General features: G+C 42.6%; 1 protein-coding gene across 1 annotated transcript; it reads right to left on the bottom strand.

Annotated features, from left to right (window-relative positions):
• Positions 1-20,754: 20,754 nt before the first annotated feature.
• LOC115458256 (vomeronasal type-2 receptor 26-like) lies at positions 20,755-69,918 on the bottom strand. The gene is made up of 6 exons (XM_030188119.1): positions 69,575-69,918; positions 53,348-53,639; positions 51,871-52,680; positions 44,756-44,983; positions 38,716-38,839; positions 20,755-21,737 (listed from the first exon to the last, which is right to left on the bottom strand). Exons 1-6 carry the CDS (start codon positions 69,916-69,918, stop codon positions 20,755-20,757), a joined length of 2,781 nt encoding a protein of 926 aa, XP_030043979.1.
• Positions 69,919-72,089: the final 2,171 nt, after the last annotated feature.

The raw sequence follows: 72,089 nt of genomic DNA, 5'->3' as shown, positions 1-72,089 counted from the left end.
TAGGGCGAAGGGGTGCCTCCATTTGTATCGGATTCCAAGTTCCTGAAGGCGTCTGGTGACCGGTCTAAGATCTGCTCTGCGTTTTAGAGTAGTGGCCGCAAGATCTTGATATATTTCTACTGCATATGTGTCCCAGATAAAGTTTGGAGTCTGCCATGCCGCTTTTGCCACTTGTTCTTTCAACTTATAGTCTCTAAAGCAGACTATTATGTCCTTTGGGAGGTTAGCCCGGGGGATCTGAACGCTCGGTGGGCCCGTTCTAGTTGGATCGAAGCTGGGTCCATCACTGTGCTGTCCCCCGCCAGGAGCTCGCTCACCAATTTTTGGACCGTGGATTCGCAGTCAAGGTAGGCAGGGGATTCCGGTAGCCCTCTAAACCGCAAATTGCACCTACGGCTCCGATTCTCCAGGTCCTCCAGCTTGTCTAAGACCTGATTGTGTGCCGATTCTGTTGCCGTGGTTCGCTGGTCCAGGGCTTCGATCGTCTCTGACTGGGCATCCAATCTAGTCTCCACTTCCTCTATTCTGGACCCCAGCTCTCGTATTTCGCCTTTTAAGTCAGCTCCCATTGTTACCAGATCATTGCGCATTGCCTTTAGATCTACTCTGATTTCTTGGAGCCATTGCTGCCATTCGGGTCCCATGTCCTCCGCGGGCTTCTCCCAGTTTGTGCTAGCCTCTGCTTCCATCGGAGGTGTTGTCTCGCTGGGAGACGCCGGCTGCTCTCGCTCCTGGCGGTTTTGCTGTACGGCCGCCATTTTGTTTTTTCCCCCTCGTGGCTCCGAGGAGTATGCAAAGCAGCGAAATCTACCTTCTTCGCCTCTTCCCGCATCAAAATCGCCTTCAGCCGTTGTCTCTTGTCTCCACTCTCCGATGGCGCTTAATACGCTTTCCAAAGCGGGCTTTCGATCGTTTAATCGCTACGAGTCATGCGGAGCTCAGCTCTTAAGCGACCATGCCGCTCGATGATGTCACTTCCTCCCCCCATGTAAACCACTTTGAATGTAGTTGAAAAAAAAAACTCAGAAAGGCGGTATATCAAGTCCCATTTCCCTTTCCCTATTTGAGATTCTACATGGAATGTTGCTATTCCACTAGCAACATTTCGTGTAGAAGCCTGCCCTTGCAGATCAGCAATGCGGCCGCGCAGGCTTCTGTTTCTGTGAGTCTGACATCCTGCACGTACACTCACAGAAACAGAAGCCTGCGTGGCTGCATTGCTGATCTGCAAGGGCAGGCTTCTACATGGAATGTTGCTAGTGGAGGAGTAGCCTAGTGGTTAGTGCAGTGGACTTTGATCCTGGGGAACTGAGTTCGATTCCCACTGCAGCTCCTTGTGACTCTGGGCTAGTCACTTAACCCTCCATTGCCCCTGGTACAAAAAATAAATACCTGAATATATGTAAACTGCTTTGAATGTAGTTGCAAAAACCACAGAAAGGCGGTATATCAAGTCCCATTTCCCATTCCCCCTTTCCCTTATGACATCACAATATCAGAAGTCAGCCAAGTATCGGGCAATCAAGCCATTGTGACATCACTGATGAGGTTCACTCTTATTGGTGGAATGAGTGGAGGAGTAGCCTAGTGGTTAGTGCAGTGGACATTGATCCTGGGGAACGGAGTTCAATTCCCACTGCAGCTCCTTGTGACTCTGGGCAAGTCACTTAACCCTCCATTGCCCCTGGTACAAAATAAGTACCTGAATATATGTAAAAACCGCTTTGAATGTAGTTGAAAAAAAAAAACCCTCAGAAAGGTGGTATATCAAGTCCCATTTCCCTTTATAAATAATTAAATAGTTTGCAGGTGGCCATTCATATGGATGAAGTCTGCACAGAGTGTGGGCAGGGTGCACATGTTCTTAACTAATGGAATATTGTAACTCATTTGAGTATCTCCTGCACTAAGCTCTAGGGCTGGCATAAGTGCTTATGTACGAACACATATACATCTATACACTAGCACTTTATACGTAGAAAGTAGGCACCTACTTTCCTTTATAGAGGAAGCTCCACATAGGATCCCTTTTGCTATCTAAGGGGCCCTTTTACTAAACTGCGATAAAAAGGCCCCTGAGCTAGTATTGGGGGCCGTTTTTGCCACACGCAAAACATGGCACTTTTTACTGCAGTGGGTAAAAAGGCTGCAAAAAACATGGCTATGCGACAAGATTGCTTATACTGTGTGTGTGTGTGGGGGGGGGGGGGGGGGGAGGAGAGCACTTTCTGCCACCCATTGCGGTGCTGCACAATTACCTCTAGGTAGCATTGAGCTAAAAGATTGGGCTCAGTTTTCCCTAGTGTGGGAAATGGCATGCTCTAGGGCTGGAACTACCACCGGTGCCTGCGTTGAGCCAGTGGTAGCTCCAAATTGGCGCATAGTAAGCCCACCGCTTAGTAAAAGGGGTCCTAAATGAAGGCATCCATTATATAACTGTCTTCATGGGGTAAATTTATAATAATGCAGGAAGTTAAAGTACATTAAAAGGCATCTGAACTTAAGACATTGACATTTACACCAGCTCTATGGCTCTGAAAATGTATAAAAGTCACAAGTATGCATGTACTGTATATTTAAGGCTTTATTTCTGTCAATTATGCTAGTATTTCATAAGGACATGCAGGAACCTACTTGTCTCTATAAAATAAGCTTGAAAGAGGAGCATTTTGGCTGCCTTAATCTAAGCTCTTCCTTATAAAATGAACCTCTTTGGTAAGGGTCCTCAAATCCAGTCCTCAGGGTTCACAATCCAGCCTAGTCTTCAGGATTTCCACACTGAATATAGTGATGTGGTAGCCATGTTTGAGCTTACTACTCGTGGGAAAATGTGGGGTATAAATATGTTAAAAAAAATAGAAATAAAACAAAACAAAGAAAAGAAAAGAAAAGTTACCTTCAAAAGCTAGTGAAAAATGTATTGTTAGTCCAATGAAAAAGGTATCATCTTATTTTCTTTTCTATGTTTTGTTTTAATTTTCTATTTATTACACACTGTTTAGGAAATAAATCTCATACATATTCATTGTGGAAATCCTGAAAACCAGGCTTGGTTGTGAACCTCGAGGACTGGATTTGAGAACCCCTACCATAGAGGCTAATTTTAAAAGGAAGAGTCTAGATTAAGGCAGCCAAAATACACCTCTTTTGAGCTTATTTGTCATGTGATGTGTGATCTGACGTGGTTCTCATAGCCACCAACTCCAAGGGCCGCCGAGAGGGGGGGGGGGGGCAGGGGGGACAAAATTCCCCGGGCCCTGCCTGAAACGGTGGCCCAGGCTGGCGGCACTTCGCTCATAATCGCTGGATGTTCAGCAGCGCCGCAGTGGTGGAGCAGGCAGAAGGCTGCAGCAAATGGTTTCCTTTGGATGACCCATTGACGAGCTGCGCACCGGCACTACCACTTCAGTCCTCCTCCCTCCGCTCCTCCTCTCATCTTCTTTCCTCCTGCCTCACTCAGTCTCTCTGGTGCGTGCGTGCCGCGTGGGCACCGTGGCCAGCCTGGGCGGTCCCTACCTTATCTGCGTGCACACGGTGACGAGGCATTTCCTGACTCCTGAGTGGCTCCTCAGTGCGTGTCTGCACTGCGGTGGGCTAGTGTCTTCTGCTCCTTAAATCCATCCGGTTGCGTCGTGGGGTGTCGCTTGGCGATCTGGCCCCAGTCTGTTGAGACACTGTACATGACTGTGAGTGAGTCAGTCAGTGTAGACAGTGAAATCAGTATAGCTGCCTAGAGCGGTGCAGGGCTGCTGGGCTGGCCTGGAATATTGGATTAATTTATAATCCATCCTGCTGCAGATGGTGGTCTCCCTCTCCCAGTCCCACTCGCAAGTCGCCTTGCAACCCACCGAGTCTCCTCCTCGAGTCCCTGCTAGGCCAGGTGGAGCAGAAGGACACAACAACACAGGTCACAGGAGGACAGAGGAGACAGCAGACAAACCAGAATTGTTTTTTTTTTTGTAAGGTAATATATTTTCCAGTGTCTAAGTATTCTATATAATTACTGCAATATATTAAATTATATAAATATTATCAAAATTTTGACTTTTGACATGTGTGGTGCACCTGGGGGGGCCCTTAAGATGGTTTGCTCTGGGCCCAGCTTTGTCTCTCGGCGGCCCTGCCTACTTCCAATTATTGGTTCAAAGTGGATGACAAAGTTAGGACAGAATGAAGAGGACAGTTTAACAATAGTATTTTTGAAATAGATAAGTCTTAACATTGTTATGAAAACTCAATTAAGTTGATGTTGTCCCAAGAGAAACAGGCAATGAACACCAGAATTAACAGCCTGGCAAGAAAAAGAGACTTCTAGTGATTTTTTTTATATGCAACTCCAAATAGCAATAGAAAATAAAGAAGAAGAGTCTTTCCTGATCTAGAGGAAGAAGGAGACGATGGAAACACAACCAACCAGAACAAGAAAAATCAAATCTCTCTATATAAAACGCACCTCCAATGTTCTAATGAAGCCTCAAGCCGGAAACTTGAAGTGGCATAGATATCCGGTTTGCCCATGAGTGTCTGCCCCGCCCTCGCGTCAAACGTGATGACGTCGAGGGCGGAGCACTGACACTCAACGAATCAAGGAAGCCCATTGGTTAATCTCTGTTTCCACTCCACAACGTTGCCGCCATTCCCAAACACTCAAAACCAAACAAAATCGCCGCTGCACCCCATCCCCCTGCCCACAGTCCCCCTCACCCACCCTCCCGCAGCCGTTCGCTCACCGTTCCGCCGCACCCCCTCTCCTCTCCAACTCTGGCCATGCAGCAGGACGATTACTACACACGAATGAAAGTGAACCAATCAACTACACTGTAAGCAAGGAAGCCCATTGGTTAATCTCTGTTTTCACTCCCCAACACAGCCATCATTCCCATACACTCAAAACCAAGCACACCTAGGAGCTGCTGATCCACATTGTTGTTTTTTTTTCTCCTTTTTTCCATCTGAAACACGTCTAAAGCTGTTTCTACTGGATAAACTGTGCCTTAAAAGGTAAAGGACAAAATGTTTTTGTTTTCTTACTGCACACCTTTTTAATTTATTTGAAAGCTACCCAACTGTACATATGAATATCATGAAATCTAAATTAAATATCACTAAAACAGCTTTAAAAATATTCTACCTGGTAGAAACAGCAATTTTATACTCTGTATTGTCAGATCATTTGTAAACAATACAAACTTTAGACAGATAAGTGCCCGTGGCTGCGTCAGCCCCGCCTTTGCCTGTCAATGTGTGTAAGAGTATGAGGGAGCTCCAGCTGCCTGTGCGTCACAACAGGACTTAGCTGCTGGATGCCAGAAGTAGTCTCTCCTTAGGTTGACAGCAAATAGCAACCCCCCCCCCCCAAGTGTCTCGGAGGGAGGGAGGAAGGGAGGGGACAGGACCGTTGAACTAGGAAGGAGGGGGAGGGACCCTTAAACTGGTAGGGGGACCCTGGAACTGGGAGGGGGACTATGGAACTGGGAGGGAGGGAGGGAAGGTGACCCTGGAACTGGGAGGGTGGGGACCCTCCAACTATGATGGAGGGTGGGGGGGACCATGAAACTGGAAGGGACCCTGGAACTCGGAGGGAGGGGGGAAGATCCTGGAACTCGGTCGGGGGGATGACCATGGAACTCTGAGGGAGGGAGGGAGGGGGGATGACCCTGGAACTTGGAGGGACGGCGGGAGGGATGGAGGGATGGAGGGGGGACCCTAGAACTGGGAGGGAGGAGGGAGGGGCCCCTGGCACACACTCTGATTCTCACACACACACTCTCCCTCTCACGGACACACTCGCACCCAGTCTCACTCTCTTTCTGTCACACACACACACTCGCACAGTCGCTCTCTCTCTCACACAATCTCACAAACACTCTCTCAAACATACACACTCCGAGGAAAAACTTGCTAGCGCCCGTTTCATTTCTGTCAGAAACGGGCCTTTTTCACTAGTATCCTATAAATTAAACAGGCTAACTTAAAATTAGGTACCTGCTTGTCTTTATAAAATACTAGCATGACCTTGGTAATGCCTTGAATCTCTAATGAACCAAGGGGTGGGGCAGTGGGTGTGGTCTGCCCTGGGTGCATGGAGCAGTCGTGCAGCTGTTGGCTCTGCTGGTTCCCTGCCCCCTCTGATGTTACTTCCTATTCCGGGGCAGGGGACCAGCACAGCTGCATGACTGCTCTGTACACCCCCAGGTGGTGAGGATGGTGCGCTTCGGTGGAGAGGTGGGTGATGTGCTTCAAGGGGGGGAAGGAGTGTTTTTAAATCTGGTCAGCAACCTCCTCAACCTCTCCAAAAAGGTTATCCCCCTGCAAGGGACATCTGCCAATCTCTGCTGAACAGGATGTTCCGAGTCAGAAACATGCGGCCATGAGAGTCTGGGCATTGCTATACTTTAGGCAGAGATCCTGGATGCCACAACAAATGTATTGTAAGTGCCCCTGGCCAAGAACTTTCAACACATATTCTGCTGCTTGACCAACTGGCAAAAAGGTTCAGCCCAGTCCAGAGGGAGCATATCGACCAAGTCTGACAGCTGTCTCACCGAGTTTTGCAAGAAAATGCTCATGAAGAGCTGGCATGACTGTATACGGGAGATCAGCATTGAAGCCTGGTATATCTTCCTCCCAAAAGAATCCAGGGTTCTAGCTTCTCTGCCTGGGGGAACTGAGGCATAGTCCTTAGTACTCCTGGCTCTTTTGAGAGCGGATTCCACCATCAAGGAATGGTGAGGCAACTGAGGCCTTACAAACCCAGGCTCACTGTGGATCCGATACTGGGTGTCAATCTTATTGGGCACAACAGGGACTGACAGAGGGGATGCCCAGTTCCTGATGAGGACTTCCTTGAGTACCTCATGGAGAGAAGCCATCACAGCCTCCTTAGGAGGATATATGTAGTCCAGCACCTCTGTTAGCAAAAGGATCAACATAAAGTTCCCCTCTGCAACCAAAAGAGTCTCCCTCACCACCCTGATCAGCAACAGAGAGCAGAAATAATAAATCTGGACCCCACTTCATACTGATCCAGTATAATGAATAATCCAGGGTGCACTCAATATTAATCTTACTGGATATTTCCTTTGCATGACAACCTAAAGCTGGATACTATAATCAATGCATTGCCTGTACATATTTGTAAATAATCTTGTTATGCATATTGGACCTCTTTTACTAAACCACGCTACTGATTCCTGGCAGGACAAAGGTGCCACAGCCCATTCATTTTGAAAGGGCTTCCTTGCATTTGCTGCATTGGAATCACTAGCGCAGTTTAGTAAAAGAGGCCCATAAAGAATAAGAATCTAGAACTTCCTTAGCTTTCGGAGTGTGATTCCTTAAACATTGTGCACTACAGGTTTCAGTACAGGTGGTGTTGTTCCCCAACACTTATATATGAAATTCCTCTTCCTATATAATAATTCTCACCACCAACGTTCTAATGTGGGACTGCCTGTGTCCATGGCTCCTGGAGTTGCTGAGCTAGGCTCCATAGCCAGGATGATGTCACTCACAGCTGATTCCCAGGCAGGGGGAGGAGTAGGGAAACACTCCTCCCCCTGCCTGGGAATCAGCTGTCAGTGCGCCGCTCCCTGCCACTTCAGAGCAAGTGGCAGGGAGCGGTGCATCAAAAAACTACAAGCGTGGCACCATAGAACCCCCCCCCCCTCGGTGCATCAACCAAGGCCCCCCGGCACATCAAACACCCCCTCCCCCCACTCGAAACACATCAACACTCCCCCCCGGGCACATCAACCCCCTGTCTCTGTCTCTCTCTCATTCTCTCTCTGACACACACACTCCATCTCTCACACACATACACACTCCGAGGAAAACCTTGCTAGCGCCCGTTTCATTTGTGTCAGAAATGGGCCTTTTTTACTAGTACATAAATAAAAGCTAACACTTGTTGCCAACTATAGACCCTATACGCTTGTAAGCAAGTACACAGAAAAGCATGTGGACCTAAGAGACCCTCCCAAATTTATATAATCTGTACTGCTTGGATCACATGAGAAAAAATCCACATGTTATCGTCAACATATCTCCATTTAAGGAAGCCAGTCTGATCAGGATCAATGGGAGAAGTTAGCACTGTAGCCACGGTTTTACATACATTTCAGCATCCTGGATGAGTGAAGTGGGCATATAGTTACTGACCCACTAAAAATCTTTCCTGAGCTTCTCCAAGAAAGTTACAATTGCCGCTGTGAATGTACTCTCACTGCCCCTCCAGCAAGATAATAAACATATAATTTCAACAAATGTTCATACAATATTTTAGAAAATTGTAAAATTCAGAAGTGTACCCATCCAGCCTGGGAAACTTCTGATTTTGAAGAGATGGGATAATGGATTGTATTTGCTCAATCTTAAAGGGTGCATTCAAAGACTGCCCCTTCTGTGGTGATTGCAAGGCAGACGTATTGCATAAATTACAATCAGCTCAAAATACAGAAGCTTGACTGATTTATGGAATGTCTAAATATGAAGAAGTTACATCAATAACGTTAGTACTGATTGGCTGCTGGTAGAAGCAAACTCTGTTTTTAAACTTTCTGTGGTAATATTTTGAATAGTCTATGGCATGTTGCCAAATTATATGCAGGGCATGATACATTTTCCAATACGCAATGCTTCTGTTGTAGCCAGAGATTTTTTAAGGATACATTACCCATCATGTAAGAAGATTATTTATAAGTCTGTATATTCATTACATTTTTCATATCAAGCTTCTAAATGGTGGAGTTCATTAAAGGCTGAAATACAAATCCAGCATAATTTTAATGTGTTCCGCTAAATGTTGAAAACCTAATTTTTAAGGAAAGTTTTGTAAACTAATTTGATTAGTTGCTAAAGTCAAAGGTTGTAGAGTGGTTCATATTTTATTTTTTTGTATTATTTTGATGTTGTATGTAAACAAACATTGAACTTGTGAGTTAAATGTGGGATATAAATATTAATGTAAAGTAAAGGTACTTTTTGTCTCAGTAGTTTCCCTAAGAAAACATGGAAATCTATTTCAGATGCGGAGCATTCAGAAGAATACAGAATACAATGGAAATGAGTGAACTCTTCAGCAATCACTGTATCATCTGTCACCAATATCTCAAATGAATCTCTGAGAGCTGCGATGTAAGTACAATGTTGTTTTCCCTTTAAGCATCTGAGCCAATAGTTTGCCTGCTTGATTGTAAAGTTTATGAATGCCTGTTATTTACCATCTCAGGACACATTGAGGCATAAGCTGCCTAAAACTTTCCCAATGAAAAAAATATTATAAAATGCTACTCAGTGAGATACAAGTAAAGTCATAAAAATACTTACCTGTAGCATACATGGTTCATATATTTCAACATAAAATGAGGTATGTTATCTAACGTGGTGTAGTCAGACATCTGAATTATCCCGCCTAAGAGCAGATCCCCTTTCTTGAGGTAGATGGCACAGTTATGAGTTTCAGGAGAACAAATAGACCTCATTGTCTGAGTCTGAGTACTTGGATTTGCTGCAGAAAGCAACGAGAAGGCCTCTTTCATTACCAGCAACAAGAGATGTAGGATCATTTCCTCTTTAACAAGAATGAAGTCACAATTTTATCATATAATAGTCTTGAATGATTCACAAGTTACTGGTAAAGTGAGCAGAAAAAATACTGAGACTAGCTTTTAAAATGTTGTCATTTGCCAGCTCCTGCAAAACCTGGGATGTAAATTCAAGCAACTGCTATGAATAACCCCATCCTTTGTCCCTGCTGAACTCTAATTGCAGGTCAGATAAGTACAAATAAAGTCCACATGAGTAATAGGCTATTTCATCATATCTCTTGTGAACTGGAAATAAAACCTTTAAATGTATATAATAATATAGTGTTTTAGCAAATTCAGGAGAGAGAAAGCAACTTTGAACATGTTTTGCTGTAATGTCTGTTTTGAGATATTTCTGGCTCCTTATACAAAGCTGTACTAGTTATTCTGGTGCAGCAAATGTGACACTGCCCATAGGAATTGAATAGGCTTCATTGCATTAGCGCTCAGGAATTGCTGGTGTGGCTTTGTAAAAAGAGCCCTTAGTAATGAAGGATACTGTGACCTTGAAATTGGAGGAAAACAGTTTAAACCAACATTTCAGAATAGGAGATCACCCAGGACTGTATCATAGAGTTACTTTTGGAGGTTAGCGTAAGATAAATATTTCTATTCTTTATTCACCCTTCCCTCTTATACACAATCATTTAGCCACTTCTCACATGATACACAATTTAACCATGTGGAACTGGAAGGAATAGGTTAATTTTCTAAAAGGAAAATAGCTCATAACATAGGCATTTGAACTCTCCTATCTTCTTTTGAGCAGACTAAGACAAACAGCAATCAAAATAAAGACTCAACATCAAACTGGCTTGTGGCAAACATCCTGGCCGCAGCTTTATTAACTTCCAATTAAAACTCTTATTTATCGTCCCAAAAGATCAAGCCAAAACCAAAGAACCATGTTCAACTTTTAATTATTATAACATTATATAATAATATTAAACAGTTAAGAAATGTACCAGTTAGACAGTAACAAACCAACTTAAAAGACACTGTAAATTCAAAATGGCAGGGTTTGCAGTAATGCCAAACCCTGTCCTTGTCACCCAAGGGTTCATGGCGGTACCGCTCATGACACCATTGCTTCCTTCTCTAACCCCCAACACAAAAAGTATACCAGATCCCCCCCTCAATTTGTATTATTCAGGGTCCATTTACAAAAGCATGTTAGCGTTTTTAGTGTGCAATAAAAACAAGTGTGCGCTATACGCTAGAGATGCCCATATATTCCTATAGGTGTCTGTAGCATTTAGCATGTGCTAAGAATTCTACCACACCTTTGTAAAAGACCCTCTGAATGCGGAAAGCCCAGAACATTTTCAGCTGCGACAAACTACTCCATCCCAAACCTCAATTTCCTTGACCCTATTAACCTATTGGAACTACTACTACTACTACTACTACTACTACTATTTAGCATTTCTATAGCGCTACAAGGCATACGCAGCGCTATAGAAGGGAGGGTTGGGTTGACAGCACTTGACAGCCCTGGCTCCCAAAAAATCTGACTCTTACCCCACCAAAAAGTCCTTTCTCAAACAAGTTTTCCATTTTCCTGATTGGTGCGCTATCTCAGCCCTGCACACCAATCATTGCTATCGATTGCCGTCACTATGCTTCCCTCCAACTCCGAACCCATACCTTCTCTCCCTCACCCACCCATCACCACACTCTAATTATAATAGTAAGGGAGAAAGGAAGGATAGGCTCAGCCATGCTATGGCACCCACTCTTTAAGGAGTGGGTGCCAGCTAAATCATGTTTCAGAATTTTATGCTAGCAAACCACATGTCTTTAAAATGTGTTCTTATGGATTCCAAGATGGCGCTCTGAACACACGCACCTGAGTTTGCTCCTGGAAGTTGTCTTGGTCTCTAGCTTTTTCTGGTGCCTTCTCTTTGTCGCTGCTAATGGGGAAGCGGAGGGGAAAGGTAAAGGAGTACCCCTCGGCTCCTGAAACCGTGTCATCGATGAGGCAAACGACCCTTCAATTTTCCAGGAAACAACCGGGTCTTCTGGGTACTTCGACCCCCTCTGCCACTGCCGTTGCATTGACGTCGACAGAGAGCGGCAACGGGGCTTCCCTGAGCCCCGTGGAACGCATAGCTCCGCCTCAGCCTGGGAGAGAGTTCCATGTAGCAGCCCGAACAGAGACGGAAACCGAAGGGGTGCAACCCGACCTGTTTGAGGGGAGGACTGTAGCAGGAGAGAGCGGATTCCAGGAGCGTGAAACACAAATACAAGCAGCTTTAAAGGTATTACCACAAGACATTGTTTCCAAACTTTCCCGTACTGAGGTCCAATCTCACTCCTCTCTACCAGCTAGTGGTGTGGTTAGACCAGCTATTGTGACGCTTGAGTCACTCTGGGACATGGTTTACAATATTCAATCCTCTATGCAAAATACTTTGAAAGAAAATACCAGTAATATTAAAACTCTTTCTGAGGCTGCTCTGATTCAAGTGCAAGTAACTGCACAGCAATCCTTAAAAATGGAAATTTGGATAATAAGATTCAAGACATGGGGACTCTGGAAAATGCTTTGGTTAAAGATAACAATTTCTTACATAAACGGTTGGAATACCTGGAGAACCAGGTTAGAAGACTTAACCTTAGGTTTCTCAATTTTCCCAAGTCACCATTAATTTCCCCTTTAGAAATGGTGAAAAAATATATGACTGAAATTCTAGGAATGGACAAAGATACATTACCTCCCATCACACGAGCCTATTATATCTGGAATTTTAAGGGGATGGAAGGGATTCTCCCCCCTGTGATGGGGGAAGGAATGAACCTTACTTCTTTCCTGGAAAGTTCATTGGAAATCATTACTCAGAGGTCAACTATGCTGGTTACTTTTGTGCTGGAGCCAGATCGGAATGCTGTATTAAGACTTTCCCTAAGAAAAGCTGTTTTGGGGCTCAAAGGTCCGGATTTTTCCTGATCTCGCAAAGCCTAGACAGATGCGGCGCAGGGCATTTTTAGAACTGCGACCCAGAGTTATGGCATTGGGAGCAAATTTTGTGTTACGTTTTCCTTGTATTTGTAATGTAATATTTGAGGGTAAACAATTTCAATTTGTGGAACCTAAACAGCTTAAAGAATTTCTAGATGCTAGAGTTGATGTGAATGTTCTATGCCCTCCCTAAATTGCAGGCTGGGGTCTGAAACAGAGGTAGCAACTGTGTTTTATTGTATATTTTCCTTAATGGTTATAGATACTTGAAATCTTGGAATCATTTTTCTCTTAAATTGTGGACGGAAAGGCCGTATACTTTTTTTTTCTAATGTATTTTAGGTCTATTTTACCTGTAAAATGAATGCCGATTGCATATTCACATTGTTTTGTGATATATTATAAAAAATATTAATAAAGATAAATTAAAAAAAATGTGTTCTTATGTTCCTTGCGACCACATTTTTTTGAAACTAGCAATTAAGTTGCACCACACAATATTTTACTCTGTTCGTATTTGCATTACCAAGAACTCTATCTTTTAGTATTTCTTTCACATGCCTTGTAAAGTGTCTGCATGAGTTTGGCACAGGTGGCAGAGCCGGTGGTGGGAGGCGGGGCTGGTGGTTGGGAGGCGAGGATATTGCTTGGCAGACTTATACGGTCTGTCCCAGAGCTGGTGGTTGGGAGGCAGGGATAGTGCTGGGCAGACTTGATACGGTCTGTGCCCTGAAAATGACAGATACAAATCAAGGTAAGGTATACACAAAAAGTAGCACATATGAGTTTATCTTGTTGGGCAGACTGGATGGACCATGCAGGTCTTTTTCTGCCGTCATCTACTATGTTACTATCCAGCTTATAATTGAAAAAGAAAAACACCTATATTGCTACCCAAATCGGGAGATAGACGTTTATCTCACAAAAAATATTAATAAAAAAAAAAATTAATTGTAACTTGCACTGCTACAGCTTTAACCTAGATGTAATTATCTCACTCTGCTTGCTTAAAACCTCCAGACAAATGAGCCACCTTGCACAATGAGATAATCGGATCAACATATATAACGCTCACTGCTATGCTTTAACTGTAAATACAGGCGTGCTTGCTCTGATTAACCAAGCATGATTAGCATGAAATGTTGCCAAGCTTAAATGCAATTACAGGCCTGCTTTGCTTTGAATGTAAACTTGCAGATTGCTTGCTACAGCGCCTTAAACACTGATATGAATACCAGTAAAACACTCCTAACCATTTTCTGCATCACCCTACTTTCTCACGCAAACATTACCTACGACCCAGACAACAATAACACCATAACCCACAAATTGCACAGCACTCACACACACAAAATGCCCACCCTGAAGAGCATCGATAACAAACCAACCACAACACACCAACTCCATGCACAGCCTATGAACAACTTAACAAACGACAACAACAACCCCATTACTCACAAATCATACAACACTCACACAGACACAATGTACGCCCCAAACAGCACCCATAATAACTCACCACCAACCCACCAATCATATGCACAACCTTTTGACAACCCGCCAAACCAAAGACACAACAACCAATCAAGAGGAATAGCCTCCGGAAATGAGCACAATCGACAAAATGAGGAAAACAATAACAACAACAAATTCAACCACCGAAGGAACAGACAACTAATAAAAATAAACACGTCAAACCCTCCCTTGGAACCATATCGCTCAATTCATCTAGGATACATCAATGCAAGATCAGCAGTAAGGAACTCAGTAGACATACTAGACTGGATCATCGCAGATAAACTAGACCTCCTATTTATCACAGAAACCTGGCTCCATAGTCCTACAGATCCAGCCATCTTAGAAATATGCCCACCAGAATACAAAATCACCCACTGGACAAGGAATGGAATAAAAAGAGGAGGTGGAATAGCTATAATTTACAAACCCGAATTCACCATCACAATCACGGGTGAATCTACCTCCCCACAACTCGAAATTGCATCGACAAGAATAAACCATCCAAATCTAACAGGCCACCTCAACACAATCCTATTCTACAGACCCCCAGGGAAATGGCAAGACTCCCAAACACAACTCATGGATTTCATCTCGAATTCCTGCGTATCTTCCTCAAACATCCTCATACTAGGAGACATCAACTTACACCTAGAAGATGACACCTCATTAAGCACACGAGAGTTCAAAGAATTCCTAAAACTTTGGGATCTACAAGCACCTTACATGCAACCGACTCACGAAAAAGGACACACACTAGATATCATAACGAACAAATTCGAATCGGATTCAACCATCATGATCACGGACACAAGTTGGACATCTACACTATGGTCAGACCACCATAAAGCAAATGTCACTCTCTGCTGGCGAAAAACACACTTAAACACGACCAATAAACCCGAGCGAACAACATACACAACGAGAGGAAAAATAGACTCCGCGACATTCTGGCAACAGATCTACCAGTACGAATGGACAACAAACGCTGACACCATCCAATTCCTCCAAGAATGGGATGAGCTATGCACAACAACATTAGACAAAATCGCCCCAACCCAAACCAGAACATCACACAGGAAAAAAACAAACCCATGGTTCACCGAAGAGCTGAAAAAACTTAAAACACAAGTCAGGAAACTAGAACGAGCTTGGAACAAAAAGAAAGACGAACAAACACTAAACGACTGGAAACTACTTCGGAGAAAATACAAATACACCATAAAACAAACAAAAAGACAACACTACAAAACAATAATAGGACCAAATTACAAAGACACACATAAACTCTTCAGCCTTGTGAACAAACTGCTAGATACCACACCAGTTACAAATAACGGTGAAAACATACCAGACGTCGACAACCTTGCGAAGTACTTCAAGGAGAAAATCATACTATTACAACACAAAATACCCGCCAGTCCCATAGAATACGCCACTCTTCTAGACTGTCTGGACCCAGAAGAAGGAGCACACCCAGCAGACAGAACCTGGACCGAGTTCGAACCACTACCAGAAGACCTCATCTCTAAAACTCTCAAAAAATATGCCAAATCCAACTGCAAACTAGACACATGCCCAAACAGCCTCATGAAATCAGCCCCTCAACAATTCACAACTGACCTAACGAATCATGTAAATTACATGCTACAAAATGGACTCTTCCCAAAAGAAAAAGGAAAAATCTTACTCACCCCAATTCCAAAAGATACAAAGAAAAACCTGAGCGAAATTACCAACTACAGACCAGTAGCATCCATACCACTAATAACCAAGTTAACCGAAGGGATGGTAACCAAACAACTCACAAACTATCTAAACAAACACTCAATACTACATGATGCCCAATCCAGATTCCGGTCGAACCATAGCACAGAAACAGTACTAGTCACCCTTATGACCAAATTTAAGCAAATAATAGCAACCGGGAACAATATACTCCTCCTACAATTTGACATGTCAAGCGCCTTTGACATGGTCGACCACGAAATCCTACTACACATACTTGAATACTTCGGCATTGGAGGAAATGTCCTAAGCTGGTTCAAGGGGTTCCTAACCCTGCGCTCGTATCAAGTTACATCACACTCAACCACGTCCAAGGCATGGATACCTGAATGTGGAGTTCCACAAGGATCACCCCTCTCACCAACCATTTTCAACCTAATGATGATCCCCCTAGCAAAACTCCTATCAAACCATAACCTCAATCCACATATATACGCTGATGATGTGACAATATATATCCCCTTCAAACATGACATCAAAGAAATCTCCAACGAAATCAATCAAAGCCTACACATCATGAACACATGGGCAGACACATTCCGTCTGAAATTAAATGCAGAAAAAACTCAATGCCTGGTACTCACCTCCCAACACAACACCAACGAATTCAACGCGATAAACACACCAAACCTAAACCTTCCAATCTCAGAAACGCTAAAAATCCTTGGAGTCACTATCGACCGCCACATAACACTGGAAACCCACGCAAACAACATAACTAAGAAGATGTTCTACTGCATGTGGAAACTGAAAAGGATAAGACCACTCTTCCCAAGATTCGTCTTTCGTAACCTAGTGCAATCCCTCGTCCTCAGCCATCTGGATTATTGCAACTCATTATACGCAGGCGGCAAAGAGCAAACACTGAGGAAACTTCAAACAGCCCAGAACACAGCAGCCAGACTCATCTTCGGAAAACCAAAATATGAAAGGGCAACACCACTACGAGAGAAACTACACTGGCTTCCACTGAAGGAACGCATCACCTTCAAGGTATGCACACTAGTCCACAAGATCATCTACGACGAAGCCCCAGCCTACATGTCCGAGTTGATTGACCTACCACCCAGAAATGCTAGGAGATCTTCCCGAACATACCTCAACCTCCATTTCCCTACTTTCAAGGGCGTGAAATACAAGACGCTACACGCGTCAACCTTTTCTCACACGAGCACGCAGCTTTGGAACTCACTGCCATGCAACTTAAGAGCGATCCACGAACAAGCATCCTTCCGCAGATTACTGAAGACCCACTTGTTTGAGACAATCTACGGAAAAAACCAAAACACATAGAGTCTACACTCACTTACATCAATGCATCACACATCCACTCAAGACCTCTCATTCCCCCCAATTCCGCATTACTCATACATATACTTACAGGAATAGGTAAACCATGTGCCTATATGTCTTAACACTGCCCTTAAACTTCCTATTATCTCCTCCCAAAGTCTCCCTGTTGATGTCCCATTGTGATATTCCTAATGATAATTTGATTATCTGGCACTACTTGTACAATGTAACCCATAACCAATTTGTATCAACTGTATTCTCTTTATTCATATCTTATTGTAAGCCACACTGAGCCCGCAAAGAGGTGGGAAAATGTGGGATACAAATGCAAACAATAAATAAATAAATAAATAAATAAATAAAAACGAATAAAGCGGTATAATCGAAAGCCGAATTTGGAAGTTTTCAACTGCACTCCGTTGCGGATGCGGACAAAGTTGATGGGGGCGTGTCGAAGGCTTGGTGAATGTGGAACTGGGGCGTGGTTATCGGGCGATCAGAGATGGGCGCCTTTCGCCGATAATGGAAAAAAAATGCGTTTTTAGCGAGAATTTAGGGCACTTTTCCTGGACCCTGTTTTTCCACGAATAAGGCCCCAAAAAGTGCCCTAAATGACCAGATGACCACTGGAGGGAATTGGGGATGACCTCCCCTGACTCCCCCAGTGGTCACAAACCCCCTCCCACCACAAAATATGCCTTTTCACAACTTTTTATGTTCACCCTCAAATGTCATACCCACCTCCCTGGCAGCAGTATGCAGGTCACTGAAGCAGTTATTAGGGGGTGCAGTGGACGTCAGGCAGGTAGACCCAGGCCCATTCCCCCCCCCCCCCACCTGTTACACTTGTGCTGGTAAATGGGAGCCCTCCACACCGCCCCCCAAACCCACTGTACCCACGTGTAGGTGCCCCCTTCACCCCTTAGGGCTATAGTAATGGTGTAGACTTGTGGGTGGTGGGTTTTGAGGGGGATTTGGGGGGCTCAACACACAAGGGAAGGGTGCTATGCACCTGGGAGCTCTTTACCTTTTTTTTTGTTTTTGTAAAAGTGCCCCCTAGGGTGTCCTGGCATGTGAGGGGGACCAGTGCACTACGACTCCTGGCCCCTCCCACGAACAAATGCCTTGGATTTATTCGTTTTTGAGCTGGGCGCTTTCATTTTCCATTATCACTGAAAAACAAAAACGCCCAGCTCACAAATTGTCGAATAAAACATGGACGTCTATTTTTTTCGAAAATACGGTTTGGTCCGCCCCTTCATGGACCCGTTCTCGGAGATAAACGCCCATGGAGATAGACGTTTTTGTTCAATTATGCCCCTCCACGTGTACACTGATGTCCACGTCCATCTGGATTGATTTGTTGACTCCTGAGGCAGGCGCCCTCATGCTGAAACATAGATCTGCATTGAGTCCGCCTTGAGTGAATTCCTTCAAAAAGGCAGTAAATAAATAAATGAAATAATAAAGTTGCTTTCTACCCTTGAGTTGGAGTTGTATTGGTCCTCCCCTACTTTTATGTTTGCTTTGTTAGAGGTTTTTTACTAATCCGCAGTGGCGTTTGTAGCTCGTGGTAGAAATCAGCTGGTGGTAAACACTGAGATGCCCATAGGAATATAATGGGCATCTCGGTATTTGTCACAAGCTAAAAATGCTACCACGGCTTAGTAAAAGTGCCCCTGTTATGATTCTGCTAAACAGACAGGGGAACGGCTGGAACCCGCTCTGCTAAACAGGCAAGGGAATGGCTGGAACTCGTCTCTCATTGGCCTGTCAGGATTTGAGCTGACCTCGAATATTGTGTTCAATTCTGGTCACTGCATCTCAAAAAAGATACAGTGGAAATAGAAAAGGTACAGAGAAGGGTGATGAAAATGATAAAGGGGATGGGATGATTTCCTTATGAGTAAAGGCTGAAGCAGCTAGGGCTGTTCGGCTTGGAGTAAAGACGGCTGAGAGGAGATATGATAGAGGTCTATAAAATAATGAGTGGAGTGGAACAGGTGGATGTGAATTGTTTGTTTACTCTTTACAAAAATACTAGGACTAGGGGGCATGCAATTTAAAACAGATCGGAGAATCAACATTCTGTCAACATGTAACTAAACTCTGAAATTAGTTGCCAAAGAATGTGGTGAAGGTAGTTAGCTGAATGGGGTTTAAAAAAGGTTTGGGGGCTTCCTAAAGGAAAAGTCCATAGACCATTATTAAATGGACTTGGTGGAAAATCCACTGCTTATTTCTGGGATAAGCAGCATAAAATGTTTTGTACTTTTTGGGGGGATCTTGCCAGGTATTTGTGACCTGGATTGGCCACTGTTGGAAACAGGATGCTGGGCTTGATGGACCTTTGGTCTGTCCCAGTATGGCAATAATTATATACTTATCTCAATTACTCCCATTAACTCATTTTGTTATTTATGTGTTATTGTAGACGCTGAACTTTCATTTCAAAATCAGGTATCTAGTGTCAGAAGAACTAGTTTTCTAGCCCTATGCCATTTCCATTCCTTTCACTGCATTTTGAACATTACAACTCTCCGTACCTTGGTCCATGTCTTTGTCTTATTATGTATTGATTATTGCAACAATATGTATGCTGGAGTAGCCCGACGTCATATTAAGGGTATACAGCTGCTCCAAAGTACTGCAGTTCCTCTGTTATGTGGTGTGAGATGTTTTGATCATGCTTCCCCTGTTCTTCAGACAACAAAAACTCCTATTTCTTGTTAGGTTTCAATTTAAGATTCTTTGCTTGACTCACAAGGTTTACCACTCAGGAACAATTTATTACTGTTCTGCTCTATGGTCTTTTGATTCTCACCGTCTGGTATTACCTCCACCTCATTGTGCTCATTTGGACTCTACCAGGAACTCTGTGTTTTTCTTCCTTGCCCCACAGTTATGGAATGATTTACCCCTTCACCACGATGAGCAATGATTTCCCAAACCTCACAAAGTACTGCAAGCTACGGAAAGAGGTCAAAGCAGCCATTTTGGAAGGGTGTTGCAAGGGTCAGGAGGAAACTGTGCTCCTGCCCCCAGTGACCACTGGAGAACCATCAGCGATAAAGGTAGGCATGGGGGGGCCTACCTGGATGGTTGGGGGTGGGGGCACTAGTTTCTTGTCATGAGCTGGGGGAGGGTCTGAGAAAGAGAGGGCTTTGTCAGGATGGGTGGCAGGGGACTCAGGGGACCAGATTTTAAAATTAAAGCTATGCAGGTGACGTTCCAATATTCAGTGCCAGCACTCGCATCGCTGAGTGGCTTAATTTATGACAGCTTTGGAGCTGACATAAATTAGATCACTGAGTGATGAGGGTAGCAGCCCTGTAGGGGTATTTTCCTGCTATCTCAGAGTAGCTGGTTGGAGGCCTCTTTAAGCCTGAACCATCTTTTGCTGAGCTACTATGGATTCTACAGCCTGTGCCCACCTAAGTACCTGTACAGCACTGACTAATTACACCTATATAACCTTGGGGACCATCCTAGTGTCACCCCTTATACCACCCCTGACCTGTTCACTTTTTTGGTGAGCAGAGATGATATTCAGTGGCACTACCCAGTTTAGTGCCTCTGAATATCAGCAGTTGGGCGGCTCAGAATGATTTAAGCAAGCTGGAGCCTATTTGGCCTGCTTAAATCGCTCTGAACATCAGGACCAGTGTCTTTATAATTTAGTTTTATTTTGAAGTTTTTTTTCCCAATTAAATGATCCCTTGTGTTCAGGTCAGGCCTCAGCAGAATAATGTAGCACTTAGGGAAAAATATACAGCCCAGTAGTCCAGCACTAGAAGCCAGAATGGCAAAAATCTCTACAGCCACCATGTATTTGCCTTTGGTACTCTGATATGCTGGGATAAAGGACACCCAGACACTGCAGAATAACAGCATACTGAAAGTGATATGCTGAGCCTCATTGAAACTGTCAGGTAACTTCCTAACTAGAAAAGCCACAATAAAACTCAGAAGAGCAAAAAAACCAATGTATCCAATCACACTATAAAATGCAGTGGTGGATCCTTCATTACACTGTAAAATTATCTTCCCTTTTTCAGACTGTATGTTATAGCCTGGGAATGGAGGAGAAATAAGCAGCCATGTAGTGCATAAAACAATTTCACCCAAGGAACAGAGAAAGACTAGGTAGGTGGAGACTCTTGTCCCAACCCACTTGTTTAATTTGCTGCTTGGCTTAGTGGCTTTGAAGGCAAACAGAACCGTGATAGTTTTTGCCAGCACAGAAGAAACTGCAATTGTAAAAATAATCCCAAAAGACACTTGTCGGAGCAGACAGGTCACTCTTCCAGCAGGGCCAATAAATAACATGGAGCAGAGGAAGGACAGAATGAGGGAGATGAGGAGGATGTAACTGAGATTCCGGTTATTGGCCCTCACAATAGGAGTGTCTTGGTTTTTAATAAAGATTCCAAAAATCATAGCTGTGATGATGGAGAAGAGAATAGCAATGGAAGCCAAAACTGTTCCCAAAGGATCATCATAGGACAGGAATTCTACAACTCTGGGGAGACACTGATCCTTCTTCTCACTCGGCCATTGATCTTCAGGGCACTTCACACAGTTCTCTGCATCTATGGGAGAAAGTACATTTTAAGTTTTAATGTCTAAATATTTCCATGCGATCCATTCAGACATTTTAAGAAAAGGGCAAAGATGTACAACAATATTGCTGTGTGAAAATTTGTTACTCTTTGCTACTTCTCTTTGCTCTGCTTATTTGCTACTTCTTCACTCTTGTTTTCTTGTCCATCTATACATTTGGTTCTATTTTTTTTGTTTTAATTCTTTACATCTGTACATCAGCCTTTTTGTTTAATCATGCTTTTAGTGCTTCTGTAGAGTTTTGCTTTATATCACTAATTCGTTTTGCTGGTAAATTTATCTTACAGGATGCTGGAGGAGTAGGCTTTCTTCCTTCTATTTGCTCCTCTCTGCTGTAGAAATTTTCACAAGTTCAGACTTGTGAAAATTTCTACAGCAGAGAGGAGCAGACAGACTTGTGTTTTATCTATGGTCACAGACCTGAAGGTCCAACTCCTCCACATGTTACATCATCTGGAAAGGACCATGGGAACATGTCTGGCAAAAGGTCTACTCAAATGGCTCACCTAAGGGTAAGAACTTCTTGTATCTGCTTCCTTTTGATTATATAACTAGTTTGGCATTTAATAATATTCAAAAGCATACTAACTGCCAGGTTTGAATACTGACCCAACAGAGCTTATTTCTCGCTTTCCAAATGTATTACCTGGCAGACTTTGCATCTGTTTAATGTTAAATAGGAAATATAAATGACATTTTCCATGTCATTTCTAACCTGAAAAAATAGGACCTCCCCCCATAAAAAAGTTCATTTTTTTTCTTGTAGTGTTACTAGTTGCCAGGCATGAGCCAGCCTCAAACTAGTGACCACTTAGTTGGAAGCACTGTCTTCCAGAAGTTTTCCTGATCTTTTAGCCTCGGCTATGTCTTGCATTTATGGAAATCGTATTTCCTCTTTCCTAATTGCCACATAGGACAGGCTTGGGTATTTTGTTGGACACTGCTCTGCTTGTTTGCTACTTCTTCACTCTTGTTTTCTTGTCCATCTATACATTTGGTTCTATTTTTTGCCTTACTTCCTAATACCTCAGGATTCTAGCTTCTTGTTACCTTGAGCAATCCTAGATTTTGTCTTGGTGTTGTCTAGTTTACAAGCCTGAGAACCCTCTGTATATTAGCTGCCCACACCCTGAATATGGACTCTCTGAATGAACCAGCTAAACAGTGGCGTTCCTAGGGGGGCTGACACCCAGGGCGGATCACCAATGCGCCCCGCCCCCCGGGTGCAGCGCCCCCTCCAGTGCAGCGTGACCCCCCCCATGAAAGGATACCCCCACCCTGGCGAAAGAACCCCCCGGATGCACGCCGCTGGGGGGGGCGGTGCCACGCGCCGGTTAGCTTTGTTCGTTTTCATGCTCCCTCTGCCCCGGAACAGGTTACTTCCTGGGAGTTTTTAATTCAGTAATAAAGACTGTATTCTTTTATAAGGTCTGCATTTCATTTCATTCTCCATGCTGGTTTTATATGTACACCCTATATCATTGGAGGTTTGTAGTTCCTGATTCTACCCATTGAGATCAGTGTTGCAGTACCCATAATGCACTGTAATGTGGTTGTCAGACATCTAGGATTGATCTACAGTTTTTCTCCTTGAACTGCTCAAGACAGTACAAAGACTTTCATTTTGCCATGTTCCTAGCACTGTATGACCTGGGGAAAGTATTCTGGAACCCTTGTTAAAAAAAATATATCCCTGTTGAATTCTTGGAACTACAATCCTGAATTGTGTGAAATTCACCATTACTATTATACTATCAGGGACTTTTACCAAGCTTACTCCATATCTTGGTTGCCCACTTCAGAACTTCTATGAAAATATCTCAAAGAAAATAAAGACTGCTATTAACTCCTTTGCATGGAAACGTCTTATAACTTTTCAAGAACTTTCTCAGCTTTTCTCTGAAATTGATGGCACTCCAAAGCTGCCAAATTGTCCTGCTCCAAGAGGGAAATTTTTGACCAGTTTTGGCTGTTTGACAAGCCTATCATGTTGCATTATGGGAACTGCAGCGTGTATTTCAATGGGTAGAATCAGGAATTATAAATCCCATACATCTTTGAGGTGCAAGTTATTTGCCAGCTTCTCAAGGGAAAAAAAAACTCATGCTAGGTTACTTCCTTCTTGAATGAGAACAGCCCAATTCTGTACAACCTAAAAGACATTGTAACTGCCATGAGCCCCAGGTTTGGGGTGCCCTCACCAGCTCCAAAGATTCAAAATATTTTACTTTAAGTTGTGTTTCAAAGCCAATTCCCTCTAAGACTCCTGGTATTCCAGTCCATATTGTACCAACCATTGTTTCAGTGTATCCTGCTTTCAAAACTCCAGCTCCTAGTATTTCTATCCAGAGGCTACAGCTATCATTGCTTCAGTACAATAGGGCTTTGAGTGAATGTAATTGTTTCTGCTCTGACACTACACAAATAGAATCCCTGTTAGGAACTATGTAGGGGGTGACACATTGCCTGATGCTTGTGCCAGGGGGGTCAGTGGGATTTGAGATGGGGGGGATGATGCTCTTAGGTGGGAATGGGTTGACATCTGGATTTTGGGGTTTTATCAGAGAGTTTTTCTCAAAACGTAAAGGGTTGCATATGTGTTTGTTTATCAGATGTTGCTTAGATGGCATCTCTGGCTGTATTAACTAAGGCAAGTGCTGGGCTGGCTTATTTGGTCTGAGTCATGCATATAGCAATCCAGTTTAGGATGGGTTGGAGAGAGCTTTGATGGAAACTCCAGTAATTTGGAAAATGGTAACGGAATTCAAACATGCGTGGGATAAACATAAAGGAATCCTTTTCAGAAGGAAAGGATCCTCAGGAGCTTAACCGAGATTGGATAGCAGAGCCGGTAGAGGGAGGCGGGGCTGGAGGTTGGGAGGCGGGGATAGAGTGGGGCAGACTTATACGGTCTGTGCCAGAGCCAGTGGTGGGAGGCGGGGCTGGTGGTTGGGAGGCGGGGATAGTGCGGGGCAGACTTATATGGTCTGTGCCAGAGCCAGTGGTGGGAGGCGGGACTGGAGGTTGGGAGGCAGGGATAGCGCTGGGCAGACTTATATGGTCTGTGCCAGAGCCGGTGGTGGGAGGCGGGGATAGTGCTGGGCAGACTTATACAGTCTATGCCAGAGCCGGTGGTTGGGAGGCGGGGCTGGTGGTTGGGAAGCGGGGCTAGTGCTGGGCAGACTTATACGGTCTATGCCCTGAAGAGCACAGGTACAAATCAAAGTAGGGTATACACAAACGTAGCACACATGAGTTGTCTTGTTGGGCAGACTGGATGGACCGTGCAGGTCTTTTTCTGCCATCATCTACTATGTTACTATCCTGCTTATAATCGAACGAGAAAAACGCCCAAGTTCCGACCTAAATCGGGAGATGGACGTTTATCTCACAAAAACGAATAAAGCGGTATAATCGAAAGCCGATTTTTGGATGTTTTCAACTGCACTCCGTCGCGGATGCGGACAAAGTTGATGGGGGCGTGTCAGAGGTGTGGCGAAGGCGGAACTGGGGCGTGGTTATCTGCCGAACAAAGAGGGGCGCATTTCACCGATAATGGGAAAAAAGTATGCGTTTTTAGCTAGAATTTAGGACACTTTTCCTGGACCCTGTTTTTTCACGAATAAGGCCCCAAAAAGTGCCCTAAATGACCAGATGACCACTGGAGGGAATCGGGGATGACCTCCCCTGACTCCCCCAGTAGTCACTAACCCCCTCCCACCACAAAAAAAATGATGTTTCACAACTTTTTATTTTCACCCTCAAATGTCATACCCAGCTCCCTGGCAGCAGTATGCAGGTCACTGGAGGAGTTGTTAGGGGGTGTAGTGGACTTCAGGCAGGTGGACCCAGGCCCATCCCCCCTACCTGTTACAATTGTGCTGCATAATGCTTATTAGTCGTCCAACCCCCCCAAACCCACTGTACCCACATGTAGGTGCCCCCCTTCACCCCTTAGGGCTATAGTAATGGTGTGGGCAGTGGGTTTTGAGGGGGATTTGGGGGGCTCAACACACAAGGGAAGGGTGCTATGCACCTGGGAGCTCTTTTACCTGTTTTTTTGGTTTTGTAAAAGTGCCCCCTAGGGTGCCCGGTTGATGTCCTGGCATGTGAGGGGGACCAGTGCACTACGAATCCTGGCCCCTCCCACGAATAAATGTCTTGGATTTATTCGTTTTTGAGCTGGGCGCTTTCATTTTCCATTATCGCTGAAAAACAAAAACGCCCAGCTCACACATTGTTGAATAAAACATGGGCGTCTATTTTTTCCCAAAATACGGTTTGGTCCGCCCCTTCACGGACCCGTTCTCGGAGATAAACGCCCACGGAGATAGGCGTTTTCATTCAATTATGCCCCTCTATGTTACTATGTTACTATGTAATTTGGAATGTGAGGGTAGTGCCAGGCAGACTTTTACGGTCTATGTTCTGCAAATGACAAGGCAGATTCGGGAAGGCTGGATTGGGCTTTGAATACAACTCTAGTTGATATCCATAAATATATATTTCATATTAGATTAATTTTGGATACTTGTTTACTCATTGTTGTTGTCTTGTTTTGATTGTAACCTTGCCTTGATCAACTGCTCTAAAGGTTTACTTAATTACAGAACACTGCAGTTAGGCTTATCTATGATTTAAGTAGATCTGACTCAATGTGTAGGTATTATTCCCTGTTACATTGGTTGCCGACTAAGGCACAGATTGATTTTAAATTGTTATTGTTTTTAAAAACTTGACTGGTGAGGTTTCTGCCTGTATGGTGCAATTTTTAACATTATTCCATGGTGCCAAGTTGAGATACAAGACAAAAAGAACCATTTTTCCAGAAGTACTACTACTACTACTATTTAGCATTTCTATAGCGCTAAAAAAGGCATACGCAGCGCTGCACAAACATAGAAGAAAGACAGTCCCTGCTCAAAGAGCTTACAATCTAATAGACAAAAATAAATAAAGTAAGCAAATCAAATCAATTGATGTGAACGGGAAGGAAGAGAGGAGGGTAGGTGGAGGCGAGTGGTTACAAGTGGTTACGAGTCAAAAGCAATGTTAAAGAGGTGGGCTTTCAGTCTAGATTTAAAGGTGGCTAAGGATGGGGCAAGACGTAGGGGCTCAGGAAGTTTATTCCAGGCGTAGGGTGCAGCGAGACAGAAGGCGCGAAGTCTGGAGTTGGCAGTAGTGGAGAAGGGAACAGATAAGAAGGATTTATCCATGGAATGGAGTGCACGGGAAGGGGTGTAGGGAAGGACGAGTAAAATGGAAGTAACTAAGGGGTCTTTTTACTAAGGCGCATAGGTGCCTACGCGCATCCAACATGTATCAATTTCGAACTACCTCCCTGCTGCCGCGAGCCCTGGGTGGTAATTCCATTTTACGCTTGTCCAATATGTGTGACCGAAAATATCTTGTATTTTCTACCATGTGGCGCTAACCAGGCTGTGATTGGCAGTGCACACGCACTGACGATTACCGCCCGGTTAACGCTTGAGACCTTACCGCTAAGTCAATGAGTGGCGGTAAGGTCTCAGGCCCCCAAATGGATGAGCATCAATTTTTATTTTGCCGCACATCCATTTTCAGCCCCCAAAAGTCCTTTTTTGCAGAGGCGCTGAACAATGGACCTGCGTGCTTCCAATACACATGCCTACAACGGCACAGGCCATTTTTTGGTGCACCTCAGTAAATGGACCCCTATGTTTAAGTTAAGTAAATATTATTCTGCATTTTTACAGTATCATTTGACATCAATATGGAATGGGCTACCACTGTCACTTAGGGCTTGCAGACATCATTTGAGTTTTTGAAAATGTTTGAAAGCGTTGTTTTTTTTTGTTAAATGTGGTCTTTCAAACTCTTGATTTTAAATAGTTTAAATTCTTATGTAGTCGGATATTGGTGTATTAGATTTTGTGGCTTTTGTAATCTCAACGCAATGTAATGCCTAAACATTGGTTCAGTTCTCTTTTTCTGTAATCCGCCCTGAACTGTACAGATTGTGGCAGAATAGAAAGCTTGATTTAACGTAAAATAACATAACATAACATAACATAACATAACATAACATAACATAACATAACATAACATGAAAGCATGAAACCTTATTTGTTGGATGCAGGTGAGAGAACAGAGAAATTCCTGGCCTCTATAACAAGCTACAATTTGGTAATTTCTTTTCTTTTTTAAATTTTTAAGTATTGCTCATTACCTACTAAAACTGCAATTGAGTGGAGTGGAGGAGTGGCCTAGTGGTTAGGGTGGTGGACTTTGGTCCTGGGGAACTGAGGAGCTGAGTTCAATTCCCACTTCAGGCACAGGCAGCTCCTTGTGACTCTGGGCAAGTCACTTAACCCTCCATTGCCCCATGTAAGCCGCATTGAGCCTGCCATGAGTGGGAAAGCGCAGGGTACAAATGTAACAAAAATAAAATAGATACTATTGGAGATTCTACATGGAATGTTGCTATTCCACTAGCAACATTCCATGTAGAAGGCTGCGCAGGCTTCTGTTTCTGTGAGTCTGACGTCCTGCACGTACGTGCCACATTGGTGATCTGCAAGGGCTGACTTATACATGAGTGGAATAGCAACATTCCATGTAGAATCTCAAATAGTAGCAACAGTGGAGGAGTGGTCTAGTGGTTAGGGTGGTGGATTTGGTCCTGGGGAACTGAGGAACTGAGTTCGATTCCCACTTCAGGCACAGGCAGCTCCTTGTGACTCTGGGCAAGTCACTTAACCCTCCACTGCCCCATGTAAGCCGCATTGAGCCTGCCATGAGTGGGAAAACGCGGGGTACAAATGTAACAAAAAAAAAAAAAATTGAAGCATCTCCATCAAGTTTCATACTGATGGTGGCATCTTTAGAAGCAGATATCTGCATGCTACAACAACAATCCAAGTTAAGCTGCTGCTGTTATATTTGACTGACTGACCGTAGAACTGGGTTGACATTCCAGCTTATAATTGAAAAAGAAAAACGCCTATATTGCGACCCAAATCGGGAGATAGACGTTTATCTCACAAAAACGAATAAAGCCGAATTTGGACGTTTTCAACTGCACTCCGTTGCATATGCGGACAAAGTTGATGGGGGCGTGTCAAAGGCGTGGTGAAGGCGGAACTGGGGCGTGGTTATCGGGCGATCAGAGATGGGCGCCTTTCGCCGATAATGGAAGAAAAATATGCGTTTTTAGCGAGAATTTAGGGCACTTTTCCTGGACCCTGTTTTTCCACGAATAAAGCCCCAAAAAGTGCCCTAAATGACCAGATTACCCCCAGAGGGAATCGGGGATGACCTCCCCTGACTCCCCCAGTGGTCACTAACCCCCTCCCACCACAAAATATGCCATTTCACAACTGTTTATTTTCACCCTCAAATGTCATACCCACCTCCCTGGCAGCAGTATGCAGGTCACTGGAGCAGTTATTAGGGGGTGCAGTGGACTTCAGGCAGGTGGACCCAGGCCCATCCCCCCCCCTACCTGTTACAATTGTGCTGCTTAATGCTTAGTCGTCCAACCCCCCCCAAACCCACTGTACCCACATGTAGGTGCCCCCCCTTCACCCCTTAGGGCTATAGTAATGGTGTAGACTTGTGGGCAGTGGGTTTTGAGGGGGATTTGGGGGGCTCAACACACAAGGGAAGGGTGCTATGCAACTGGGAGCTCTTTTACCTTTTTTTTTTTTTTTTTGTAAAAGTGCCCCCTAGGGTGCCCGGTTGGTGTCCTGGCATGTGAGGGGGACCAGTGCACTATGACTCCTGGCCCCTCCCACGAACAAATGCCTTGGATTTATTCGTTTTTGAGCTGGGCGCTTTCATTTTCCATTATCACTGAAAAACAAAAACGCCCAGCTCACAAATTGTCGAATAAAACATGGACGTCTATTTTTTTTCGAAAATACGGTTCGGTCCGCCCCTTCACGGACCCGTTCTCGGAGATAAACGCCCATGGAGATAGACGTTTTTGTTCAATTATGCCCCTCATTATGCACTAGATGTAATCTACTGGGAAATCAGTAAAGGCTTTGACACAGTTCCTCATAAAAAGTTCATGAATGTAGACTGAAGATAGGACCCAAAGTAGAGAACTGAAATAGAAAGGGTGGTGGTAAATTGAACTCACTCGGAGGAAAAGGAATAGTCAAATGTTTGACAATTAATATCTAATGAAAAGCAAAACAAAGTGATGCGCTTGGGGAGTAGAAATTCAAGGGATCTGTATGTACTAGGTGGTGAGAAGCTGATATGCACAGACCAGGAAATTGACCTTGGAGTGATAGTTTCTGAGGATCTCAAGGCAATAATATAATGTGACAAGGTGGTGGCTATAGCCAAAGAGATGTTAGGCAAGAGGGAAGTATAAATAATAGAAGAAAAGAGTCATTGATAAGGCTGTAGGAGTGATATAATCACCACGAGTAAAAATTCTATTATGCACCTTGTAATGAACTGATCTCCTTATAAATGTATGTACCTTAAGAACATGTAAGTATAATAAAATCAATGAGTTTATTTATAAGATAATAATCGAGTTCCATAGGGCTACTACTACCCATCATTTCTATAATGCTACTAGACATATGTAGCACTGTACATACTATATACAGGTCCTTTCTCTGTCACTAGGGGGCTCACAATCTACGTTTTTTGTACCTGGGGCAATGGAGGATTAAGTGACTTGCCCAGGGTCACAAGGAGCTGCAGTGGGAATTTGAACCCAGGTTACCATGATCAAAGCCCACTATGCTAACCACTAGGCTATTCCTCCACCTTGTCAGTGTTTTATTACAATCATTGGGTGTTCTTGTGAAGGAAGCTAATTTAACTTTTTTTCAAATATGCAGATGATATTTTGATTGTGTGTCCTGTTCAATTAAACTGGTCTGAAACACTTACAGGTATGAAATGTTTTGTCATAATAGAAAATTGACTCACTGCTCATAAGCGTACACTGAATAAAGAAAAGACAACATTTCTCTGGTTGGGGTCTGTGGATCATCCTTTTAGTTGTTTGCAATTTAATATTGGGACAGACTGTTTTCATTTTGATAAGTCAACATGGGTAATTGGTGTAGAGTTAGATAAAATGCTTATTATGTGATCTCATATTAACTTAGTTGTTAAGAAGTCTTTTTTTCTTGTTAAAAAATTGCGGTATATTAAGAAATATTTCTCCACCTCTACCTATAGATTGAGGGTTCAATCCTTGTAGATGCAACTTTTTTGGAAGACATAAATGATTTGCAGAGTTTCCAGCAAGTGGGTAACTCAGTAGTTAATTTACTTATATCTAATGTATTAGTTACACAACGTTTGAGTTGGATCCATTTATAGTGTTGAGAATTTGTGAGGCCAAATTTTATACATAATTGGGAAAAGGGAAGCCAAATTTAGCCAAAAAAGGGAAGCTAAATTTAGCTCACCAACTAGTACCATGCAATCATGGGAACATGATCTAAACACCCAACTAAATGAAAAAGAATGGGAAAAATTCTGGTTCAAAACTACTCATACCACCAAACCAGTGTCCATTTCACAATCCATGTTCTACCTAGCACACAGGGCCTTATGGACTCCAGCTAAACTCGCCAAAATGAATACGACAAAAACCAAAAATAATATGAATAAATGCTGGACATGTGAAAGGGATGTTGGAAATCTCAAACATATTATTTATTCTTGTTCATTTGTTCAAGATTATAGGAACTCTGTATGGAACACAATATCATCTACCTTGAATATTCAAGATGTTTTAACATATAACATAGTCATATTTGGATCCCTAATGATACAATCACCACTAGACAAATATCAAGCACAATTATTAGACATAATGTTACATCAAGCCTTAAGAACCCTTTTCTTTTGTTGGAAAGACCTTACCAAAGTAACGTATTTAACTTGGTGGAATTCTGTGTGTATATTAGCTAAATATGAATATGCTGCGGCTGAAAAACATAACTCACTTGTTAAATACAATAAAATATGGACTTCTTTACTAGATCAACTACATAATAACCTGTCTTAGAGTTGAATTTATGTATGATCATGACTTATTATAGCAATAATTCTTGTATAATCTTAATCTGAACATGTATGCTGATGCTTTGTTATTGTTAATCTGTTATGCTGGTTATTTGCTTTTATTTTAGCCATTTGGTATTGACTACAAAACACAATAAAAATATTGGAACAAAAAAAAAAAGGGTTCAATCCTTAATTCTTTCTAGGATCGATTATTGTAATAGTGTTTTCTTAGACTGTACCAAAGCATCATTGCATAGTTTGCAGATAATATAAAATGCAGCGGCCAGGCTGATTTATTCTCTGGATCGATTTGATTCAGTTACATCATATTTGTTAGAAATGCATTGGTTGCCAGTGGAGCTGAGGATGCAGTTTGAACTTGGGATTCTTGCAAATTATCACTGTCAACTGCTGAACAGGATGTAAACTGGAACAGCAAACATAGTTTGAAATGTCTATATGCAAATGCCAGAAGCCTAAGAAATAAGATGGGAGAGTTAGAATATATTGCACTAAATGAAAAATTGATATAATAGGCATCTCTGAGACCTGATGGAAGGAAGATAATCAATGGGATACTTCATAGTGATAGGGTGGATCGAATTGGTGGAGAGATGTTAAGGTATGTTAAGGAGAGCCTTGAATCAAATAGATTGAACATTCTGCAAGACACAAAAAACATCTTGGAATTCTTATGGATTGAAATTCTACATGTAAAGATGAAAAGGATAGTGATAGGAGTGTACTACTGTCCACCTGGCCGAGATGAACAGAGATGTAGAACTGTTATCAGAAATTGAGGAGGATAAGCAAACTGGGGAATATAATAATAATGAATGATATCAATTGCCCCAATATTGACTGGGTAAATGTAGCATCAGGTCATGCTGGGAAGGTAAAATTCCTTGACGAAATCAAGGACTGCATAAGAAAATAAGAGTAGTCAATCGGGCCATTGCTTTATAGAGCTTAATGGAGCAGCTGGTACAGGAGCCAACAAGAGGAGGAAAAATTCTAGTGGAGCACATGATCAGGTGCAGGAGGTAATGGTGTTGAGACTGGTTGATAACAGTGATTAATTATATTATGATAATATTTGCTATTAGCTCTGGAGTAAGTACACATAGGAAATCCAATATGTTGGCATTTAACTTTCAAAAAGGAGACTATGATAAAATGAGAAGAAAGGTGAAAAAAAAAACTTCAAGTAGCAACTGCAAAAGTAAAAAAAATCAGGCATAGATCCTGGATCCAAGGATCTTTGGGGAGAAATTCAGACAGTATGTTTCTACACTTTTAAACTAGAAGGTGGGGGTGACAAAAGGAACCAAGGGAATTCGAAAAGTCGCCCCCAGAATAAACATGATGACAGAGGGAAAGATCATCTAACTATAGAAAACCACCTAAACTCACTACACACATGGAAAGCAATGAGCACAAATGCTCATAGTCTAGGTAAAAAGGTTCAAGACTTGCAAGCCCTGATGTTTGAAGAAAACTTGGATACTGTTATTATTACAGAGATGTGGTTCAATGATTCCCATGAATGGGATATGACTATACCGGCCTATAATCTTTTTAGGAAGGATATGGAGGGCTGAAGGGGTGGAGGAGTGGCACTGTATGTGAGAGACAATATCAGAGTGAATGAAATGTGGGGAACCTAGGGAAAGGAAGAAGCTTTATGGATTAACCTGGAAAGAGAAGATGGAACTTGTATCCACAGGGGGGTTATCTACAGACCTCTGGCACAAACAGAGAAGCTAGACAAGGATCTGATAGAAGTTATTCAAAAGATTGGTATGAAAGGGGAGGTGCTACTGTTGGGAGATTTCAAGTTGTCTGACGTGGGTTGGAACGTCCCGTCTGCGGAATCAGAAAAAAGTAGGGAGATTGTGGATGCATGTCATTGTGCCTTGCTCAGACAAATGGTGATAGAACCCACAAGGGATGGGTTGATGCTGGATCTAGTTCTCATGAATGGAGGAAGTGTTTCCAATATCCAGGTGGGTGCCCAACTATGTAATAGGGATCATCACCCAATATATTTGATATAAGGGCAAAGGCGGAATGTGGACGCACAAAACTCAAAGTACTGGATTTCAGACGTATTGATTTTGATAAAATAGGGGAATACCTGAAGAAGGAGCTGTTGGAGTGGGAAAGCGTAGGAGGAGTGGGAAAGCATAGAAGAAGTGGAAAATCAGTGGTCAAAGATAAAGGCTGATATAAATATGGCGAGTGATCTTTATGCAAGGAAATAAAAACAAGAGAAACAGGAAGCCTATAACAAGTAGCTTCACAAGTTAATAGATATATACAGAAATTCTCCATTCTTCATGAGTCACAGTTGGGTTTCCGCCCTGCCCACAGCACTGAAATGGTATTGATCACCCTAATTTCTAAATTCAAGCAAGAAATATCACTTGGAAATAAAATTCTTCTCTTACAATTTGATATGTCGGGAGCATTCGACATGGTCGACCATTCTATTCTTACCAGAATCTTGGACAAATTGGGGTTTGGAGGTAATGTCATAAATTGGATTGAAGGATTCATTGCATCAAGATCCTATCAAGTTAAGTCTTCCACAACTACATCATCTTTTTGGTCTTCAAAGTGCGGGGTTCCTCAGGGTTAACCTTTGTCCCCAATTCTGTTCAATATTATGATAATTCCTTTAGCCAAATCTCTTTTCAATTCTGGACTTAACCCTTTTATTTATGCTGATGATGTCACTATTTACATTTCCTTTAAATCTAACCTAAAAGAAATTTCAGACAAGATATCCACTGGTCTTAACATCCTTTCTTCATGGGCCAATGCTTTCAAAATGAAATTGAATAAAGACAAAACTCAAGGACTAATTTTGTCTTCCCAATACTCCACTTACCATCCAACTATTCTCACCACACCTGATGTTTCAATTCCATTATCCAACAATTTGAAAATCTTTGGTGTAATATTATACAAACACTTATCCCTTGAAGACCATGCAAGATCCATAACGAAGAAAATGTTTAATATGATGTGGATGTTAAAACGTATCAAACCTTTTCTTCCCTTGATCACCTTTCGTAATTTGGTACAATCCATGGTTCTAGCCCATGTTGATTACTGTAACAGCATCTTCATTGGATGTAAAGTCCAAATTATGAAGAAACTTCAGACTGCCCAGAACACTGCGGCTAGACTTATATTTGGAAAGTCTAGATTTGAGAGTGCAACACCCCTCCGCATGAATCTTCACTGGCTCCCTATTAATGAATGAATTAGTTTTAAGGCTATTACTTTGATCCATAAAATCATCCATGAAGAGTCACCAACATATATGGTCAATCTGTTTAGTCTTCCAATTAGAAATATGTCTACATCTTCATGGACCTACCTTAATCTACATCTTCCCAAATACAGAGGTATCAAGTATAAAACCTACTATTCATCTAACTTTTGCTATCTTGGAAGTCATCTCTGGAATGCTCTACCCAAACATATCCAATCAACAAGTGAATACCTTCCTTTCAGGAAATTATTGAAAACAAAAAATTATTTAAATAAATTTATTCAAATCAATAGTTCTCTACTTTAAACATTCACTCACTTAATAGTCAATTACCTTTGATGTCCCCTTCATCCTTTACCATCTGATTTCTTCCATATCATTTCCCTACTTTTCTTTTCCCTTTCTTCTTCCCTGTACCCTTTCCTACTCCCCTCCCTCCTTCCCTTCCCCTGTTTCTCTCCCCTCTTCTTCTCTGCCTCACTATCTCTCCACTCCTTATTACATACCTTAGTCTAATTATGTTTTATTTTATATAATACTTTAAGTCATTGTTAACTTCATGATTTTATTAACTTCATAATTTTGTGATTTTGTTAACTTCATGATTTTGTGATTTGTTACTATGTAAGCCACATAGAGCTTGTGATGAGTGGAAATTGTGCGGGATACAAATGTAATAAATAAATAAGTAGCTGAAAAAATAAGAGCAAAAGAGGCTTTGATCAAGAAATACAAAAGAACACAACGAGAGGATCATGGAAAAGATTATTGGATTAAACTCAAAGAAGCAAAGAGGGAAATACGGCTAGCGAAAGTGCGAGTAGAAGAAGAAATGGCTAAAAGTGTAAAAGGTGACAAGACCTTTTTCAGATATATTGGAGAAAGGAGAAAAGATAGGAATGGAATTGCAAGACTGAACGATAATAAGAATGGCTATGTGGAGGGAGGAGGATAAAGTGAATGTGCTAAATAATTACTTCTCTTCGGTGTTCATGGAGGAAAATCCTGGAGAAAGACTGAGGTTGGCTGCCGAGAGAATATCTGGGAATGGAGTGGATATTACACCATTTACAGAAGAAAGAGCTTATAAACAGCTGGCAAATCTGAATGTGGATAAAGCTATGGGGCTGGATGGGATACATCCCAGGATACTGAAGGAGCTCAGGGAGGTCCTGGTGGGACCTCTTAAAGATTTATATAATAGATCTGCAGAAGAATTTTAGATACCATAGCTCCACTCAGAACACGGACAAGAAAAAGACATGCCGTTATGCCATGGTTTAATGACGATCTTAGAAATCTCAAAACCATTTGCAGAAGACTCGAAAGGGCCTGGAAAAAACAAAAGGACAATCAAAATCTCAATGCATGAAAGCAATCTTAGAGAAAATACAAATATGCAATTAGACAATCTAAAAACTCTATTATAAATCCAAAATAGGTCCGGATTACAATGACTTGAAAAAACTCTACTTTTTCGTTAACAAATTAACAGATACTACTACGCTCACATCTACCAGTATAGACATCCCATCTGCTGCAAATCTGGCCAAGTTTTTTTTAAAGAAAAACTTATAAAGTTACAGAATTCATTACTGCAGAACAATTCATGCATTAGTGATTTTATCAGTGGCCTGGATCCTGGTCCAGGAGAGCACCCAACTGACTGAACATTTTCACTCTTCACACCTCTTACTGTTGATTCTGTTACGCAGGAGATCCGCAGATTTTCAAGTAAGTTTTGCAAATTGGATATTTGCCCAAACTACTTACTCAAATGCGCCCCTAATTGCTTCATTTCTGATCTGACATTACATTTAAACTTCATGCTTATTAATGGAATATTCCCTGTGAACTATCAAAACATCTTACTCACCCCAATTCCAAATGACGCCAAGAAAAAAAGCAATGATCTAACCAAATATCAGCCAATTGCATCTATTCCACTTTTTGTAAAATTAATGGAGTGCATGGTGAACAAACAACTCAACGAGTATCTGGACAAGTTCAATACTTTGCATGAATCACAGTCGGGATTCCGCCCGCTCCATAGCACTGAAACTGTGCTCGTCACACTCCTGACCAACTTCAAAAAGGAAATAGCTGTAGGAAAGAGCATTCTGCTTTTACAATTCGACATGTCGAGTGCTTTTGACATGGAACCATAACATCCTACTACAGCTCCTCGATTACTTTGGAGCCAGCGGAAATGTAATTACATGGTTGAAAGGCTTTTTAACTTCAAGAGCCTACCAAGTTAAATCCAACACGTTTATCACCTCCATGGAAAGCAGACTGTGGTGTGCCTCAGGGCTCACCTCTTTCCCCAACACTCTTCAACATAATATTCATTCCTCTGGCCAAAGCTCTTTCCAAACTTGGTCTCAACCCGCTTATAGGGGTTGTTCTCTTGTCAAATTTAAACATCAGATGGCTGAAAAACTTTTTGAATAGTCTCGTAACCTTCTAAAAAAACTTATTGAATGCAGTCTCGTACCTTTCTAAAAATACCTTTTGAACAGCTGAGTTGTTGAACAGTTCCAATCAACCATTATGCATAGTGTATGGAAAAGACGTTCAATGCAGATTATGTTAAACCCATGATATCATAATTCTCTCAAAATGCAATTAAAGTTATAAAAATAGCACTATTCTAATTCTGTGACAACTTCTTTATGGCTGATTTGTTAAAAGTGTATTTTTAGAAAGGTACGAGACTGCATTCAATAAGTTTTTTTAGAAGGTTACGAGACTCTATTGAAAAAGTTTTTCAGCCATCTGATGTTTAAATTTGACAAGAGAACAACTTGTTTATCTGCATGTAAATCATGGGACTGTGCTCAAATATTTAATTTCTTTAAATCTGTAAGGACCTATGGGTCCTATGACGTTGGCCATCCATCGCTTTGAGATCATTGATATAAACAGGCGCTGGTGCGTATGCCCTTGCTTTTGGCGGGCTTTTCTGCACCGACAGCATAGAAAAATAAGCCACCTTATGATTAAAATATAAAAATTACCAAACCTATTAAGATGCCTTCAAAGGCTTAGAATGCACTTCAGCACATATCAGGGGCACCAGGGAGAGGCTAGAATACTGGGACATCAGACTGAGGCATGGATAGTCTCTGGAAGGAGGCTAGCATGCTGGAACATCACAGTGAGTCTTGGATAATCTCTGGAAGGAGGCTTGGAAAAAAGGGGAAAGGTAGCAGAGGTATCATTGCAAGAGGAATGTAGTGCCAGGGAGATAGTCTGGAGAAGCTGTGGAGCCCAATCATTAGAAAGGAAAGGTGAGTCGGGACACGGGGGTATGGCCATGACATCCCTGGGTCAAAGGCCTCCTGGTGCTTGCTAGTATCTTCATCAAGAATTCCTTCTTGATGCTGTAGAAGCCCCATGATTGTTGTAGTCTCTGAAGGCAGGTCCTCCAAACGTGTCTTCTACCTGGGATATGCCTCTGAAAGAAATAAAAGGAGTCTACACACAGAAAACATTGTTGATGACGGGCATCAATTGATAACTCAATTCAGGATATTTGCTGCATGTGAACATGTGTACCTCTATTTATATACATTGATTTGATCAGTGTAGGTATCCCATATTTAAGAAATGATATGGTGTATTTTGTTTACCCAATGTGTTGGAGAATTCTCCTTCCGAGCAAGGGACACAGTCAAAACAGCAACCCATCTTCCCAGGTGGAAGAATTTTTCTGTATCCAGGAATACAACTCTCTGAGCACACAGAGCGGGGAGTCTGAGGAAAGGAAGAATGAGAGAAATATTGTTATATTCCATGTTCATTAGTTGACTCTTTGTGATTTTTGCTTCCAGATCTTATTGTCTACTAATTGTAAAATCATTATAATTTCCCCTTTATTAAAAGAAAAAAAAACATACCCAATCTACCACACAATCACAACAGTTGCTATGCAAAAGATACAATATATACTGTGGTGACATCTCTATAACTGGGTGCCACATACTAGGTGGCCCAATGGTGCATGCTGAGCACCAACTCTATAATGGCATCTGGGTGCCAAGATGCTAGTATAGAATACTAACCTAAGCCAACATTTTGTACCTAATATTAATACACCATCAATTACACCAGCCAGGGCTGCCGAGAGACTGGGCTGGGCCCGGGGCCCTGCCCCTACGAGGTCATCGTCGTTGTCACCGCCCCCCCTCCATCCACCACTGGGCCGTGCCCTCCTGAATTCAAATCATAGTATCTCACCTCAATCTCGCTCCGTGTGGAAGAAGCGCAGCAGCGACAGACTGCAGATCGCCTCCCTTTGGGCCTTTCCTCCCTGTGTCCCGCCCTCGTGCAAGTTACATCAGACAAGGGCGGGACACAGGGAGGGAAGGCCCAAAGGGAGGCGATCTGCAGACTGCTGCTGCTGCTGCGCTTCTTCCACATGGAGCGAGGTTGAGGTGAGGTGCTATGATTTGAACTCGCCCAGCCCGGTGGTGGATGGAGGGGGGAGGGTGGAGGGGACTGCAGTGCCGGGCCCCCCTTGAAGGCCTGGGCAATTTTGTCCCCCCTGCCCCCCCCCCTCAATTTTGTCCCCCCTGCCCTGATGCCAGCCATTCACCTGGTATAACGAATGGCATGCAAATAGAGCAGATGTTGTATATAACTTACTGTATTCTATAACATATGCACAAAGGAGCCCTTTTACAAAAGGTTGATAGGGGTAGTGCCGGCTTGGAGCATGGTGATTCCAACTCCTGCCATGTGCCAATTCTGAAAGCCCAGGCCAAATATATTCCGTGTATTAAAAAAGGAGGGAGAAAGACCAAACATGGTTAAAAAGTGAGATAAAGGAAGCTATTAGAGCTAAAAGAAAATCCTTCAGAAAATGGAAGAAGGAACTCATTGAAAATAATAAGCAGCATAAAGAATGTCAAGTCAAATGCAAAGCGCTGATAAGGAAGGCAAAGAGGGACTTTCAAAATAAAGATTGTGTTGGAGGCAAAAACACATAGTAAAAAGTTTTGTAGGTATAGTAAATGCAAGAAGACGGCAAAAGAATTGTTTGGACCGCTAGATGACCGCTTAGGGGATTAAAAAAAAGGTCTGGATGACTTCCTAAAGGAAAAGTCCATAGACCATTATTAAATTGACTTGGGGAAAATCCGCTGCTATTTCTGGGATAAGCAGTGTAAAATGTTTTGAACTTTTCTGGGATCTTGCCAGGTATTTGTGACCTGGATTGGCCACTGTTGGAAACAGGATGCTGGGCTTGATGGACCCCTGGTCTGTCCCAGTGTGGCAATACTTATGTACTTATGGTACTAGAAAATATTTTTTTCTAGTTCCGGGGACATGTCTAACGGTAATAAGGCAGTGCACGGTTGCTGCTGAGGTACTGCCGGAGCCCCCACCGCCTCCTAAATAGAATAAAATGACAGAATCGGTGCTCAGCATGCACCATTGGTTTACCTAAATAGGAAGTGGTAAGGTATCCCCTAGGAAATGACCATGCAGCAAGTGTTTAACTTACTGCACAACCATTTCTTTCCTTAAGAGAAAACAAAAAACCCTTTTATTGGCAAAGGTAAAAGGGGGTCTCAGCATGGAATGCACTGGGAGAGGCTAGAATATCGTGACATCAGACTGAGGCTTGGATAGTCTCTAGAAGGAGACTAGAATGCTGGAACATCAGAGTGAGGCTTGGATAGTCTATGGAAGGAGGCTTGGAAAACAGGGACATAGGCAACAGGGGTATCAATGCAAGAGGGAAGCAGTGCCATGGATATGGTCTGGAGAAGCCATGGAAGCTGAGCCCCAGAAAGAAAGATGAGTGGAGAGGCAGGGGCACTTTCATTGCTGTGACACACATATAAATGCTCCCAGGTACACCTCTCAACATTGCTCCCTTATTTTGTCTATTGAGCCCTCCAAAATCCACTGCCTCCAACTGTACAACCCTACAGTAGCCTTTTTGGGTGAAGGGAGCCATAGGAGCCAACTTTTCAAAATGATTGGGGGTGCTGAATGAACGCAACCAAATATTCTCTTTCTCCCTCCACTTGCCACCACCAAAAATAGTCTTAGACTACATTCACCTTTTGTTTTGTTTTTTTAAAAGATATTTTATTGCAACATTCAGATAAAACAATTAACATCGGAGCAATACCAAATTGAAAATGAATGGTGTGCAAAATTAGTCTACTGTCTTAAGTAGTTGCATGGTACAAGTGTAAACATTTGTGCCACAGCATTTCTTATCATCAGCTGTGGCAGACAGTGAGACTGCCAGCTGTGATGATAGGTCCTAAGTTCAAAACAGGTCATTTCCCTCATATTGACTAACCATAGCTGCAGATAGTGGTGGTGGTGGTGAATCTTCTGCCACCCAATAGAACAGAATCAATTTCTTGATGAGCAAAAGAGCATTATTAAGGAAGTGGCACGCCGAGGCCAAGAGGCCCTGCTCCACCAAGTGTTCCAGTAGAACATCAAACATCTATTGTAAAACTAAACCAGCCAGAATAGTACAGATCGTCGATCCTGCATAGTCATAGTAACATAGTAACATAGTAGATGACTGCAGAAAAAGACCTGCACGGTCCATCCAGTCTGCCCAAGAAGATAAATTCATATGTGCTACTTTTTTTTATTTGTACTGTCCTCTTCAGTGCACAGACCGTATAAGTCTGGCCAGCCCTATCCCCGCCTCCCAACCACCAACCCCGCCTCCCAACCACCAGCTCTGGCACAGACCGTATAAGTCTGTCCAGCACAATGCCAACAGAAAACCATGTTTTCACAGACACAGATACACCCTAATCCACTATAGAATAAGTAACCACAAACTGGTTTTAATCATTGTGAACACTGAGACCTGCTAGTGAGCATTAGCAGTATAGCAAATTTTAAATAAAATATAAACAATAGAAATATTTAGACAAAATTAAACTGAACCCCCAAGAAGCCAGAGTCTGAATACAATGCAACACCACAAAAACAGTGATAGTGATGTATGTCCCCTACTACTGTGCAAAATATAAAGATAGCAGATGTAAATGTGAAAAAACTAGCAAATACCAACCCCCAGTTTACAAATTAACAAATAGAAACCAAACAAATAAGGAAAACAAGACAATACCATTTTATTGGACTAATACATTTAGCTTTCAGAGGCCAAAACCTCCTTCCTCGGGTCAATACAGTATACTGCTATTACAGTATGCTGTCCAGACCTGAGGAAGGGGGTTTTGGTCTCTGAACATTAGTCAAAATGTATTAAAATTAGTCCAATAAAAATGACCTTATTTCCATTTCCTATTTATAAGCACGTATTAACACAGCTACAATAGTACTTTAACCTAAAAATAAAAAAAATATTTTATCTACCTTTGCTGTCACTGGTTTCTGCTTTCCTCATCTTCTATTCACTCTCTGCCTTCTATCCACCATCTGCCCCTTCCATCCAGTGTCTGCCTTCTCTCTCTCCCTGCTCCTGCAATCCAGTGTCTGCCCTCTCTCTTTCTGCCCCCTCCACCCAGTGTCTGCACCTCTTTCCCTTCCATCCAGTGTCTGCCCCTTCCAACCACTATCTGCCGCCTCTTTCCCTTCCATCCAGTGTCTGCTCTCTCTGCCCATTCCATCCACCGTATGCCCCTGTCTGTCCTCTCTCTCCCCCTTCCAACCACTGTATGCCCTCTCTTGCTTCCATCCTGGATCTGCCCTCTTTGTCTCTGCCCTTCCATCCTCTGCCATTTCTCTCCCTTCCATCCAGGGTCTGCCCTTTCTCTCTCTGCCCCAATCCATCCACTATCTGCCCTTTCTCTCTCTGCCCCAATCCATCCACTATTTGCCCTTTCTCTCTCTGATCCATCCATGGTCTGCCATCCCGCCTTCTCCCTTCCATCCAGGATCTGTCCTCCATCCACTACCTGCCCTTTCTCTCTCTGATCCATCCATGGTCTGCCATCCCGCCCTCTCCCTTCCATCCAGGATCTGTCCTGTCTCTGCCCCTTCCATCCACCATCTGCCCTTCCTCTCCCTTCCATCCAGGATGTGCCCTTTGTATCTCTGCCCCTTCCATCTACCATGTGCCCTTTCTCTCCCATCCATCCAGGGTTTGCTCTCCCTCTTCTTCCTTCCATCCAGGATATGTCCTCTCTCTCTTCCCCTTCCATTCGTTGACCATCTGTCCTTTCTTTCCCTTCCATCCAGGGTCTTCCCTCTCTACCTCTCTTTCTCTGCTCCTGGGCCCCCTTCCATCCACCATCTGCCCTCCCTCTCTCTGCCCTGTCTTCAATCCACTGTCTGCCCTCTCTATCCTTTCCAGATCCATTCGCCCCCCCCTCCCCAAATGCTGCTGCTGCTGCTTCTACTCCCGCTTCAAAATATCAGAAGAAAAAAACAATAACCAAATCGCGGGGCGTTACCTACTCATGGCTGCCGACTCTGCTCCAGAACTGGAAGTGACATCAAAGGGGCGGGATCGGCAGCCACGGGTAGTTTAGAGACCATGCAATCTTCCAGCGCTTGCTTACTGCTGTCCGCTGCTGGATGAGAAGCAGTAGCGGTGGTGGTGACAGCTTGACTGGGCTGGAGGCTGCTGGAGGAAGACGTGGGACCGTCCGGCCAGAGAGGCAATAGCGTCTCTGGAAGCTCCTCTGGCTCTGACTGTTGCAGGCAGCATGATCATCATCCCGCCTATGCGGGACAGGAAACTGTCTGTAACAGAGCGAGCCAGTCAGAGGGAAAGCTTCCGACCATCGAGGAAGGCAGTGCGCTGTGCTTACTGGCTGCTGCACTGACACGGAGAGTCACTGACAGCATCGGCGGTCCCGGTTCGGAACTTGATTGAAGGAGCGGACGGACGTCGGACAGCATAGCGACAGTCAGACAACGGTGCAGGGCAGGGAGTCGGGAGTCTCGGCTCGGGACGGTGCAGGGAGCAGGACCGAAGGGGCTTTATGCCCACGTGCCACTGCCAAATTATTGGGGGTGCTTGAGCACCCACAGCACCCACGGAGTCGGCGCCTATGAAGGGAGCACCTATATGTGGGTACAGTGGGTTTCCAGTGAGTTTTGGAGGGCTCACAGTTTCAACCACAAGTGTGACAGATAGGGGAAGGTAGGGGCCTGAGTTATTCTCTCTGCAATTCACTGCCCCCACTACTCCACTGCTCTAGGAAACTTCATGCTGCTCTAATGGACCTGGCTCCAACGTCTGAGGCTGTCATAGAGATTGGTGAGTACTATTTTTATTCACATTTTTAGGGGCAAATGGAGGGGGTCAGTGACCACTGGGGGAGCAAGGGGGTCATCCCTTATTCTCTCCAGTGGTCATCTGGTCATTTTGTGCCTTATTCGTTCTAAAACCAGGCGTAGACCAAACTGTTTAGATTTACACCCTGGACTTTTTTTGTTTTTTCATTATGATGAAAAAAGCCCAAGTGTTAGGCATGCCCTAATCCTGCCTTTGAAATATCGCTGACATATTCCCTTTTGATTTGGATGCTTTGGAGATGAATTGCATAGATAAACAATGGAAATCCACTTTCAAAAATACTGTTTTGGATGTTTGTGTGAGGAAAAATATCAAAATTCTGCTTTATGATACTTTTAAAATATTTTTCTCTTTTGAAAATGATCCCCATGGTGTATTAAAAAAAAAAAAAAAGAAATCAATAGGTATTGCCATGCCTGATTAAAGTGCGGATTCCACAAGATGATACTTTTGTTGACAATGAGCTGCTGGCCCTCTGGAGCTGATTGATTGAAGCTTCCAACTTTGATGCTGCCTAAGGAGCCATCAGGTAGCAGGATCAAGTTTACAAGGTCAAAGTAAGCTGGCACATTCCCTTTGTCATCAAAGAAAACCTCATGTCCATCATGAATTTTGAAGTGAACTTCCTTGATGTATTGGTTGAGCTACAAATGGAAAGATATGGTAGAAAATTGTTATGTAAGGTTGAAACTTGACAATTGGTGTTAATACTCATTAGAATCAAACTTTTGCCAAATTAAGAAAATATCTACAGTACCTGTAGGTAACTCATACTGAGTTACAACAAAAAAGTAGGGGGATAGGGAGACACAACATTTTCATTTCGTATCATTTCTAGTGTCATTCATAGGAATATTCATTTTGTTTCATGTATTCTGGGCATTTGGGGGTCATTTTACTACTGTGCGCTGAAACATTTCCAGTGGTAGTGTAGGCACGAGTTTTTGGGTGTGCACAGATCCATTTTTCAGTGCACCTGTAAAAAATGCCTTTTTTAAATTTTTGCCGAAAATGGACGTGCGTCAAAATGAAAATTGCCATGTGTCCATTTTGGGTCTGAGACCTTACCACCAGCCATTGACCTAGCGGTAAAGTCTCATGTGGTAACCGGGCGGTAATGACCTACACACGTCAAATGCCACTTGGCGTGCGTCCATTACGTGCTTCCAAAAATAGTTTTTGGACACCCATATCGGATGCGTGCCAAAAATGAAATTACTGCAAGAACCATCGGTAGCCGGATGGTAACTCCATTTTGTTACATGTTGGGTGCACATAGACACTTACGCGGCTCAGTAAAAGGGCCCTTTTTTTAATACTATAGGAGCTATGTCATCAAGAGTGTGTGTACTTTTGTAAAAAGGGCACACATCTTTTTAAAGATTGCATACTTTTCTTGAGGAGCACACATTCTTCCTAAGGATGCACACTATTTACAAAGAGGATGCATTGTTTCAGAAACAGTATACATAGTGTACTTGTCCCCCTCAAATGCCAGGACACCAACTGGGCACCCTAGGGGGCACTTGTAACAATTAAAAAAAATTAAAATACCTCCCAAGTCCATAGCTTCCTTCCCTTGGGTGCTGCCTTCCCTTGGGTGCTGAGCCCCCCAAATCCCCCCAAACCCACTGCCTGCAACTCTACACCATTACCATAGCACTTATGGCTGAAGAGGGGCACCTAGATATGGGTACAGTGAGTTTTGGGGGTGGTTTGGAGCGCCCAAGGGAAGGGCGCTATGGACTTCAGAGGTAGTTAACTTTTTTTTAATTGTTACAAGTGCCCCCTAGGGTGCCCGGTTGGTGTCCTGGCATGTGAGGGGGACCAGTGCACTATGAATCCTGGCCCCTCCCACAACCCAATGCCTTGGATTTGTTCGTTTTTGAGCTGGACGCCTTCAGTTTCCATTATCGCTGAAAAACGAAACCGCCCAGCTCAAATCCGCACAAATCAGATGCATTTGGCTGGCACAAACAGTGTTATTGGAAAAAAGATGGATGCCCATTTTTTCCAAAAATACAATTTGTCCTGCCCCTTCACGTACCCGTTCTCGGAGAAAGACGCCCATGGAGATGGGCTTTCGCGTTCGATTATGCCCCTCTATGTAGGTGAAATTGGAGGCATAGGTGGATTTGTACTTAAGGCCACTACATTCTGGGTAGTGTAAATTTAGATAGGAACGTGAGAGATTGGATCTATTTCTGGGTGGTAGGTCAACCAATTCAAGCATATATTCTGGAACTTCTCCATAAATGATCCTGTGAATCATGGTGCAAATCTTGAAGGCAACTCGTTCTCTAATGGGAAGCCAATGTAGTTTTTAGTGAAGGGGCTTTGCAGATTCGAATTTAGATTTTCCGAAAATCAGTCTTGCCGCAGTGTTCTGAGCAGTCTGAAGTTTCTTGAGTAGATGTTCTTTGCAGCCTGCATAGATACCGTTACAATAATCCAACTGGCTTAATACCATTGATTGTATCAGATTACGGAAAACATCACGGGGAAAGTAAGGTTTTATTCGTTTGAGTCGCCACATAGAGTAAAACATTTTCTTAGTGGTATGATTTATTTGGGTTTCTAGGGTTATGTGCCGATCAATTGCGACCCCTAGAAGTTTTAAACTGTCCAACATGGATAGGGATAGATTGGGGGTATTTAAAGTATTAGGATTATATTTATTATGCTGAGACGATAAGATGAGGCACTGAGTCTTTTCAGTATTTAGTTTCAAGTGGAATGAGTTAGCCCATTCATCCATTGTACTCAGACCTAGCCCAATAAGATTGGTAATTTCATCCAGGTTCTGTCTAAATGGTATATATATTGTAACATCATCTGCGTATATAAATGGGTTTAAACCTAATTTGGATGGGGTATTGGCCAATGGGATTATCATTATGTTGAATAATGTAGGGGAAAGTGGCGAACTATAAGTATCATTACCAGTACCATAGTAACTTTCATTTGGTTTGTGGAAGGGAAATGCTTCAACTTGTTATATATCCAACTTCAAGTATAGGCGAAAGATCAAATTAATTCTATAACAATCTGGCATTTGATCATGTTATATCATGCATGCAAAGTTGCATTGATGCAAACTGCACGCATACTTCTTTTCCATTAGAGTAAACATACCCTCAAATACTGTTAAAAGTACAATTGTTAAGAAAAGTACATTTTATCCACTTTTTAGGAGAGACATTTTCAGAAAGCTAATTTACAGAAATTAATTTTCCAGGATGCACAGGGGAAAATGTTTTGTTTTCATTTCTGTTTTGTTTCATATTGTTTTTTTTCCATTTTCTACTCTTCAACTTGGTTCAGCAATGTTAAAATAACATGATTTTTGTTAATATGAAGTAGTACATGATCTATTGTCAAACCTAGGCAGTTGCCTAGAGGTGTGCCAAAACTGGGAGTCACTGCTCCAGATACAGCATGTAGGAATGAGTAATCCCAACTCCTTTCCAGAGGTCCAAAACAGCAGGAGGGAAAATCCCGTCAAGCAGAACTAAGAAAGCAGAGCTCCAAACCAAGCACCACTGCTGTTCTTATTCCCCCTTTCAATAAAGTTTATTTCTTGCCAGCTCTTCAGAAAAAGTCCACATATGGTGCATATCCCAATTTGCAGGTGTTAGATTTGCAAGTTCAATCTTCTACTGATAAAGATGGGTTAAAAGATCTTTCAGCGCTTTTGGGAAAAAAAATCAGAAACTACTGAATGTGGAACTTTGCTAGTTGCATTTATTTTTTGAACAAGGCTTAAATTCAGTTATGCGTCTTTATTTTAGGAATTCTGGTGTTCTTTTTTATGGTCAAGGGAGATGGTTATACGCGGTTGTGACTAAAACTACACAATAATGATTGGAGGAAATCCTTGTGATGAGAGATGAAACTAAAAAATTGGGAGTTACTTTTTTACTAGCATACCCGTGTAGGTATGAGGTGAAATACTTGGGATTGAAATTTGTATTTTTTGCCTCAGAACATCTTAGATCTTTTCTTGATTTAAAGACGGTACCCAGCGGTATGGTATCTCTTCAAGAAAAATGTCAGGAAGTATTTTTTCACGGAGAGAGTGGTGGATGCTTGGAATACCCTCCCGCGGGAGGTGGTGGAAAAAAAAACGGTAACAGAATTCAAACATGCGTGGGATAAGCATAAAGGAATCCTGTGCAGAAGGAATGGATCCTCAGGAGCTTAGTCGAGATTGGGTGGCAGAGCCAGTAGTGGGAGGCGGGGCTGGTGATTGGGAGGCGGGGATAGTGCTGGGCAGACTTATACGGTCTGTACCAGAGGCAGGACTGGTGGTTGGGAGGCGGGGATAGTGCTGGGCAGACTTATACGGTCTGTGTCAGAGCCGTGAGAGGCAGGGATAGTGCTGGGCAGACTTATACGGTCTGTGCCAGAGCCGGTGGTTGGGAGGCGGGGCTGGTGGTTGGGAGGCGGCGATAGTGCTGGGCAGACTTATACGGTCTGTGCCCTGAAGAACACAGGTACAAATCAAAGTAGAGTATACACAAAAAGTAGCACATATGAGTTTATCTTGTTGGGCAGACTGGATGGACCGTGCAGGTCTTTTTCTGCCTTCATCTACTATGTTACTATGTATGTTTGAATAGTTTGGCTATGCCTTTTCTACAATTCCATTTTGTTTTATTTTAGATCTCCTTATCTATGGGTCCCCACCCCCTCCATTTTCAGCTGCGGCATTTTCTCTGCTGTGGCTGCTCAGGTAGCCCTCTCCCAGCTGAAGTCCCACAGCTAGGTTAGATGGCTTCCCTTCTCTGATTGTGGCTCCTGGAAACTACATATCCCAGAGAACCTAGGGCTCATTTTACTAAGTGGTGGTAAGCCCAATGCAGGCTTACTGCTCGCTATACAGGAAGTACCGATGGGCTACTGCAGCAGTTTGGCAGTACTTCTCAACCCTAGCATGCCATCATTTTCGGCGCTACTACTGCTACTACTATTTAACATTTCTAAAGCGCTACCAGGGTTACGCAGTGCTGTACAATTAACAAAGAAGGACAGTCCCTGCTCAAAGGAGCTTACAATAAAAAGGACAAAAAGTGCAGTCAATCAAAATCGGGCAGTCTAGATTTCCTGGATAGAGGTACAATGGTTAGGTGCCAAAAGCGACATTGAAGAGGTGGGCTTTGAGCAAGGATTTGAAGATGGGTAGGGAGGGGGCTTGGTGTATGGGCTTAGGGAGTTTATTCCAAGCATAGGGTGAGGCGAGGCAGAAAGGGCAGAGTCTGGAGTTGGCGGTGGTGGAGAAAGGTACTGAGAGGAGGAATTTGTCCTGTGAGCGGAGGTTACAGGTAGGAGCCTAAGGGGAGATGAGGGTAGAGAGGTAGTGAGGGGCTGCAGATTGAGTGCATTTGTAGGTTAGTAGGAGAAGCTTGAACTGTATGTGGTACCTGATCGGAAGCCAGTGAAGTGACTTGAGGGGTGATATGAGCATATCGGTCTAGGAGGAAGATAAGACGCGCAGCAGAGTTCTGAACGGATTGAAGGGGGGATAGATGGTTGTGGGAGGCCAGTGAGGAGTAGGTTGCAGTAGTCAAGGCGAGAGATAATGAAAGCGTGGATAAGAGTTCGGGTGGTGTGCTCAGAGAGGAAAGGGCAAATTTTGCTGATGTTATGGAGAAAGAAGCGACATGTCTTGGCTATCTGCTGGATATGGGCAGAGAAGGAGAGGGAGGAGTCGAAGATGACTCCGAGGTTGCAGGCAGATGAGACGGGGAGGATGAGGGTGTTATTGACTGAAATAGAGAGTGGAGGGAGAGAAGTGGGTTTGGGTGGAAAGACAATGAGCTCAATCTTGGCCATGTTCAGTTTCAGGTGGTGGTTGGACATCCAGGCAGCAGTGTCGGATAAGCAGGCCAATACTTTGGCCTGGGTTTCCGCAGTGATGTCTGGTGTGGAGAGATAAAGCTGGGTGTCATCAGCATAAAGATTATATTGGAAACCATGAGGTGAGATCAGCGAGCCCAGGGAAGAAGTGTAGATTGAAAAAAGAAGGGGTCCAAGGACAGATCCCTGAGGAACTCCAACAGAGAGCGGGATGGGGGTGGAGGAAGATCCATGAGAATGTACTCTGAAGGTACGGTGGGAGAGATAAGAGGAGGACCAGGAGAGGACAGAGCCCTGGAACCCAAATGAGGATAGTGTAGCAAGAAGTAAATTATGATTGACAGTGTCAAAAGCGGCGGATAGGTCGAGGAGGATGAGGATGGAGTAGTGACCTTTGCATTTGGCAAGGAACAGGTCATTACAGACTTTAGTAAGTGCCGTTTCTGTTGAGTGTAGAGGGCGAAAACCAGATTGAAGCAGATCAAGGATGGCATGAGAGGAGAGAAAATCAAGGCAGCGGCTATGAACGGCTCTTTCAAGTATCTTGGAGAGGAAGGGTAGGAGGGAGATGGGGCGGTAGTTGGAAGGGCAGGTAGGGTCTAGTTATTTATTTTTGTAGTGCTGGAGTATACCAGGTGGTAATAGGGCAGTGCTGTGTGCTCCTCGGTCACCGCCAGGTTAAATTGGAAGCCCATATTGCCACTTCAATGGGTGGCGGTAAAGGCTCCCCCCGAAATGGTTGCATGGCAAGTGCTTTACTTGCTGCCTGCCCATTTCCTGTAGGAAAGCGAAACTTCCCTTTAGCAGCTGCGGTAAAATGGGACCTCGGTGCATACCAGTGCCAGACCCATTTTGCCACAGTTTGGTAAAAGGGGCCTCTAGTGACTCCTTCCCAGTGCTTCAGTTTAGCAGGATGGTTGACAGTCTAGCTGCCCTCCTCCCAACTGTCAGAAACATACCTTCCTGGTTTCCCCGATGAACATGCCACTTTACTAGGTGAGAATTATTATGCTTAAACTTTGGAAATTCCCTCCTAGGAGCAAGCAATCATGGCTAGGAAGAATTCTTTCCCTCCATCCCAGCCTGCTTTCAGAATCAGTCTATTCTTAGGTGCAAATGAAGGGACCTGCTAGAGACACCCAAATGTTTCTTAGTGCACCTACAGTGTGGCATAGTAAACAGGGCCCTAAGACTTCTTAGCTTTATTCAGCAACCTCCAAAAGCATGCTTTTCTCCTTTAACTGTTATGTACTTACCACAATTCCCAGGGATTTCCTACTATCCAGGTGTGGCAGTGCTGACACCCCAAAGGTGTCACACTATCTATAAATCTATATCTATTAATCTATAAAAAAATAGAAATAAAATACAATACCCTTTTGGTGTAATCTGAATAATTTACTACTCCTAAAAATAATTCCTTCCTTACTTTTCTTGTAATTCATATGGTTTTAGAGGAGGAATATAATTGGGTTTCGAGTGGTTTTATTTTACTCAAGCTAGATCAGTTCTTCAATCTGAATCTTGAACATCTACTATATTACAATGTTAGTTATTTGCTAAACTTTATCCTCAAAGTGGTGAAACTGGGAATATAAGTCTTACTAAAGCAGACCTAAGGAATATTACAGTACAGAACAATATTTACTCGAACACAGTTGGGAACATTTACCTGCCATGGCTGGAATTCCAATTTTATATCTCTCCCAGTTTGACTCTTGGCTGTGTACATGTTGTGTAAAGCGTGAGCCAGGACATAGACTGAGGTGTAGAGACTATAAGTAAAATGAAAATTATCCACATCAAACTGAATATGTGAGAGGTTAGACAGCATCTCCTGGCCTGTGCATTTGGATAAATTGGACAACGGATCACAATTGAATGCATGCTTCCATAGAGGCTGCAGGAAAAAGGGTTCTGGGAAGGTTGAAGGGTGGATATTGTACAGGAAATCTTTGAAACCGGGGATCTCTCCTTTAGCAATGGTAAATGCTAGAGAGCCATTGAATGTGATACAAGCTGCAATCGTGTCTGGGGTATTTATGTTTGCAAGGGAAGAGGTGGCAGCAGAGATGATCCACACTTTATTGACAATTTTACGCCACTCTGCATATATACAAAATTCCACTGCCAGGTGACTGGTAGTGCTGTAGAGAATAACCACATTGGCCAATGAGTTGTAGACCATGTTAATAATCTGTGTAAGTCTGATGATCTGGTGTCCAGAAATACCATGGACATGGGGTATCACTTCCATGAAAGCTACACAGTTGCCACTCCTGATAATTTCCCTCTTCAATTCTTCACAGCCTCTCTGGTCACTCTCATTATTTGAGGTGAGAATCCCCACCCAGTTCCATCTAAAGAAGTTCAGGAGGTGAATCAAACCCTGATACTGAGACTGATCATTTGGGACAGTGCGATAAAGGAATGGGAACTCCATGCGGTTATTGAAGAGCAGATCCATTGCTCCATAACTGATCTGTGATTAAAATAAAGCAGAAACAAAGGAGCTGTTGATCTTTTATTTGTTTTAGCTCTTGATGCTACTGCTTGGGTGCTACACACAATTTTTCAACTGAAGCAGACAGCCATGTTATTGAAGTAATCACTCAGCTAAGAAGATGCCTTCAAAAGTAGAAGACAAGACTTTTGTTTTGCTTCAATTTGTGAAAGATCACTGAGAAGCTAACAAGTGGGAGAAATCAAGAAACTGCATTGAACAATTTTTATAAAGTTATAGTCTCAAGGGCAACTCGTAAATGTAGTAAGGTAGTCCAATATATGGCTAAAATAAGGACTTGTCCTGCCATCCCTGAAATAAAGAGTCATATTAGCAAAAACATTCCTTCTTCTGCTGAAACTTCTTGGATGGGAAGACTGGATATTCCAGATGGTCTTTATCTGTAGTCATGGTCTATGTCTCATCTTAAGCACATTCCTCTTTGGTGGTCTTATAATAGCTCTGTCAGGATTTAAAATGGTTCTAAACCAAGGTGTTAAGTCAGCGCAGCTCTCACAATCTCAGCAAACTATCAACCACAAAAAATACCAGCATTAACAAAGGCTTGCAGGACAAAGACAAGACAAAGCAGACAAAAATACAGCAAACCATAGAGGTTAAAAACTGAGACAGGCTCTTCTTGTACCTGTGGGTATCTATAAACTCCTGTAAGTTTGGATATTGCATCTGATGTAGCTGAAGAGAGGCTTCCGATAACACCAGCCAACTGACCATGCTGGTGACAACTGTATCCAGGAATAGGATTCTCTTCCCCTGATAAGATAATCGAAGCTGCACACAGTGAAATAATTGCCTCCGTGCATGAGTCAGTTATTTGGAATCCCAAGGTAATGTTGGGCAATATTTTAGGATTTTGGTTGATCTCCTCAATGGCATAGAAAAAGAGCAAGAGATGCCGATAGTAACGAAGTTGATATCTGTAAGCATAGGTTTCATATATTTAATATATATTCAATTGTTTGATAATTTTATAATTCAATTAGGAGGTCTTTTACTTAGGCGCGCAGGTGTTTTTAGTGTGTGTTAAAATAGGTGCGTGCTAAACGCTAAAGACTCTCATAGGAATACATTGGTATCTTTAGTGTTTAACACGCGCCTATCTTTAATGCATCAACCAATAACATAAGACCTTCAATAAGTTGAAACTTTTACTCTCTTCTTATATTATACACAAAACAATGTAAACTTTAGAAATCTTAGCTCTATTTATTATAAATTAAAATTAAACATCCATACTTCCAGAAGGAGATCAACATAGACAGTTCATATGTCTTAAAACAACTGGATATTAATTAGTGAACTTGTACCATACTTTGTGTTCATTCACATGACCTGAAAAGTCCAAGTCAGGTAATTAATACTTCTTAGTCTGTTCATGAAAAAGCTCCGATCTTGATGAAACACAAAAATGATCTTGTTCCACTCCAAAAGATCATCTACTATCCAGTTGATATTGTCACTTCAGTCCAGCCAACTGAAACCGGTGTTGTATTCTCTTCAATGGATTAATTGACGATCAATATATAGACGAGAGATATAATCTCTTGTTGGATGTACAACATGGCTGGATTGAAGTGACAGCAGTGGGGGCTGTTTTTGCTGTGCACTGTGGCCCCTTTTACTGCAGTGGGTAAAAAGGCTGCAAAAATATGGCTATGTGGTAAAATAGCTCTTACTGCATGGCCATGCTGGGGGGGGGGGGGGGGGAGCACTTACCGCCACCCATTGCGGTGCTGTACGATTACCTTTTGGTAGTGTTGAGCTAAAAATTGGGCCCGATTTTCCCTAGTGTGGGAAATGGCACCCGTGCCTGCGTCGGGCCAGCTCCGAATTGGTGCACGGTAAACCCGCTTAGAAAAAGGGGCCCTAAATGAAGGCATCCATTATATAATTGTTCTGATGGAGTAAATTGATAATAATGCAGGAAGTTAAAATACGTTAAAAGGCATCTATATATTCAGTCTATTTTCCTTTCTAAAGTACTGGCATAAGTGATCAAAATCACACCTGAACTTAAGATGTTCACATTTATACCACCTCTATATCTATGAAAATGTATAAAGGTCACAAGTATTTATGTACTATATATGCAAGGTTTTCTCTGTCAATTATGCTGGTATTTCATAAAGACAAGCAGGAACCTACTTGTCTCTATAAAATAAGCTCAAAAGAGGAGCATTTTGGCTGCCTTAATCTATGCTGTTCCTTATGGTAAGGGTCCTCAAATCCAGTCCTCAGGGTTCACAACCCAGCCTAGTCTTCAGGATTTCCATACTGAATATAGTGAAGTGGTAGCCATGTTAGTCCACTTTTAAAGGTAATAAATAGAAATAAAGCAAAACAGAGAAAAGAAAATAAGATGATACCATTTTTTATTAGTTACCTTCGAAAGCAAATCAAAAAATGTATTGTTAGTCCAATTAAAAAGATATCATCTTATTTTTTTTCTTTGTTTTGTTTTATTTCTATTTATAACACTCTGAATAGGAAATAGATCTCATACATATTCATTGTGGAAATCCTGAAAACCAGGCTTGATTGTGAACCTAGAGGACTGGATTTGAGAACCCCTACTATGGAGGCTATTTTTATAAGGAAGAACCTAGATTAAGGCAGCCAAAATGCACCTCTTTTGAGCTTATTTGTGATGTGATCTATGATGCGACTTGGTTCTCATCGCCCGCCAACTCCAATTACTGGTTCAAAGTTGTACTGCTATGGATTTAAAGCCTGTCTCACTAACACAGACTGCTCAATGATTACCGTGGATTCTTTTGGATTCGTAATAAGTAAATGAAACCTTTATTAAGGAAGCTAAATTCTACAATTGATTAATATATACATATATATAATGGTTAGCACATATACAGTGATTAGCTATATGAAAGCAATGGTTACATCACTGATTATTACATCACTGGCCTCTACATCTAAGCAATGCAAAGAGTTCTTAGACCAGGAAAGAAACAAGAATTTACATACATACAACATCACTGATCTCTCATCATCCAAGCTCTGAGAAGTTCTGAGAGAAGAGGACATTTCTCTGGTAAGTGAACGCTACTTTGCTTGTGCTTTGGGAACTTAAAGATTGGGGTTTAAAGGAGGAATTGTAGGTTAGTGTTAGGCAAACTTAAAAAGCAAATTTCAACAGCTAACAGAAAACAGCTAATCTCCATAGTCTTTTCCACTTAGTCTTAAAAGCCTTGTACCACAGCATTAACAGATAGAATCTAACAGCCACTGCAGGATCTAATTTAGTATTCCCACCCACCCCTAGGACAACTCCTCATTTATAGTCAGTTATTGTAATTAGGGTAACAAGTAAGGAGTGCTCTTATAGAGTTTTAAATACATTTCATTACCATCTAAGAAGGAAATACTATATAAATCATACAATACACTATATAAAGTAAAAGACACTTTTATATTAGGTCAATATCCTTAATACTGTAGCAAGCAAATATTGGAAAACTCAAAAACACTAAGATGGAGTCAGCAGTCCAGCAGCGAGAGGGGTGCTATCCAGTCTTTTGCATTGAGTGTCACATGTATGATTATCTCCCAGTTGGTGAGATGTCATATGTTTGCGCCCGATGCAAAGAGCTCCTAGCTCTTAGAGAACGTGTCCGTTCTCTTGAGGCTAGAGTAGCAGACTTGGTGGAGCTGAGGGAGACAGAGAGGTACATAGAGGAGACCTACAGGAATGTTGTAGAGAGGTCCCACCTCCAGTCTAGTAGCCCTTGTGCTACCTTGGAGGAGGGAGGTCTCCTAGAAGGAGAGCATCACCCTGGTGAAGTAGGAAGTACTCCTGTAGCCAGGACCTGCCCACCAGGGGATGTACTATCCTCTCGCACTGAGGATATGTCTCCAAGTGCTGCCCGGGAGGGAAAGGTTAGGACAGCTGTTGTAGTTGGTGATTCTATCATTAGGCATATAGATAGCTGGGTGGCTGGTGGACGTGAGGATCGCCTGGTGACTTGCCTGCCTGGTGCGAAGGTGGCGGACCTCACGCGTCACCTAGATAGGATTTTAGATAGTGCTGGGGAGGAGTCCGCTGTCTTGGTACATGTGGGTACCAATGACATAGGAAAATGTGGGAGAGAGGTTCTGGAAGCCAAATTTAGGCTCTTAGGTAGAAAGCTCAAATCCAGATCCTCTAGGGTAGCATTTTCTGAAATGCTACCTGTTTCACGTGCAGGGCCCAAGAGACAGACAGAGCTCCAGAGTCTCAATGCGTGGATGAGACGATGGTGCAGGGAGGAGGGTTTTAGATTTGTTAGGAACTGGGCAACATTCTGGGGAAGGGGGAGCCTATTCCGAAAGGATGGGCTCCACCTTAACCAGGGTGGGACCAGGCTGCTGGTGTTGGCATTTAAAAAAGAGATAGAGCAGCTTTTAAACTAGAAATGGGGGGAAGGCCGACAGTCGCTCAAAAGCGCATGGTTCGGGAAAAGGTATCTTGCAAAGATACAAACAGGGAAGATAGGGTTTCTGGATAGTGAGGTTGCACAACAGACCGTGGTAGGCCAGGTGCCCTTAAATACAACTAAAGATCAGACAAAAGATGTCAAATCAATAGTGTCAGGTACTAAGCATCATGCAAATAAGAACAACAAACATACTCTGAAATGTCTATATGCAAATGCTAGGAGTCTAAGAAATAAGATGGGAGAGTTGGAATATATTGCACTAAATGAAAAATTATATTTAATAGGCATTACTGAGACCTGGTGGAAGGAGGATAACCAGTGGGACACTGTCATACCGGGGTACAAAGTATATCGTAATGATAGGGTGGACCGGACTGGTGGAGGGGTAGCATTGTATATTAACGAGAGCCTTGACTCAGATAGATTACAAATTCAGCAGGACACAAATCACACCTTTGAATCACTGTGGGTTGAAATTCCATGTATAAAAGGGAAAAAAATGATGATAGGAGTGTACTACCGTCCACCTCGCCAGGATGAGCAGGTAGACACAGAAATGATAAAAGAAATCAGAGACGCGAACAAAATGGGCAATGTGATAATAATGGGTGACTTCAATTATCCAAATATAGACTGGGTAAATGTAACATCGGGACACGCTACAGAGATACAATTCCTTGATGAAATCAAGGACAGTTTTATGGAGCAACTGGTGCAGGAGCCGACGAGAGAAGGAAAAATTCTAGACTTGGTCCTTAGTGGAGCGCATGATCTGGTGAGGGACGTTATGGTACCGGGGCCGCTTGATAACAGTGACCATAATATGATCAGTTTTGACATCGACCTTGAAGTAACTGTACACAGAAAGTCAAATACGTTAGCGTTTAACTTTAAAAAAGGAGACTATGATAAAATGAGAAGAACGGTAAAAAAAAAAACTTAGGGGAGCAACTGAGAGAGTAAAAACTGTACAACAGGCGTGGACGCTGTTCAAAAATACCATCCTGGAGGCCCAGGCCATACATATTCCGCGAATTAGAAAAGAAAGACGGAAGTCCAAAAGACACCCGGCCTGGTTGAAAAGTGAGGTGAAGGAAGCTATTAGGGCTAAAAGAAACGCCTTCAGAAAATGGAAGAAGGAACCGTCTGAAAATAACAAGAAACAGCATAAGGAGTGTCAAAGCAAATGCAAGGCGCAGATTAAGAAGGCCAAGAGGGAGTATGAAAAAAAGATAGCATTAGAGGCAAAAAAAACAAAGTAAAATTTTTTTCGGTATATTAAAAGCAGGAAGCCGGCAAAAGAATCGGTTGGGCCGCTGGATGACCGAGGGGTAAAAGGGGCGATCAAGGAAGACAAAGACGTAGCGGAGAGACTGAATGAATTCTTTGCTTCGGTCTTCACCGAGGAAGATTTGGGTGGGATACCGGTGTCGGAAATGGTATTTCAAGCGGACGAGTCGGAGAAACTTCACGGTAAACCTGGAGGACGTAATGGGGCAGTTCGGCAAACTGAAGAGTAGTAAATCTCCTGGACCGGATGGTATTCATCCTAGAGTACTGATAGAACTGAAAAACGAGCTTGCGGAGCTACTGCTAGTGATATGCAACTTATCCTTAAAATCGAGCGTGGTACCGGAAGATTGGAAGGTGGCCAATGTAACGCCCATTTTTAAAAAAGGCTCCAGGGGAGATCCGGGAAATTATAGACCGGTGAGTCTGACGTCGGTGCCGGGGAAAATGGTAGAGGCTATTATTAAAAACAAAATTACAGAGCACATCCGAGGACATGGATTACTGAGACCGAGTCAGCATGGCTTTTGTGTGGGGAAATCTTGCCTGACCAATTTACTTCAGTTCTTTGAAGGAGTGAACAAACATGTGGACAAAGGGGAGTCGGTTGATATTGTGTATCTGGATTTTCAAAAGGCGTTTGACAAGGTACCTCATGAAAGGCTACAGAGGAAATTGGAGGGTCATGGGATAGGAGGAAATGTCCTATTGTGGATTAAAAACTGGTTGAAGGATAGGAAACAGAGAGTGGGGTTAAATGGGCAGTATTCACAATGGAGAAGGGTAGTTAGTGGGGTTCCTCAGGGGTCCGTGCTAGGACCGCTGCTTTTTAATATATTTATAAATGATTTAGAGATGGGAGTAACTAGCGAGGTAATTAAATTTGCTGATGACACAAAGTTATTCAAAGTCGTTAAATCGCGACAGGATTGTGAAAAATTACAAGAGGACCTTACGAGACTGGGAGACTGGGCGGCTAAATGGCAGATGATGTTTAATGTGAGCAAGTGCAAGGTGATGCATGTGGGAAAAAAGAACCCGAATTATAGCTACGTCATGCAAGGTTCCACGTTAGGAGTTACGGACCAAGAAAGGGATCTGGGTGTCGTCGTCGATAACACACTGAAACCTTCTGCTCAGTGTGCTGCTGCGGCTAAGAAAGCGAATAGAATGTTGGGTATTATTAGGAAAGGTATGGAAAACAGGTGTGAGGATGTTATAATGCCATTGTATCGCTCCATGGTGCGACCGCACCTTGAGTATTGTGATCAATTCTGGTCGCCGCATCTCAAGAAAGATATAGTAGAATTGGAAAAGGTGCAGCGAAGGGCGACTAAAATGATAGCGGGGATGGGACGACTTCCCTATGAAGAAAGACTAAGGAGGCTAGGGCTATACAGCTTGGAGAAGAGACGGATGAGGGGAGACATGATAGAGGTATATAAAATAATGAGTGGAGTGGAACAGGTGGATGTGAAGCGTCTGTTCACGCTTTCCAAAAATACTAGGACTAGGGGGCATGCGATGAAACTACAGTATAGTAAATTTAAAAAAAATCGGAGAAAATTTTTCTTCACCCAAAGTGTAATTAAACTCTGGAATTCGTTGCCGGAGAAAGTGGTGAAGGCGGTTAGCTTAGCAGAGTTTAAAAAGGGGTTGGACGGATTCCTAAAGGACAAGTCCATAAACCGCTACTAAACGGACTTGGAAAAATCCAAAATTCCAGGAATAACATGTATAGAATGTTTGTACGTTTGGGAAGCTTGCCAGGTGCCCTTGACCTGGATTGGCCGCTGTCGTGGACAGGATGCTGGGCTCGATGGACCCTTGGTCTTTTCCCAGTATGGCATTACTTATGTACTTATGTACTTATGTACTCTTATCATCAGCTGTGGGGGGGGGGGGGGGGGGGGGGATTTACACACAGCGAAAGAGGTAGAAGCTTTTTTGGACCAGGAACAGATTTCTGCGCAGTCCGTACATTACTCACAGATGAACCCCCCCTGTGCTGTGACAAGCCTCCCTTTTTATTAGGCTCTGAGCCCATGTCCACAGCTAAGGAAAATTAGAGACAGCTTCTAAGGGAAAATTACAGAATGCTTCTATGCTTACGTCTGTGGGAACGTGATCACATGCTTTCCCAAGTCCAGGTGGCCAAGCTGGGCCTGGGAAACCAGTGCCATCCTCCCCTTTGCATACCAAATTAGTTAGAACTGTGTCTTACCTCCTGCATTCCAAGAAAAGTTACTTTCGGTCAAAGACAAAAGACTTCAGAGTGCATTATCGGACAAAAGCAGGGTTGAAAATCAATCCTTTAAGATAACACTTAAACAATCATTTTTAAACACAATTACTTTTAATCAACAATACAGACCCCGAGTGCACTGATCGGTCCAGACAGGGTTGAAAAACAATCTTTTAAAATCAACTTCCATTACAAAAGTGGATAACAAAGTTAGGACAGAATGAAGAGGACAGCTTAACAAAATAGATAAGTCTTACAATTCTTACTAAAACTCAATTAAGTTGATGTTGTTCTAAGAGAAACAGGCAAGGAACACCAGATTTAACAGCCTGGCAAGAAAAAGAGAGTTCTAGTGATTTAAAAAAAAAAAATTAACTTCAAATAGCGATACAAAATAAAGAAGAAGAAGAGTCTTTCCTGATCTAGAGGATGAAGGAGATGATGGAAACACAAACAAATAACCAGGACTTAATCACTTAATCCTCCATTGCCCCTGGTACAAATAAGTACCTGAATATAATATGTAAACCACTTTGAATGTAGTTGCAAAAACCACAGAAAGGCGGTATATCAAGTCCCATTTCCCTTCCCTTCCCCCAGGACAAGAACCATCAAATATCCTATAAATTAAACAGGCTAACTTAAAATTAGGTACCTGCTTGTCTTTATAAAATACTAGCATGACCGTGATAATGCCTTGAATCTCTAGCCAACCAAGGGCGGGGCGGTGGGGGTGGTCTGCACTGAGTGCAGGCAGCAAAGGGGTACATGGAGCATTTGTGCAGCTGTTGGCTCTGCCAGTTCCCTGCACCTTCTGATGTTACTTCCTGTTCTGGGGATGGGGACCAGCACAGCCACACGACTGCTCTGTGCACCCCTAGGTGGTGAGAATGATGTGCTTCGGTGGGGAGGTGTTTTTCTTAATCTGGTCAGCGACCTCCTCAGCCTCTCCAAAAAGGTTATCCCCCCAGCAAGGGTCATCCACCAATCTCTGACGAACAGATTGTTCCAAATCATAAACATGCAGCCATGAGAGTCTTGCGCATTGCTATACTTTGGACTGAGATCCTGGATGCCACAACAAAAGTGTTATAAGTGCCCCTGCCCAAGAACGTTCGACACACATGCTGCTGCTTGACCAACTTGCGAAAAGGCTCGGCTTACTCCAGAGGGAGCAACTCGACCAATTCTGACAGCTGTCTCACTGAGTTTTGCAAGAAAATGTTCATGATGAGCTGGTATGACTGTATACAGGAGATCAGCATTGAGGCCTGGTACATCTTCCTTCCAAAAGAATTCAGGGTTCTAGCTTCTCTGCCTGGGGATCTGAGGCATAGTCCTTAGTACTCCTGGCTCTTTTGAGAGCGGATTCCACCATCAAGGAATGGTGAGGCAACTGAGGCCTTACAAACCCAGGCTCACTGTGGATCTTATACTGGGTGTCAGTCGTATTGGGCACAACAGGGATTGACAGAGGGGGCGCCGAGTTCCTGATGAGGACTTCCTTGAGTACCTCATGGAGAGGAGCCATCACAGCCTCCTTAGGAGGATATGTGTAGTCCAGGACCTCAAGCATCTTGGCCTTGGGCTCATCCTGCACCTCCAAAACATGTGCCTATACCAGCGCAGGCCATTTTTAGGCATGCCTAATTAAAAGGGCCCCTAAGGACCCTGTTTACTAAGCCACACTGTAGGCACACCAACATTTTAGTATGCGCTGTAACAATAGAGACGCTTACTATATTCCTAGGGGTATCTCTAGCAATAGCACCTGCTAGTTTTAGCACAAGGCCCTAAAAAACAAAGTCTAACATCCCTAATAAAATAAATTACTTGACATACAGATGTGTATCAAAATAATTGTTAGTTTTTGTTCACTAGCTACCCAAAAGAAAAAGAAATTCATTAGCCAGACTGAGCTTTCGTGCACTTTAGAACTGTTTTGATGGAATCGGCTGCTTCTTGAGCTTAATTTTTAGGGAGAAACTGAAGGTATGACCTATTTACAAACCTTCATTTTTAAATAATGACATTAATGATATCATTCATACAGATATCTGCTTTCATTTCAATCTCTTTTTTATTGGATTCTCTGGAATTTAATTCAGGCTTTAAATTGAGTTTGAACTAGATGATCGATCCCAGGGCTATGACTGTCAAGGTGTTTGTTGTCTGATTGGTTTTATGAATACTATTTATACTTGTTTTAATTTTTTAAGATGATATCCACTGGCTTATGAGAGAGAATTATGTCTGTCTTCTATTGTGTAAAGTAATATTTGAACACAATGTGTTAAGAGGTGCACTTTGTCACATGAATTATATGAAACCTGTTTTCTCCATATCCCTTATACTTTCTGGCTATACTCTTTTCTGACCCTATTCAATCTTTTTAAGATCACATGTTTTATTTCAATTTCTTGAACCAATCATAAAAGTTATAACAGATATACAACTGGAACAAGAAAACGGCACCCCGTTATAATAGACCGTGACAAAAGAAACCCGACAAAAAACCCAGACAAAACAGACTACAAACAAAACAGACCATGACAAAAAAAAACCATCCCCCAAAAAACCCCACAACAAAAGGAACCCAAGACAAATAGACTCTTAATCAAGCTGGATTATGTTTTCAAGCAGATTTGTGATTCTCACTAGATACCAAGTGTGGATAGTGAAGTCAAGCCATAGGCAGGTGCCAGGACTTTCAAGTGACAAGCCGTGGACTTTCTCAGTAATTTACCCTTGAAATTCATACCATTCAAAAATAAATTTATTTCATCAAGCCCTTTTGTCAGGAGTCTATTTTGTCTAGGACTTTTATGTCGGGAACTTTTTTGGTTTGAAACTTTTTTGTCTGGTTTCTTTTGACCAGTTTCTTTTGACCGGGTACCCAAGAAAACATGTAAATAATAACAATCAATCAAGATAAACTCTGCAGTGTGATCAAGTAGCTGTTAAAGCAAATTAAAGAGGTTTCCATACATGTTCCTGAAAACAAGATAATTGCTTACCAGCAAAAATAGCTTTATACTTAAACATCATACAAGTGGTATTACACCAATAATTAATTAAAGAGTTGCAGATAGTAATGTGTCTAACAACTGTAACTGTGAGGCATAAGGAAGTCTAGGTACAAAATAGATTTTAACGTCACCCTCAAATAAGACATGTCACCAGGAAGGGAAAGGATTTTTTGAGAGTGATGTAATGAATTTACTAGATTATTGATTTTGCTGAATCTAGGAACATATATATATTGCTAGCAGAAACTTGCCCAGCAATGAGAAGCAGATCTGGCTCCTTCTTCCCCATTCTGTCCATTACCAGTTTGAATAAATGAAATGTTAAGTGGTCAACCACTACAGCAGGCAAAAGTAGAGGCTGACCGAAGACAAATTCACCACTGGAGATGTAGTCCAAAAGTCTTTTATTGATGAAAATAAAGAAAAGGCCATACATGGGCTGTGGTTCAGCACATACAAGCGCCTATATCAGGGGTCAAACAATAAGTTCTACATGGAGGCGCAGGACCACAGCTCAGCGCGTGTACAAAACTGGAGAACTTCAATAAATCTGAGCACTGAAAGCGAGTGGACAAACACTTCCAACCACTGTAGGAACAAATCATACTTAATTCCCTGCTGTCCTGCATTTGTCCTCCCTGTTGTCTTCCTCTCCCCCCCAAACGTTCTTTCCTCTCTATTCCGCCATTGCATTATTATGCTGTTCCTTCCATAAATGTTGTTAGCCACATAGAGCCTGCTATGTTGGGAATATATGTTACACAAATGTTCTAAAATAAATAAATAAATATTCATTACATTTTTCATATCAAGCTTCTAAATGGTGGAGTTCATTAAAGGCTGAAATACAAATCCAGGGTAATTTTAATGTGTTCGGCAAAATGTTGAAAACCTATTTTTTAAAGGAAAGTTTTGTAAACTAATTTGATTAGTTGCTAAAGTCAAAGGTTGTAGAGTGGTTCATATTTTATTTTATTTTTTTGTATTATTTTGATGTTGTGTGTAAACCACATTGAACTTGTGAGGTAAATGTGTCAAAGTAAAGTAAAGGTACTTTTTGTCTCGGTAGTTTCCCTAAGAACACATGCAAATCTATTTCAGATGGGGAGCATTCAGAAGAATACAGAGTGCAATGGAAATGAGTGAACTCTTCAGCAATCACTGTATCATCTGTCACCAATATCTCAGATGAATCTCTGAGAGCTGCGATGTAAGTACAATGTTGTTTTCCCTTTAAGCATCTGAGCCAATAGTTTGCCTGCTCGATTGTTCAATTTATGAATTCTTGCCATTCACCGTCTCAGGACACAAACAGACGCTAATCTGCCTAATACTTTCCCAGTGAAATAAATATTATAAAATGCTACTCAGAGAGATACAAATAAAAAGTCATAAAAATACTTACCTATGGCATATGTGGTTTATAGAATGCCACATAAAATGAGGTAGGTCACGTAACACGGTGTAATCAGACATCTGAATTATCCCACCTAAGAGCAGATCCCCTTTCTTGAGGTAGATGGTAGCTGTATGAATTTCAGGAGAACAAATAGACCTCATTGTCTGAGTTTGGGTACTTGGATTTGCTGCAGAAAGCAACAAGAAGGCCTCTTTCATTACCAGCAAAAGAAGATGTAGAATCATTTCCTCTTTAAAAAGACTGAAGTCACAATTTTATCATATAATAGTCTTGAATGATTAACAAGTTACTGGTACAGTGAGCAGAAAAAATACAGTTGCCAGCTCATGCAAAACCGGGGATTCTTCTAGTAGTCCAACTGGATGCACATTTCAGGCAACTGCTATTAGTAACCCTATCTTTTGTCCCATCTGAACTCTAATTGCAGGTCAGATAAGTACAAATGAGTAATAATGCATTTCATCATATCTCTTGTGAACTGGAAATAAAACCTTTAATTCTATATAATAATATATTGTTTTAGCAGCTTCATGAGAGAAAGCAACTTTGAACATGTTTTGCTGTAATGTCTGTTTTGAAATCTGTTTCTGGCTCCTTATACAAAGCTGCACTAGTTATTCTGGTGCACCAAATGTGACACTGCCCATAGGAATTGAATAGGCTTCATTGCATTAGCGCTCAGGAATTGCTGGTGCGGCTTTGTAAAAAGAGCCCCTAGCGATGAAGGATACTGTGACCTTGAAAATAGAGGAAAACAGTTTAAACCAACTTTTCAGAACAGGAGATCACCCAGGACTATATCATGGAGTTACTTTTGGAAGTTAGCTTATTGTGGCTGGTCCCCCCCCCCCCCCCCCCCCCCCCAGACAGGGCTATTTCCAAGGGATGTGATCCCGGGACAGCGATGTTATAGTCGTGGCAGCTGTCTGGGAGTACACCTAGGAATAGGGAACTAGTTCAGAATACGGTCCTCGTCTTCCATCCTCAAAGAACGGAAGAGGAAATTGAAACTAAAGTTCAGGATTTTTTCTGATGAAGGAGAACAAACTCGGTTTTTTTAATTAAGTTAAACAATTTTAATACTGCAGCTTAAACTTTTAAATTGAACATCAACTCAACTCACTCCCAAAGATAACAAACTTTGGTTAATACACTATTAACAAAACACCTAACACCTTCATTTTAATATACCTTTTGTCTCTTTACAGGAAAACAAGCATCAACTTTCATCCTTAGCACTATCAGATAAGTGTCTATTTTCTTTAACCCCTTTCCTTTAACAGTATTAATGTTACTGTCCAGCTTATAATCGAACGAGAAAAACGCCCAAGTTCCGACCTAAATCGGGAGATGGACGTTTATCTCACAAAAACGAATAAAGCGGTATAATCGAAAGCCGATTTTTGGGCGTTTTCAACTGCACTCCGTCGCGGATGCGGACAAAGTTTATGGGGGCGTGTCAGAGGTGTGGCGAAGACGGAACTGGGGCGTGGTTATCTGCCGAACAGAGATGGGCGCATTTCACAGATAATGGGACAAAAGTATGCGTTTTTAGCTAGATTTTAGGGCACTTTTCCTGGACCCTGTTTTTTCACGAATAAGGCCCCAAAAAGTGCCCTAAATGACCAGATGACCACTGGAGGGAATCGGGGATGACCTCCCCTGACTCCCCCAGTGGTCACTAACCCCCTCCCACCTCAAAAAATGATGTTTCACAACTTTTTATTTTGACCCTCAAATGTCATACCCACCTCCCTGGCAGCAGTATGTAGGTCCCTGGAGCAGTTGTTAGGGGGTGCAGTGGACTTCAGGCAGGTGGACCCAGGCCCATCCCCCCCCTACCTGTTACAATTGTGCTGCTTAATGCTTAGTCGTCCAACCCCCCCCCCCCGAACCCACTGTACCTACATGTAGGTGCCCCCCTTCACTCCTTAGGGCTATAGTAATGGTGTAGACTTGTGGGCAGTGGGTTTTGAGGGGGATTTGGGGGGCTCTACACACAAGGGAAGGGTGCTATGCACCTGGGAGCTCTTTTACCTTTTGTTCTGTTTTTGTAAAAGTGCCCCCTAGGGTGCCTGGTTGGTGTCCTGGCATGTTAGGGGGACCAGTGCACTACGACTCCTGGCCCCTCCCACGAACAAATGCCTTGGATTTATTCGTTTTTGAGCTGGGCGATTTCATTGTCCATTATCGCTGAAAAGCAAAAACGCCCAGCTCACAACTTGGCGAATAAAACATGGACGTCTAATTTTTTCGAAAATACGCTTGGGTCCGCCCCTTCACGGACCCGTTCTCAGAGATAAACACCCATGGAGATAGGCGTTTCTGTTAGATTATGCCCCTCCGTGTGTCACATGTATGAATTTTACCAAGAATTTGATTCTTTGTTCTTGTTTTTTTTCTCTTTCCACAGGTTTCCGATTACGTCTCCTTTCCAAGAACTTAGGGTAAGTATATTTTGTTATTTTCTCTCATGTATAGCTGTGTAAGTTTTTTTTACTAATTTTCCTTTGCTTAATGTCACCAGTTACTTAGCTGTAGTAGTTGTCTCTTTTCTTTTCCCCGGATGTAGACTTGCTTGCATTGGAGCTCATGAGATGTCCAGTTTCCTTCACTCTTTCTGTGGTCTTCCTCCTACACCTTACTCTTAATTAAAATAATTGGAAGCAAAACCTTACTCTTCCTACTTTCCTCTTAAAAGGACCTCTAATAGGGGGTGCTTTCAACAGCGAAACTGTGGGCTCTGTTTAAATGAAATCAAAATAAATAAAGATCCCTTACTATCCAGCGCCTATCTGTTGATTTCTCTTCCCTAACCTCAATAAGAGTGTTTGGTCTCTCCCAGCAGTGCCGCACAGCCCAACATTCCACCTCAGTCACTGCTCCCACTTTACACTCACAGCCTTTTAAAATTCTTTTTCCTGTTCAGTGTATAATTCCCCCCCCCCCAAAAAAAATGTATTATACCTACTCAACCCCGCTACTTAACCTCCCTCTCACATTCATTAAATTTTGATTGTCCTCTTTCACAAACCTTTCACTTACCAACCCCTTCAAACACAGAAATTGTAGAAAAGACACTTCCCTCTCAAAACAAACACTTCTCTTAGACCCTTCCCACCTTCAATTATCCAAACTTCCTTTAAAATAACTTTTCCTTTCTTTTCCCACCCAAATCACTCCTCTCTCACCCACCCTCAGCACAGTACTTCCTCTCTCCCTGAGACCCAAACTCACTCTGCCCAATTGCCAGCATCACTGTATCCCAGGTTACGGAATCCCCGCTTGGGATTCCACCTCCAGCCCGGAGCTCCCCCCAGGTAAGTATAAAAATTAATTCCTTTAACCCCCTGGTTACATTCATCCGGCCTTTAAAACGAATATTGTCCCCAATATTCTCATTCATAACCCCACCTTCTTGAATTCCAACTGAACACTTCCCTTCCTTTTTCATGCAGATTCTAATCATTCACCACCACTTCATGTATTTACCATACTGACATGAACCCTGACACCCATAATTACTCAATCTCGCCAGTCTTTCATCTTATCACTCTTTATTTCATACCTTCACCTTCCAACTTCCATCTCTTCAACCCTTTTTTCCTCTCTCTCCACTCTGACCCGGCATTCCCATGCATAAATTACCATTCTTTATTACTTCCACTGCATCACCCCCAGCCCTACTAATAAGGCCACCTTAACCTTAGATAACTCTCTACTAAACTTATCATTTCATAACAACATTTAACATTAAAACCCATCAAGAATCTTTTTTTTATTCATCAATCAGCATTCCCTTAATTCATTCTGATTTTTATATTCGTCTCAAGGAACAACAAAGGGAATCAAGCTCACCTCCAGATGACCCACTTCCCATCTGGAATGAAACCCCCCCCCCCCTTATTTTTTCCCTGGTAAACATGTCTCAATTTTCATTTTTTTTTTTCAGTTGAGAGCTTCATCTCTCACACCCAATTGTCGTATGTGTTGTAGGTAACTGGCCTCTGTTTCTTCTGCTGATTCCTTCTTTCTTTTCTTAAAGTTCCAACAACCATAGTCAAATCCTCCTCTCAACAACTTCTTTACCCTTCTTATAGAAAACCCCTTCGGAGAAAATTCATCCTTAATATTTACTCCTCTTATCTGGTCATACATTATCTCCTGCTTTGCTTTTGACCTATAGTCATTTCCGTTTTGTTTTTTTCCTTTGCTCCCAGGAATTTTCTTCCTCATAACATTAGTCTGTTACTGACTTTACCAGTTTCTCAGACCGCGCTACATCTTCACCACCTTCATCACACTTCACGTCACATATTTTGTTCTCCACAGTAAAGTTTATCTCACTTTCTTCAACCTCTAATATGTTTCTCCCACTGGAACTCGATATTTGGAGCACATCCGCTTTCTCTTCTCTCACTTCCAAAGAACATACTTCACTTGCAGCCGCCAACAAACCAATTTCTCCTCAATCAGTTCAGAGGAACATGCTTCTTTTATTTTCTGGAAATCAGAATTAATTTTGTTCTGTTCCACATCCGATGCATATAGTTTTTCCAGCAACTCTTCAGCCGGACCCATGTTATCCTTATCTACATTTTCCTCCTTCAGCTCTTCCTTACTATGAGAATCTCCTGTTGGAAACCACCTCATTTCCACTCCAGTCTCCTTATTCTCAGACACTTCTTTTCTTCCTTCTTCCACAGAGATTTTTGTCTTCTTTCCGGGCATAGAGAAATTCTCTAAAACTGTCTCCTCAGCTGGAATCAGAGTCTCCATTTCATTAGCCGACTCCAACCCTTGACCCAGGATTTCTTGTGGGTTTCCTGAAACTAATTCTCACTGTTGTCCCAAAGATTCCATCCCAGAAGAGATGTCCCAGTTAGGTTTTTCACCCTTGCGCACACTATCAGAACCTGTTTTCATGATAGTCTGATACTGCAACAACACATATTCTTGACAGGAAGATGATTTTGCGCAACCGCTCTGCAACTCTGATTCCTGAGAATCTCTTTGCACATCATTCACTTCAAGATTCCACTTACTTCTCCAAGAGGTTTCAGCAAATTCTTGCCATACCTTCCTTGGAGGATCCTGATTCCGCAGTCTTGTGAGTACGCTTTTTCAAACTTCTGAACTTTCATTTCTCCCGGAACTAGAAAAGTGTTACAAAACCAACTTTTATGTCCAGGTTGCCCGTACCGGAAACAAGTAACATGCCTAACTGGTCTCCAGGGCTCTCTCACTGCAGACATGCGCCTAGGACCTTGTTGCAACACTGGGTTATTGGTGCTGGTGGAGAAACCTCCTCTCTACCAATTTCTCTGGTCTGGATACTGTGTGTTGGGCTTCTCACCGAGAGGTTCAGTGGAATTGGTGCTCTGAGCAGTTTTCCTCGGCCCATCAGGCACACGCTTTATAAAAATCACAGGCTCTCCTTCCTCATCCAACTTTCCACTTAAATAAACGATTTCCTTTGAAGCTTGTTCTGCAGTGGATATTTCAGATACCTTTCAAAGGTAATGAAGTAGGAGTTATAGCCGGTGGTGCTCCGATTCCAGTTCCGAAATTCCTCCAAGCTGCCTTCCAAAACAAAATATGCTTCATGTCCCATCCTTGCTCCGGTCCAATATCTGAGCTCAAACTCTCCCAAATCAATTTTTTTCCTTAGATTCCAGCTTCTACTAACTTCTTTGGGCTTCCTTCAGGGTAGTGGTCATCTAGAAACAGAGCTTGCTTCCCCCTGCTTTCCTCCTACCCCACCCAAACTAAGGCACATCCCACAAACCCAGGCACATCACTACTTCATTTTTATTGTAACAGCCTCACTGTAGTAACAGAAATTCTAAGGGAAAAACGTTACTCCACCCACACCAGACTTTCAGCACCCAAAATTTCTCACTTGAACCCCTTAGTTATGAAATTTGGTTCCCCCAAAACCAGGAAAAATCCTGCTGACTACGCCAAATCTGTGGCTAGCCCCCCCCCCCCCCCCCCCCCCCCCAGACAGGGCTATTTCCAAGGGATGTGATCCCAGGACAGCGATGATATAGCCGTGGCAGCTGTCTGGGAGTACACCTAGGAATAGGGAACTAGTTCAGAATACTGTCCTCATCTTCCGTCCTCAAAGAACGTAAGAGGAAATTGAAACTAAAGTTCAGGATTTTTTCTGATGAAGGAGAACAAACTCGTTTTTTTTTTATTAAGTTAAACAATTTTAATACTGCAGCTTAAACTTTTAAATTGAACATCAACTCAACTCACTCTCAAAGATAACAAACTTTGGTTAATACACTATTAACAAAACACCTAACACCTTCATTTTAATATACCTTTTGTCTCTTTACAGGAAAACTATAAGTGTCTGTAGCTTTTAGCATGTACTAAAAATGCTACCACACTTTTGTAAAACATCCTCCTCAATGTGGAAAGCCCAGAACATTTTCAACTGCGACAAACTACTCCATCCCCAACCCCAACTCCCTTGACCCTATTAACCTATTGGAACTACAAGGAGGGAGGGAGGATTGACAGCACTTGACAGCCCTGGCTCCCAAAAAATCTGACTCTTACCCCACCAAAAAGTCCCTTCTCACACAAGCTTTTCATTTTTCTCATTGGTGCGGTATCCCAGCCCAGCGTACAAACCATTGCTATCCCTTGCTGTCACTATACCTTGAAACCTCAAACCTATACCTTCTCTCCCTCCTTCACCCATCACCACACTCTAATTATATTAATAATAGAGAAAGGAGGGATAGGCTCAGCCATGGAATGGCACCCACTCTGTAGGGAGTTGGTGCCAGCTAAATTATGTTTTAGAATTATATTCTAGCAAACCACGTCTTTAAAATCCTATTCTTGTGTTCCTTGTGACCGCGGTTTTTGAAACTAGAAATTTAGTTGCACCACTCAATATTTTACTCTGTTGGTATTTGCATTACCAAGGA

Source organism: Microcaecilia unicolor, chromosome 14, assembly GCF_901765095.1.
Source record: "Microcaecilia unicolor chromosome 14, aMicUni1.1, whole genome shotgun sequence".
Taxonomy (NCBI): domain Eukaryota; kingdom Metazoa; phylum Chordata; class Amphibia; order Gymnophiona; family Siphonopidae; genus Microcaecilia; species Microcaecilia unicolor.
The sequence above is the reverse complement of the archived record's forward strand: the minus strand, read 5'-3'. Positions and strand labels throughout refer to the sequence as shown.

What these genes read in the sequence shown, in the direction of transcription:
- LOC115458256 (XM_030188119.1), bottom strand. Translation starts at nt 69,918, where the DNA reads ATGGAGACTCTGATTCCAGCTGAGGAGACAGTTTTAGAGAATTTCTCT. An exon ending in GAGTTTATAGATACCCACAG is followed by an intron (nt 52,681 to 53,347) that starts GTACAAGAAGAG and finishes TTTTAATCACAG; the next exon opens with ATCAGTTATGGAGCAATGGA. An exon ending in GGAATCCGCACTTTAATCAG is followed by an intron (nt 38,840 to 44,755) that starts GCATGGCAATAC and finishes TCCTTTCCTCAG; the next exon opens with ACTCCCCGCTCTGTGTGCTC.